The sequence below is a fragment of the Oncorhynchus mykiss genome, chromosome 29 (genome assembly GCF_057628025.1).
Source record: "Oncorhynchus mykiss isolate SJ-2025 chromosome 29, ASM5762802v1, whole genome shotgun sequence".
In the NCBI taxonomy this organism is placed as follows: Eukaryota; Metazoa; Chordata; class Actinopteri; order Salmoniformes; family Salmonidae; genus Oncorhynchus; species Oncorhynchus mykiss.
In genome coordinates, this window is record NC_143050.1 from 752,279 (window position 1) to 803,471 (window position 51,193).

At 42.8% G+C, this 51,193-nt stretch overlaps 2 protein-coding genes across 5 annotated transcripts; both read right to left on the bottom strand.

Annotated features, from left to right (window-relative positions):
- Positions 1 to 7,784: 7,784 nt before the first annotated feature.
- Positions 7,785 to 26,533, bottom strand: layna (layilin a). Its single transcript, XM_036968082.2, has 9 exons — positions 26,284 to 26,533; positions 21,387 to 21,407; positions 20,957 to 21,254; positions 20,331 to 20,488; positions 19,626 to 19,664; positions 17,060 to 17,128; positions 16,876 to 16,972; positions 16,282 to 16,439; positions 7,785 to 11,396 (listed from the first exon to the last, which is right to left on the bottom strand). Exons 1-9 carry the CDS (start codon positions 26,378 to 26,380, stop codon positions 10,825 to 10,827), a joined length of 1,509 nt encoding a protein of 502 aa, XP_036823977.1. The 5' UTR covers positions 26,381 to 26,533; the 3' UTR covers positions 7,785 to 10,824.
- Positions 26,534 to 34,639: 8,106 nt separating this feature from the next.
- On the bottom strand, positions 34,640 to 50,806 carry hoatz (HOATZ cilia and flagella associated protein). 4 transcript variants are annotated; one of them, XM_036968267.2, is made up of 6 exons: positions 50,059 to 50,806; positions 48,844 to 48,882; positions 45,404 to 45,513; positions 35,588 to 35,647; positions 34,933 to 34,985; positions 34,640 to 34,809 (listed from the first exon to the last, which is right to left on the bottom strand). In XM_036968267.2, exons 1-6 carry the CDS (start codon positions 50,309 to 50,311, stop codon positions 34,746 to 34,748), a joined length of 579 nt encoding a protein of 192 aa, XP_036824162.1. In that variant the 5' UTR covers positions 50,312 to 50,806; the 3' UTR covers positions 34,640 to 34,745. The 4 variants fall into 4 exon arrangements, with proteins under 4 accessions (XP_036824162.1, XP_036824161.1, XP_036824164.1 ...); XM_036968266.2 differs by having other exon boundaries at positions 50,054 to 50,806; XM_036968269.2 differs by lacking the exon at positions 34,933 to 34,985.
- Between the last annotated feature and the right edge of the window lie 387 nt (positions 50,807 to 51,193).

Sequence of the window (51,193 nt, forward strand, 5' to 3'; positions counted from 1 at the left end):
CTGCATCTCAACGCTAGAGGGCTCCCTAGTGGTGCAGCGGTCTCAGGGACTGCATCTCAACGCTAGAGGGCTCCCTAGTGGTGCAGCGGTCTCAGGGACTGCATCTCAACGCTAGTGGTGCAGCGGTCTCAGGGACTGCATCTCAACTCTAGAGGGCTCCCTAGTGGTGCAGCGGTCTCAGGGACTGCATCTGAACGCTAGAGGGCTCCCTAGTGGTGCAGCGTTCTCAGGAACTGCATCTCAACGCTAGAGGGCTCTCTAGTGGTGCAGCGGTCTCAGGGACTGCATCTCAACGCTAGAGTGCTCCCTAGTGGTGCAGCGGTCTCAGGGACTGCATCTCAACGCTAGAGGGCTCCCTAGTGGTGCAGCGGTCTCAGGGACTGCATCTGAACGCTAGAGGGCTCCCTAGTGGTGCAGCGGTCTCAGGGACTGCATCTCAACGCTAGAGGGCTCCCTAGTGGTGCAGCGGTCTCAGGAACTACATCTCAACGCTAGAGGGCTCTCTAGTGGTGCAGCGGTCTCAGGAACTGCATCTCAACGCTAGAGGGCTCCCTAGTGATGCAGCGGTCTCAGGGACTGCATCTCAACGCTAGAGGGCTCCCTAGTAGTGCAGCGGTCTCAGGGACTGCATCTCAACGCTAGAGGGCTCCCTAATGGTGCAGCGGTCTCAGGGACTGCATCTCAACTCTAGAGGGCTCCCTAGTGGTGCAGCGGTCTCAGGGACTGCATCTCAACGCTAGTGATGCAGCGGTCTCAGGGACTGCATCTCAACTCTAGAGGGCTCCCTAGTGGTGCAGCGGTCTCAGGGACTGCATCTCAACGCTAGTGATGCAGCGGTCTCAGGGACTGCATCTTAACGCTAGAGGGCTCCCTAGTGGTGCAGCGGTCTCAGGGACTGCATCTCAACGCTAGAGGGCTCCCTAGTGATGCAGCGGTCTCAGGGACTGCATCTCAACGCTAGAGGGCTCCCTAGTGGTGCAGCGGTCTCAGGGACTGCATCTCAACGCTAGAGGGCTCCCTAGTGGTGCAGCAGTCTCAGGGACTGCATCTCAACGCTAGAGGGCTCCCTAGTGATGCAGCGGTCTCAGGGACTGCATCTCAACGCTAGTGGTGCAGCGGTCTCAGGGACTGCATCTCAACGCTAGAGGGCTCCCTAGTGGTGCAGCGGTCTCAGGGACTGCATCTCAATGCTAGAGGGCTCCCTAGTGGTGCAGCGGTCTCAGGGACTGCATCTCAACCCTAGAGGTGTCACTACAGTCCCTGGTTTCAATCTAGGCTGTATTACATCCGACCGTGATAGGGAATCCCATAGGAATGGGTGGCCAATAATAAACTGGTCCTGAACATCTCTACATTTTAGAGCGTTGTATTTGGTGCTAGCCATTCTCTAAGCCTTAGACCACAATTGAATTTGGTGATGAATAGTGTGGCTGTTGAGCAAGTTGAAGCAGAGTAAATGCTGGGTTTATCTTAGATTGTAAACTGTCATGTTCAAAACATGTACAAGCATTTACTTTGACATTCTCTACATTTTGTTACATTACAGCCTTTTTCGAAAATGTATTAAATAGTTTTCCCCCCCTCATCAATCTACATACATAATACAATACCCCATAACGACAAATATATTTTTTTAAAACAGGTTTTTAGAAATTTTGCACATATAAAATATCACATTTACATAAGTATTCAGACCCTTTACTCAGTACTTTGTTGAAGCACCTTTGGCAGTGATTACAACCGTGAGTATTATTGGGTATAACTCTACAAGCTCGGCACAATTTGGGGAGTTTCTCCCATTCTTCTCTGCAGATCCTCTCAAGCTCTGTCAGGTTGGAAGGGGAGTGTTGCTGCACAGCTATTTTCAGGTCTCTCCATGTTTCGATTGGGATCAAGTCAGGACTCTGGCTGGGCCACTCAAGGACATTCAGAGACTTGTCCCGAAGCCACTCCTGCGTTGTCTTGTCTGTGTGCTTAGGGTCATTGGCAGCTGAACCTTTGCCCAAGTCGGAAGGCCCTGAGCGCTCTGGAGCAGGTTTTCATCAAGGATCTCTGTACTTTGATGCTGCCACCACCATGCTTCACCGTATGAATGGTGCCAGGTTTCCTCCAGACGTGACGCTTGTCATTCAGGCCAAAGAGTTCGATCTTGGTTTCATCAGACCAGAGAATCTTGTTTCTCATGGTCTGAGAGTCTTTAGGTGCCTTTTGGCGAACTCCAAGCGGGCGGTCATGTATGTTTTACTGTAGAGTGGCTTCCGTCTGGCCAGTCTACCATAAAGGCCTGATTGGTGGAGTGCTGCTGAGATGGTTGTCTTTCTGGAAGGTTCTCCCATCTCCACAGAGAAACTCTGGAGCTCTGTCAGAGTGACCATCAGGTTCTTGGCAGTGGTGTAAAGTACTTAAGTAGTACTTAAAAGTATTTTTACTTAAAACCGGATCAGTGGGACGCTAGCCAACATCCAGTGAAATTGCTGAGAGCGAAATTCAAAATCCAAAATTAGTAATATTAAACATTCATGAAAATACAAGTGTTACACATCAGTTAAAAGATTAACTTCTTGTTAATCCATCCGATGTGTCAGATTTCAAAAAGGCTTTATGGCGAAAGCATACCATCTGAGGACAGCGCCCAGCATACAAAAGCATTAAAAACATGTTCCAACCAAGCAGAGGCGTCACGAAAGTCAGAAATGGCGATAAAATAAATCACTTACCTTTGAAGATCTTCCTTTGTTTGCAATACAAAGGGTCCCAGCGACTTCACAAATGGTTGTTTTGTTCGATAAAGTCCTTCTTTATATCCCAAAACGGTCAGTTTAGTTGGCGCGCTTCATTCAGTAATCCACCGGTTTCCCTCGTTCAAAATGCATACAAAATGAATCCCAAACGTTACCAATAAACTTATACAATTTAAGACGGAGAATAGTATGTTCATTACCGGAGATAAATAACGAAGTGCTCGCCCTCACCGGAGAAATATAAAAAATTATGTCTGGTTTCCTTAATATAAGACATTTTAAAGTATTTATACTTTTTAAACCAAACACTTTTAGACTTTTACTCAAGTAGTATTTTGGGTGACTTTTACTTTTACTTGAGTAATTTTCTAATAATAAGGTACATTTACTCAAGTATGAAATTTGGGTACTTTTCCCAGCTCTAGGAAGAGTCTTGGTGGTTCCAAACTTCTTCCATTTTAGAATGATGGAGGCCACTGTGTTCTTGGGGACCTTCAATGCTGTCGAAATGTTTTGGTACCCTTCTCCAGATCTGTGCCTCGACTCAATCCTGTCTCTGAGCTCTACGGACAATTCCTTCGACCTCATGGCTTGGTTTTTGCTCTGACATGCAGTGTAAACTGTGGGACAGGTGTGTGCCTTTCCAAATCATGTCCATTCAATAGAATCTACCACAGGGGTCTGAATACTTTCGCGAAGGCACTGTAGATTCAATGGTTGTAAAGATGGAGAATGGTCTGTCTGTAATAAAGAGATGCTCTGCTTTTTTGACACCACACCAAAAAGCAAGTCCTGATCCGTGGTTGATGATGTGGTAGGCACAGCTTGTCCCATTAATAAATTGAGGAGTAGCTGATAACTGCGAAAAAACAAACATTCTGGAATATATAGAGAACCTTGAACTATTTATTGATCAGTATTTTGATATGCACAAAAATAATCAGATACATCGAAGCGAACAAGAGACGACCTCTCCTCGAGCTCTGAGGGAAGCAGTCGTCTAAAATTAAAAATGTAATAGGAGGGGGTCTGCTATAGTCAGTCATTAGAGGGGGTCTGCTATAGCCAGTCATTAGAGGGGGTCTGCTATAGCCGGTCATTGAAGGGGGTCTGCTATAGCCGGTCATTGAAGGGGGTCTGCTATAGCCTGTCATTAGAGGGGATCTGCTATAGTCAGTCATTAGAGGGGGTCTGCTATACCAGTCATTGAAGGGGGTCTGCTATAGCCAGTCATTAGAGGGGGTCTGCTATAGCCAGTCATTAGAGGGGGTCTGCTATAGCCAGTCATTAGAGGGGGTCTGCTATAGCCGGTCATTGAAGGGGGTCTGCTATAGCCGGTCATTGAAGGGGGTCTGCTATAGCCTGTCATTAGAGGGGATCTGCTATAGTCAGTCATTAGAGGGGGTCTGCTATACCAGTCATTGAAGGGGGTCTGCTATAGCCAGTCATTAGAGGGGGTCTGCTATAGCCAGTCATTAGAGGGGGTCTGCTATAGCCAGTCATTAGAGGGGGTCTGCTATAGCCAGTCATTAGAGGGGATCTGCTATAGCCAGTCATTAGAGGGGGTCTGCTATAGCCAGTCATTAGAGGGGGTCTGCTATAGCCTGTCATTGAAGGGGGTCTGCTATAGTCAGTCATTGAAGGGGGTCTGCTATAGTCAGTCATTAGAGGGGGTCTGCTATAGCCTGTCATTAGAGGGGATCTGCTATAGTCAGTCATTAGAGGGGGTCTGCTATAGCCTGTCATTAGAGGGGATCTGCTATAGTCAGTCATTAGAGGGGGTCTGCTATACCAGTCATTGAAGGGGGTCTGCTATAGCCTGTCATTAGAGGGGGTCTGCTATAGCCAGTCATTAGAGGGGGTCTGCTATAGCCAGTCATAGGAGGGGGTCCCTGTCATTGAAGGGGTCTGCTATAGTCAGTCAATAGAGGGGTCTGCTGTACCCTGTCATTGATGGGGGTCTGCTATAGTCAGTCATTAGAGGGGGTCTGCTATAGCCAGTCATTAGAGGGGGTCTACTATAGTCAGTCATTAGAGGGGGTCTGCTATAGTCAGTCATTAGAGGGGGTCTACTATAGTCAGTCATTAGAGGAGGTCTGCTATAGACAGTCATTGGAGGGGGTCTGCTATAGTCAGTCATTAGAGGGGGTCTGCTATAGACAGTCATTAGAGGAGGTCTGCTATAGACAGGAGGTATCCTATAGCCAGTCATTGGAGGGGGTCTGCTATAGACAGTCATTGGAGGGGGTCTGCTTAGACAGTAATTAGAGGAGGTATCCTATAGACAGTCATTAGAGGAGGTCTGCTATAGACAGTCATTAGAGGAGGTCTACTATAGACAGTCATTGGAGGGGGTCTGCTATAGCCAGTCATTAGAGGGGGTCTGCTATAGCCAGTCATAGGAGGGGGTCCCTGTCATTGAAGGGGTCTGCTATAGTCAGTCAATAGAGGGGTCTGCAGTACCCTGTCATTGATGGGGGTCTGCTATAGTCAGTCATTAGAGGGGGTCTGCTATAGCCAGTCATTAGAGGGGGTCTACTATAGTCAGTCATTAGAGGGGGTCTGCTATAGTCAGTCATTAGAGGGGGTCTACTATAGTCAGTCATTAGAGGAGGTCTGCTATAGACAGTCATTGGAGGGGGTCTGCTATAGTGCTATAGTCAGTCATTAGAGGGGGTCTGCTATAGACAGTCATTAGAGGAGGTCTGCTATAGACAGGAGGTATCCTATAGCCAGTCATTGGAGGGGGTCTGCTATAGACAGTCATTGGAGGGGGTCTGCTTAGACAGTAATTAGAGGAGGTATCCTATAGACAGTCATTAGAGGAGGTCTGCTATAGACAGTCATTAGAGGAGGTCTACTATAGACAGTCATTGGAGGGGGTCTGCTATAGCCAGTCATTAGAGGGGGTCTGCTATAGACAGTCATTAGAGGAGGTCTGCTATAGACAGTCATTGGAGGGGGTCTGCTATAGACAGTCATTGGAGGGGGTCTGCTTAGACAGTAATTAGAGGAGGTATCCTATAGACAGTCATTAGAGGAGGTCTGCTATAGACAGTCATTAGAGGAGGTCTACTATAGACAGTCATTGGAGGGGGTCTGCTATAGCCAGTCATTAGAGGGGGTCTGCTATAGACAGTCATTAGAGGAGGTCTACTATAGACAGTCATTGGAGGGGGTCTGCTATAGCCAGTCATTAGAGGGGGTCTGCTATAGACAGTCATTAGAGGAGGTCTGCTATAGACAGTCATTGGAGGGGGTCTGCTATAGACAGTCATAGGAGGGGGTCTGCTATAGACAGTCATTAGAGAAGGTATCCTATAGACAGTCATTAGAGGGGGTCTGCTATAGACAGTCATTGGGTAATGTCTGTAATTAATTTTTCATTGTGTCGTACCCCAGTAAGACTACCTGTCGCCACTGGGGCCGTAGCCCTGTCTACCACAGGTATATAACACTCCCCTGTCTACCACAGGTATATAACACTGCCCTACCACAGGTATATAACGCTCCCCTGTCTACCACAGGTATATAACACTGCCCTACCACAGGTATATAACACTGCCCTGTCTACCACAGGTATATAACGCTGCTCTACCACAGGTATATAACACTGCCCTACCACAGGTATATAACGCTGCCCTGTCTACCACAGGTATATAACACTGCCCTGTCTACCACAGGTATATAACACTGCCCTGTCTACCACAGGTATATAACACTGCCCTGTCTACCACAGGTATATAACGCTCCCCTGTCTACCACAGGTATATAACACTGCCCTACCACAGGTATATAACACTGCCCTACCACAGGTATATAACACTGCCCTGTCTACCACAGGTATATAACGCGCTGCCCTACCACAGGTATATAACACTGCCCTCTCTACCACAGGTATGTAACGCTGCCCTACCACAGGTATATTACGCTGCCCTACCACAGGTATATAACACTGCCCTGTCTACCACAGGTATATAACACTGCCCTACCACATGTATATAACGCTGCCCTGTCTACCACAGGTATATAACACTGCCCTGTCTACCACAGGTATATAACACTGCCCTGTCTACCACAGGTATATAAGACTTCCCTACCACAGGTATGTAACGCTGCCCTACCACAGGTATATAACACTGCCCTGTCTACCACAGGTATATAACACTGCCCTGTCTACCACAGGTATATAACACTGCCCTGTCTACCACAGGTATATAACGCTCCCCTGTCTACCACAGGTATATAACACTGCCCTACCACAGGTATATAACACTGCCCTGTCTACCACAGGTATATAACACTGCCCTGTCTACCACAGGTATATAACACTGCCCTGTCTACCACAGGTATATAAGACTTCCCTACCACAGGTATGTAACGCTGCCCTACCACAGGTATATAACACTGCCCTACCACAGGTATATAACACTCCCCTGTCTACCACAGGTATATAACACTGCTCTACCACAGGTATATAACACTGCCCTCTCTACCACAGGTATATAATGCTGCCCTACCACAGGTATATAACACTGCCCTGTCTACCACAGGTATATAACACTGCCCTACCACAGGTATATAACACTGCCCTACCACAGGTATATAACACTGCCCTACCACAGGTATATAACGCTGCTCTACCACAGGTATATAACACTGCCCTGTCTACCACAGGTATATAACACTGCCCTCTCTACCACAGGTATATAACACTGCCCTGTCTACCACAGGTATATAAGACTTCCCTACCACAGGTATGTAACGCTGCCCTACCACAGGTATATAACACTGCCCTACCACAGGTATATAACACTGCCCTACCACAGGTATATAACGCTGCCCTACCACAGGTATATAACACTGCCCTACCACAGGTATATAACACTGCCCTGTCTACCACATACCACATCATCACCATAGAGACAGGGCCAGGTCAGAGGTTAACTGGTCATTACACTCTACATTAAACTGATATCATCCTCATCACCGTAGAGACAGGGCCAGGTCAGAGGTTAATAAAAACCTTCTGAAGAAAGACACTGAGTGCAGATGCTTTTATTTAGGGCGTACACACACACTTTAAACACACTGTAACATGTTTGCATTGTCATTTCAGAAAATGTCCATAATATACAGGTATCTGCAGTAATAGTGGAATGACAGTGTATCACCATTTTTTATATTTTTTTTAAATGCAGACTTTGTATTTGACAATAAAAGACTGGCTTCTGTCAAGATGGGAAAACTGCACCTTCCCTCTCCTCCATCGACATCACTGAGAGGTGTGGTCATCTCGCCCTCGACACAACGAGCAGTGACAGACTGGGTGAAAGTGGCCAATGTAGAAATCACTTCCTGGTTGCTATAATTCCAGTCTAATCTCAATTAAATTGTATGTGACCTTCCAATATTTTATGGATTCAACAATTGAATCTTTAAAAATGTTATTATAGGCAAGTCAGTTAAGAACAAATTCTTATTTTCAATGACGGGGGAACAGTGGGTTAACTGGTCTAGGAACAGTGGGTTAACTGCCTTGTTCAGGGGAACAGTGGGTTAACTGGCCTAGGAACAGTGGGTTAACTGGTCTAGGAACAGTGGGTTAACTGCCTGTTCAGGGGAACAGTGGGTTAACTGGTCTAGGAACAGTGGGTTAACTGGCCTAGGAACAGTGGGTTAACTGCCTGTTCAGGGGAACAGTGGGTTAACTGCCTTGTTCAGGGGCAGAATGACAGATGTTTTACCTTGTCAGCTCAGGGATTAGATTCATCAACCTTTCGGTTACTAGTCCAACACTCTAACCACTAGGCTACTCCTATGGCAACTTTCACGATAAAATCAAACCATTGCATTTTTTATTCACATATATTTCGTGCATAAAGGCTCTCCAACGCTGTTAATATATTTATTATTATATAAAAACTTTCCTATCTCTAAATAATAAACAAGATCAGAGTATATTTTTTATCTACCAATTGTTGCTGAAAAGTAGATGAATATGCATGTATTTCAGTGATCCCTAATATTCTGAACCGTTCTCTCCATGTATTAGAGTCTGTAGAGAATTAAAAGGTACACCAAATTTAAAGGGATGGCTTTAGATAAAAGTACTGAAAACCCTATTTAATGAAATGACTCCACACGTAAATGAATGACTCCACAAGTAAATCTGTTGGCCAGCAAGTGGGAGGGATTTCAGCAGTTGTATTAAATGTATTCAGCGTGCGAAAGGGAGCCATGCGTGCAAAGCTCATTATGCACCTGCACAAGGTTAGTCTGTATACCAACTACAGAGAAGTGCGAATTCAAGGGGCGTGTTCTGAATCGGGCCTATCACGCCTAAATTATTGTTGTCATGTCATGGTCAGGCAGCAAGGGAAGAATGGGACAAGATCTGAACAGGAGGAGGACGAGACAGGAGGAGGACAGGACCAGGCTTTGGTGTCTCAGGCACAGCTGGGGTCAAGGTTCATGACCTGACAGTGACCCCTCAGGGGAGGGCAGCATAACAGGGCCATGCACACACACAGACTGTCAGTAGCTGTCAATAGCTGTCACTGTCAGTAGCTGTCACAGTAGCTATCACTCTCAGTAGCTGTCAGTAACTGTCACAGTAGCTATCACTCTCAGTAGCTGTCAGTAACTGTCACAGTAGCTATCACTCTCAGTAGCTGTCAGTAGCTGTCACTGTCAGTAGCTGTCAATAGCTGTCAGTAGCTGTCAGTGTCAGTAGCTGTCAGTAGCTGTCAATAGCTGTCACAGTAGCTATCACTCTCAGTAGCTGTCAGTAGCTGTCAGTGTCAGTAGGTTTCACTGTCAGTAGCTGTCAGTAGCTGTCACTGTCAGTAGCTGTCACTGTCAGTAGCTGTCAGTAGCTGTCAGTAGCTGTCACTGTCAGTAGCTGTCACAGTAGCTATCACTCTCAGTAGCTGTCAGTGTCAGTAGGTTTCACTGTCAGTAGCTGTCAATAGCTGTCACTCTCAGTAGCTGTCAGTGTCTGTAGCTGTCACAGTAGCTATCACTCTCAGTAGCTGTCAGTAGCTGTCAGTAACTGTCACAGTAGCTATCACACTCAGTAGCTGTCAGTAACTGTCACAGTAGCTATCACTCTCAGTAGCTGTCAGTAGCTGTCACTGTCAGTAGCTGTCAGTAGCTGTCAGTAGATATAACTGCCAGTAGTTGTCACTGTCAGTAGCTGTCAGTAGATATAACTGTCAGTAGTTGTCACTGTCAGTAGCTGTCCGTAGCTGTCAGTAGTTGTCACAGTAGCTGTCACTGTCAGTAGCTGTCACTGTCAGTAGCTGTCAGTAGTTGTCACTGTCAGTATATGTCAGTAGCTGTCACTGTCAGTAGCTGTCAATAGCTGTCACTGTCAGTAGCTGTCACAGTAGCTATCACTCTCAGTAGCTGTCAGTAACTGTCACAGTAGCTATCACTCTCAGTAGCTGTCAGTAGCTGTCACTGTCAGTAGCTGTCAATAGCTGTCAGTAGCTGTCAGTGTCAGTAGCTGTCAGTAGCTGTCAGTAGCTGTCAATAGCTGTCACAGTAGCTATCACTCTCAGTAGCTGTCAGTAGCTGTCAGTGTCAGTAGGTTTCACTGTCAGTAGCTGTCAGTAGCTGTCACTGTCAGTAGCTGTCAGTAGTTGTCACTGTCAGTATATGTCAGTAGCGGTCACTGTCAGTAGCTGTCAGTTGCTGTCACTGTCAGTAGCTGTCAGTAGATATAACTGTCAGTAGCTGTCAGTAGCTGTCCGTAGCTGTCAGTAGCTGTCACAGTAGCTGTCACTGTCAGTAGCTGTCACTGTCAGTAGCTGTCAGTAGATGTAACTGTCAGTAGCTGTCAGTATATGTCAGTAGTTGTCACTGTCAGTATATGTCAGTAGCTGTCACTGTCAGTAGCTGTCACTGTCAGTAACTGTCAGTAGCTGTAACTGTCAGTAGTTGGCACTGTCAGTAGCTGTCAGTAGCTGTCACTGTCAGTAGCTGTCAGTTGCTGTCACTGTCAGTAACTGTCAGTAGCTGTAACTGTCAGTAGTTGGCACTGTCAGTAGCTGTCAGTAGCTGTAACTGTCAGTAGTTGTTAGTTGCTGTCACTGTCCAACCACTCTTTGTAGCACTTCCCACCCAGACTGCCCTCGTTGCCATAGTAACCCACAGTGGCCTCCTTCCCATAGCAATCTACACTGGCATCGTTCCCATGACGTCCCAGGCTTCTCTCGTGCTGTTCAGGGTTACCATAGCGGTCCAGGCTGGTTTGGTAAAGACTGTCTCTATAGTGACTAGTGTTGTACAGCTCACTGCTCTTCACCACACGGCCATGAAGACCCAGTCTGTTGTTGTACGTTCCTCCGTTGCCGTGACAACCCAGACTGTTATCGTGTGTCTCTCCGTTGCCATGACGATCCAGACTGTTGTTATAAACCTCTCGGTTACCATGCCGACCCAGACTGTTGTTATAAACCTCTCTGTTGCGACCCAGACTGTTGTGGTAAATGTCTGAGTCGTCTTTGCGTCGCCCCAGACTAAGGTCGTAGAGTTCAGAGGTCAACTGGAAGTTGCTCTCTGTGCTGGCCAGCGTGACGAAACCACTCTCCGTGTCTCGCAGACCCCCCAGGTTGTCATAGTCACCAGGGGACATGTCGGGGGAGGAGCCTAGGAGAAAGAACACAGGCCGTTACTATGGAGAAACAACAGGATCAGTGTTTCCCTTCCCCTTTGAATGAGTCATGGGTAACTGCATACAAAGAGTTTGTCTGAAAGTGGGAGGAGCAACACCAGTGGGTGTGTCGAAAGCTAGTCTCACGAAGCCATGTTGTTGTCACGCCTCCCTTTGAGGTCTGGGGAATTTTGTTTTAGCAAAACTGGTGTGAATGGACCGCTGGCTACATGTTGATTGGATGTTACATTTCAAGACCCCTCCCCTATATGCCTGTTGTTGCTATGTGTTTTGTTATCGTCACTGTTTTCAGATGAGGTAGGACACATTTTACAGAGTTGTTCTGTTTGCTAGTTTGCAAAATAATAACAATTTATTACATTTCAAAAGCGCTTTTCATTATACAATAATTATCTCAAAGTGCATCGAATTAAATAGAAAAATAGTTTAACAATTGAAACAAATATATGTAACCATGTCATGAGAGCAACAATCAAAGTTTAGGAGGAAGGTTAGGCCATCCGGTAATTTATAAAAAAATTAACAAAATATCACATTTACAAACACTACCGTTCGAAAGTTTGTAGTCACTTAGAAATGTCCTTGGTTTTGAAAGAAAATAAATGTTTTGGTCCATTAAAATAACATCAAATTGATCAGAAATAGAGTGTAGACATTGGTCATGTTGTAAATGACTATTGTAACTGGAAATGGCCAATATATTTACCCGCAAAACACCAGTCTCAACGTCAACAGTTAAGAGGCGACTCCGGGATGCTGGCCTTCTAGGCAGAGTTGCAAAGAAAAAGCCATATCTCAGACTGGCCAATAAAAAGAAAAGATTAAGATGGGCAAAAGAACACAGACACTGGACAGAGGAACTCCCGGAGTCGCCTCTTCACTGTTGACGTTGAGACTGGTGTTTTGCGGTTCCTATTTAATTCAGCTGCCAGTTGAGGACTTGTGAGGTGTCTGTTTCTCAAACTAGACACTCTAATGTACTTGTCCTCTTGCTCAGTTGTGCACCGGGGCTTCCCAATCCTCTTTGTATTCTGGTTAGGGACAGTTTACACTCTTCTGTGAAGGGAGTAGTACACAGCGTAGTACGAGATCTTCAGTTTCTTGGCAATTTCTCGCTTGGAATAGCCTTCATGTCTCAGAACAAGAATAGAAGAAAGGTCTTTGTTTCTGGACATTTTGAGCCTGTAATCGAACCCACAAACGCTGATGCTCCAGATTTGTTTTTATTTGTTTTATTTATTTAACTAGGTCAGTTAAGAACAAATTCTTATTTTCAATGAAGGCCTAGGATCAGTGGGTTAAATGTTTACCTTGTCAGCTCGTTGATTCAATCTTACAACCTTTCGTTTACTAGTCCAACGCTCTAACCACTAGGCTACCTGCCGCCCCAGATACTAGTCTAAAGAAGGCCAGGTTTATTGCTTCTTTAATCAGGACAACAGTTTCCAGCTGTGCTAACATAATTGCAAAATGGTTTTCTAATGATTAATTAGCCTTTTAAAGTGATAAACTTTATATATTAGATAACACAACGTTCCATTGGAACACAGGAGTGATGGTTGCTGATAATGGGCCTGTGTACGCCTATGTAGATATTCCATTAAAAAAAAACTACAGTTTCCAGCTACAATAGTAATTTACAACATTAAAAATGTCTACACTGTATTTCTTATCAATTTAATGTTATTTTAATGGACAGAAAATGTGCTTTTCTTTCAGAAACAAGGATATTTCTAAGTGACCCCAAACTTAGAAGTTTACATGTGACTGAATTCAAACCAATTGCCTCCATCAGGTAAAACAGTGCATGTTTCTTACCTCATGTTATTGGACACACACACAACGTAAAGAAAAGTATGAATGTTGCTGCAGAACCTAACAACAGGTGAAAAGGTAGTTTCTGCCAGCCTTTCCAGACAGACATTTTAACTACCAGGGGCACAAGCAGTTCTTAAGGGGCCAGTGCACCATTTGGCCTCTGCTGAGGTTACTCTGCCGAGGTTACTCTGCCGAGGTTACTCTGCCGAGGTGTTACTCTGCCGAGGTTACTCTGCCGAGGTTACTCTGCCGATGTTACTCTGCTGAGTCTTTAGTACAAGGATGATCCACAGTGTACATTAGAAATAGTCTCTCGTTACCATCCTGCAGTACTGCAGAAGTCTACAGTCAGGAAGACGTACTGCAGCAGTCTACAGTCAGGAAGACATACTGCAGCAGTCTACAGTCAGGAAGACATACTGCAGCAGTCTACAGTCAGGAAGACATACTGCAGCAGTCTACAGTCAGGAAGACATACTGCAGCAGTCTACAGTCAGGAAGACATACTGCAGCAGTCTACAGTCAGGAAGACGTACTGCAGCAGTCTACAGTCAGGAAGACATACTGCAGCAGTCTACAGTCAGGAAGACGTACTGCAGCAGTCTACAGTCAGGAAGACGTACTGCAGCAGTCTACAGTCAGGAAGACGTACTGCAGCAGTCTACAGTCAGGAAGACATACTGCAGCAGTCTACAGTCAGGAAGACGTACTGCAGCAGTCTACAGTCAGGAAGACGTACTGCAGAAGTCTACAGTCAGGAAGACATACTGCAGCAGTCTACAGTCAGGAAGACGTACTGCAGCAGTCTACAGTCAGGAAGACATACTGCAGCAGTCTACAGTCAGGAAGACGTATTGACTGTCATTAGTATATTCTACAATGTTTTATCATTCATTATTATAAAATCCCATTTTGGAGAATGGGTTAAAGTTATGTATAGTAACACCAGGCGTAAAATGTTCAATATAGGCTACTTCTCAGAAAGAATTAAACTGTCAAGAGGAGTAAAACAAGGTTGTCCACTATTTATTTCTGGTCATCGAAATGTTAGCTATTATTATTTTTTATTTAACCTGCATTTAACTAGGCAAGTCAGTTAAGAAGAAATTATTATTTACAATGACAGCCTACCCCGGCCAAACCCTAACCCAGATGATGCTGGGCCAATTGTGTGCCGCCCTATAGGACCCCCAATCACTGCCGGTTGGTTTGGAATCAAACCAGGGTCTGTAGTGATGCCTCTAGCACTGAGATGCAGTGCCTTAGACCGCTGCGCCACTCGGGAGCCCAAATCAGATCCAACAATAATATCAAGGGCCTAGAATTCCAGTGCTTAAAAACAAAGGTGTCATTGTACGCTGATGATTCATGTTTTCTCTTAACTCTACATGTGAATCCCTCCACAGCCTCATAGAGGATCTAGTTAGCAAGATCTTATCCATTTTTGCTACCATGGAAAGGAAAGGTACCTGTCTATCTGTGGAAAAATCACTCTTTAGTCATATCCCAGTTTACCCTGATTAACTCTTTAGTCATATCCTAGTTTACCTATTTGCTTATGGGCTTGCCTACACCTAGCGACTTGTTTTTAAAATTAGATGATCAAAAAAGATTCCATTTTATTTGGAACGGCAAGCCAGACAAAATTAAACGGGTCTATCTATCTATAGATAGATAGATATCATCCTAACCAACTTGCCCTCCAAATACACCTCTGCTGTTTTCAACCAAGATCTCAGCGATCACTGCCTCATTGCCTGCATCCGTAATGGGTCTGCGGTCAAACAACCACCCCTCATCACTGTCAAACGCTCCCTAAAACACTTCAGCGAGCAGGTCTTTCTAATCGACCTGGCCGGGGTATCCTGGAAGGAAATTGACCTCATCTCGTCAGTAGAGGATGCTTGGTTATTCTTTAAAAGTGCTTTCCTCACAATCTTAAATAAGCATAATTTGCAAATAAATAAATTAAAAATCCTACAATGTGATTTTCTGGATTTCTTTTCTAATTTTGTCTGTCATAGTTGAAGGGTACCTATGATTAAAATTACAGGCCTCTCTCATCTTTTTAAGTGGGAGAACTTGCACAATTGGTGGCTGACTAAATACTTTTTGCCCCACTGTATTTATGGGGGATTAAACCATCCCAACTCCCCAGATTTTGCTGCAAAGAGACAGAATCATTAGATCATATGTTTTGGTACTGTTGCGACGACCCTCCTACTCTGTCTGCCGAATTCTTTCTCTCTGCTCTTGTTTTCCTTAATAGGATGTCGATGGGCGGTTTTTGGTATTGCATTTTGGGGCTTCTTTGTGTTCATTTGTTATGATTTGTTTTGGCACATCTCAACACCCCTCATTAATCACCATCTATACATGCGTCCACTCATTTACACTACTGACTACTGACTACACACACCATTGTTACTTGGATATAGGTTACTTTGTTTAATAAATATATTTTTGTTATTTCTTTATCTCTGCATTGTCTCCCTCTTTGTTATGGGCTACGAGCCAGTTCGCAACACTGTCCATATGTACCTTTCTTTTGGTAAAAGGTTCAGGAATGGCTGACTCTGCAAATAGCACTGCAAGGTGATAAAAAAAATCATAGTCAATCAATAATATAATAAAACTCTTAGCAAAAATGATTATCTTAAATTTACAATCTGTAGAAACAGAATAGAAATGCACAGTTGGACTATACAGTGCATTTGTAAAGTATTCAGACCCCTTGATTTTTTCCACATTTTGTTGAGTTACAGCCTTATTTTAAAATAGATTAAATTGTTTTTTTCCCCCTGATCAATCTACACACAATACCTCATAATGACAAAACAAAAACAGATTTTGGAAAATGTATTGTCGAATCAGAAACCGTTTCCAATAATAATAAAACATCTGTCTGTGGCCTTGAGTAAGGCACTTAACCCCTTCATTTTCTCCAGTACATCTACGGTTGACCCTGTACAACACCACATTACACTGACCCTGGACAACACCACATTACACTGCACCAGTGACAATAAAACATATGTTTACCTAAGAAGGAAGTGTTCTTGGTGTGGGGGCGTGTTCCAGCCAGGTCGGCCTCCTGCTGGGAGCGAATCACGTTGTAGACGTCAGGCGGCTGGGCGGGGTTTGGACAGGACCCTGGGTCGCTAGGACACACCTCTGTCTGCTGCTCACGCCGCTTCCTCCTACACACAGAGACAGTGAGCTTCCTCCTACACACAGAGACAATGAGCTTCCTCCTACACACAGAGACAGTGAGCTTCCTCCTACACACAGAGACAGTGAGCTTCCTCCTACACACAGAGACAATGAGCTTCCTCCTACACACAGAGACAGTGAGCTTCCGCCTACACACAGAGACAATGAGCTTCCTCCTACACACAGAGACAATGAGCTTCCTCCTACACACAGAGACAATGAGCTTCCTCCTACACACAGAGACAGTGAACTTCCTCCTACACACAGAGACAGTGAGCTTCCTTCTACACACAGAGACAGTGAGCTTCTGGAATAGATATATTGACAGTCACTAAATCAGTCAATGCATTATTCTCAATCTGATAGTATGAATGCTATCCATACTACCAGTCTATCTCATGCTAGTTAGTACTTGCTCCTCACCGTCGAGCCAGCAGCGTGAAGCAGAAGACCGCAGTTGCTATTAGTAACACCATCAACAACGGGATGATGGGCAGGACTATGTAAACAATGTTCAGAGCTGAAACAGACACACACAGTTCAGAGACATGCACAAAAAACACACACACGGTAAGAGGTCAGGGTAATAGGTTAGAGGTCAGGGTACCTGGGGTCTGTCTCTTCTCTTCAGTGTCAAAGGTCGTGGTCAGGGGTGACAGAGACAAGGGAGGAACCTCTGTAGACAGGAACATTAATGTTCATTCATTTAGTTATATCTATCGATTCTCATCTATACATAGTCATTTAGTTATATCTATCTATACTCATAGTAATTTAGTTATATCTATCTATACTCATAGTCATTTAGTTATATCTATCTATACTCATAGTCATTTAGTTATATCTATCTATACTCATAGTCATTTAGTTATATCTGTCACGCGGGACTAGGTGGGTGAGGAAGGAATCAGGCGCAGAGAGTTCCACTGGGAAAAAGTGCTCTTTTAATATGGCACAAAAAATGACAAGCCCAACAACACAGGGCGCGGACAGTAAATGACAAGCCCAACAACACAGGGTGCGGACAGTAAATGACAAGCCCAACAACACAGGGCGCGGACAGTAAATGACAAGCCCAACAACACAGGGCGGGGACAGTAAAAGACAAGCCCAACAACACAGGGCGCGGACAGTAAATGACAAGCCCAACAACACAGGGCGCGGACAGTAAATGACAAGCCCAACAACACAGGGCGCGGACAGTAAATGACAAGCCCAACAACACAGGGCGCGGACAGTAAATGACAAGCCCAACAACACAGGGCGCGGACAGTAAATGACAAGCCCAACAACACAGGGCGCGGACAGTAAATGACAAGCCCGACAGGGCGCGGACAGTAAAAGACAAGCCCAACAACACAGGGCGGGGACAGTAAATGACAAGCCCAACAACACAGGGCGCGGACAGTAAAAGTGACTACCCAAAACACAGGGTGCCAAGTTTCAAGAAAGTGAAATATAGTAGAGAGAATTATTTATTTCAGCTTTTATTTCTTTCATCACATTCCCAGTGGGTCAGAAGTTTACATACACTTAATTAGTATTTGGTAACATTGCCTTTAAATTGTTTAACTTGGGTCAAGTTTTTCTGGTAGCCTTCCACAAGCTTCCCACAATAATTTGGGTGAATTTTGGCCCATTCCTCCTGACAGAGCTGGTATAGGTCAGGGCTTTGTGACGGCCTCTCCAAAACCTTGACTTTGTTGTCCTTAAGCCATTTTGCGACAACTTTGGAAGAATTCTTGGGGTCATTGTCCATTTGGAAGACCCATTAGTGACCAAGCTTTAACTTCCTGACTGACGTCTTGAGATTTTCCTAACTCACAATGCCATCTATTTTGTGAAGTGCACCAGTCCCTCCTGCAGCAAAGCACCCCCACAACATGATGCTGCCACCCCCGTGCTTCACAGTTGGGATGGTGTTCTTCGGCTTGCAAGCCTCACCCTTTTTCCTCCAAACATAACGATGGTCATTATGACCAAACAGTTGCATTTTTGTTTCATCAGACCAGAGGACATTTGCACTTTTCACATCAAAGTACGTTCATCTCTACAAGACAGAACGCATCTCCTTCCTGAGTGGTATGACGGCTGCATGATCCCATGACATTTATACGTGCATACTATTGTTTGTACAGATGAACTTGGTATCTTCAGGCGTTTGGAAATTGCTCCCAAGGATGAACCAGACTTGTGGAGGTCTTAAAAAAAAATCTGAGGTCTTGGCTGAATTCTTTTGATTTTCCCATGATGTCAAGCAAAGAGACACTGAGTTTTAAGATAGGCCTTGAAATACATCCACAGGTAAACCTCCAAACAGGTACACACCTAATTTACTCAAATGATGGCAAGTAGCCTATCAGAAGCTTCTAAAGCCATGACATCATTTTCTGGAATTTTCCAAGCTGTTTAAAGGCACAGTCAACTTAGTTTATGTAAACTTGTAAACTTCTGACCATTGTGATACAGTGAATTATAAGGGAAATAATCTGTCTGTAAACAATTGCTGGAAAAATTACTTGTGTCATGCACAAAGTAGATGTCCTAACCAACTTGCCAAAACTATAGTTTGTTAACATGAAATTTGTGGAGTGATTGAAAAAATGAGTTATGACTCTAACCTAAGTGTATGTAAAGTTTCCGACTTCAACAATACATAGTAATTTAGTTAAATCTATCTATACATCTAGTGGAAAGCCTTCCCAGAAAAGTGGAGGCTGTTATAGCAGCAATGTTCCAACATCTAATGGAAAGCCTTCCCAGAAGAGTGGAGGCTGTTATAGCAGCAATGTTCCTACATCTAGTGGAAAGCCTTCCCTGAAGAGTGGAGGCTGTTATAGCAGCAATGTTCCAGCATCTAGTGAAAAACCTTCCCTGAAGAGTGGAGGCTGTTATAGCAGCAAAGGGGGACCAACTCCATATTAATGACTTCCCAGAAGAGTGGAGGTTGTTACAGCAGCAAAGGGGGACCAACTCCATATTAATGACTTCCCAGAAGAGTGGAGGCTGTTATAGCAGTAAAGGGGGGACCAACTCCATATTAATGCCCATGATGTTGGAATGAGATGTTCAACGAGAAGATGTCCACATACTTTTGGTCATGTAGTGTACCTATTAATATTCAGACCTCATTAATACCATGAATATTCAGACACTTTAAGTAGCGTTGTTACCTGGGTGTGCAGTGTTGGGGGAGGGTTCAGGAGCCTTCTCTGGAACACAACACAATCAATCAGTTATAAAACCCTTTTAACATGAGCAGATGTAACAAAGATGTCACAACAACCCAACCTAAAACTCCAAACAGCAATCAGTGCAGATGTAGAAGCACTGTGGCTAGGAAAAACTCCCTAGAAAGGAAGGAACCTAGGAAGCAACCAAGAGAGGACTGAGGCTCTGAGGGGTGGCCAGTCATCTACTGGCTGTACTGGGTAGACCAGAGGAACCAGGCTCTGAGGGGTGACCAGTCCTCTACTGACTGTACTGGGTAGACCAGAGGAACCAGGCTCTGAGGGGTGACCAGTCCTCTACTGACTGTACTGGGTAGACCAGAGGAACCAGGCTCTGAGGGGTGGCCAGTCCTCTACTGGTTGTACTGGGTAGAGCGGAACCAGGCTCTGAGGGGTGACCAGTCCTCTACTGGCTGTACTGGGTAGAGAGGAACCAGGCTCTGAGGGGTGACCAGTCCTCCACTGGCTGTACTGGGTAGACCAGAGGAACCAGGCTCTGAGGGGTATCTGCTGTGTACTATCATCTGTGTGTGTGTGTGTGTGTGTGTGTGTCTGTGTGTGTGTGTGTGTGTGTGTGTGTGTGTGTGTGTGTGTGTGTGTGTGTGTGTGTGTATGTGTGTGTGTGTGTGTGTGTTTGTGTGTGTGTACCTGCAGTGTACTTGCAGATGAAATTGTTCTTGGTGTCACAGTTGTCATCGTTCCAATGGAACATGTAGAGTCCTCCGAGGCCGGGCGGGGCGGACGGTTGGTGGTACATCACCACACACACCTCGTAACCACAGGACGGCTCGTCCCAGTGCCAGTTCCTAACACACACGCATGCAGGAACAAACACACACAGCAACACACATATGTAAAGTTACACACCGCTGTCTATTATTATATGAACTATTCCATGTAAGCAGAAGGAGGCGTGGCTTAAAGCAGACCCAGCCAATGAAGGTGTGGCTTAAAGCAGACCTAGCTGAAGGAGGCGGGGCTTAGAGCAGACCCAACTGAAGGAGGCGTGGCTTAACGCAAACCCATTTGAAGGAGGCTGGGCTTAAAGTAGACCAACCTGAAGGAGGTGTGGCTTAGAGCAGACCCACCTGGTGGAGGCGTGGCTTAAAGCAGACCCACCTGAAGGAGGCGTGGCTTAAAGCAAACCCTACTGAAGGAGGCTGGGCTTAAAGTAGACCCACCTGAAGGAGGTGTGGCTTAGAGCAGACCCACCTGATGGAGGCGGGGCTTAGAACAGACCCACCTGATGGAGGCGGGGCTTAGAGCAGACCCACCTGAAGGAGGCGAGGCTCCCGTCGGTCCAGTAGTACTGTGAGGGACAGTCGTCAACGTTTTCCGTGTCACCATGGTTACGACGTAGGCCAATCCAGAAGTCTCCGTCGGAGGGACGGAGCTCAGTGACAAGCTGCTCTATGATTCGCTGCTCGGCCGGTGACTCAACGCTCAGCAGCTCCCCTCCGTCACGGCGACACGCTAGCTTTGCCTCCAGGAAGCTGAGCCGCCGTCCAGGGTCAGAAAAATATGCCAGTTTATAGCAGGGCCGGCCCCGATCCACCCTACACACACGCTGGCCTACACACGCACAGACACACACGGTTACTATTGCTACGTACATCGATGGGGAAATTTACACTAATAATAACTAGCTAAATTGGGACAGACATTTTTTATTCATACTGGTTAATAAACAACCCTGCACCTCACCTCTGACTTCAAACAACTCCGCTATGGAGGGACAGACAGACAGACAGACAGACAGACAGACAGACAGACAGACAGACAGACAGACAGACAGACAGAGAGAGAGAGAGAGGGGCCAGTTAATGTCATGTTATTGTATGTTATATTTCTGTGTTAAATGAAACCCCCTCTACAGTGACATCACTTACACAGCCTTCCAATATAATAACATCAACAACATTCTGATGTAGATGAGAGAGATTAGGCTAGGGCGGTATCCAGATTGTCATACCTTCATACCGACTTTGTGCCATACCGGGATATTCAGTACTACCGGCACTGAACACAAGGGGCGCTGTTTTCAACCCCATTGATAATCTGTAATCCAAAAGGTTTAGCAATGCTAACAAGTACATGTACAATCCCATAGAGAATGTATTTTATAGTGTCTGACCTAAACTATACAAGTATACAATTAACTCAAAAATGCTACTCACATTTTGCGGCACACACATAACTAATTTTAGCCATCAAGGCTCTTGACCCAGGGGATTCTCTGCTGTTACCAAGCGAATGCTTGATTTTGGAAGACGCTAACCACTTAGCTAGATAGCTAAATAGTTACGACACTGTAAAATAGCAAACCAAATCCACAACTGCAGAACATTTAGCACATTTTAGACAGTTATCTTAATAGCTGCAAGATATCTAGCTGGCAAACATTTAATTACGAATTCCATACTGTAATTAGATCACCTAGCGCATGCTGCCCAACACTTAAAAAGTAGCAACAAATATTCTAATTGTTTTCTAAATAGATTTTTCCAAATACCCCGGTATGTATGGTATACCTCCCAAGCCTAAGAGAGAACTAACCATTGTCTGTATCTGAAGAACAGAGATAATAGAGAACCAAACACAGTCTGTATCTGAGGATAGAGAACCAACCACTGTCTGTATCTGATGATAGAGAACCAACCACTGTCTGTATCTGAGGAACAGAGATAATAGAGAACCAAACACAGTCTGTATCTGAGGAACAGAGATGATAGAGAACCAACCACTGTCTGTATTTGAGGAACAGAGATGATAGAGAACCAACCACTGTCTGTATCTGATGATAGAGAACCAACCACTGTCTATATCTGAGGATAGAGAACCAACCACTGTCTGTATCTGAGGATAGAGAACCAACCACTGTCTATATCTGATGATAGAGAACCAACCACTGTTTATATCTGATGACAGAGAACCAACCACTGTCTGTATCTGATGACAGAGAACCAAACACTGTAACTCCACATTGATCTGGTACTGGTATTCCCTGTATATAGCTCCACATTTATCTGGTACTGATACTCCCTGTATATAGCTCCACATTAATCTGGTATGTGTAATCCCTGAACACAGTGCAACACTGATCTGGAACCTCCTGTATATAGCTCCACATTGATCTGGTACTCCCTGTAAACAGCTCCACATTGATCTGGTACTGGTACTCCCTGTATACAGCCCCACATTGATCTTGTACTCCCTGTATATAGCTCTACATTGATCTGGTACTCCCTGTATATAGCTCCACATTGATCTGGTACTCCCAGTATATAGCTCCACATTGATCTGGTACTTCCTGTATATAGCTCCACATTGATCTGGTTCTCCCTGGATATAGCTCTGCATTTATCTGGTATTCCCTGTATATAGCTCCACATTGATCTGGTTCTCCCTGGATATAGCTCTGCATTTATCTGGTATTCCCTGTATATAGCTCCACATTGATCTGGTACTGGTACTTCCTGTATATAGCTCCACATTGATCTGGTACTGATACTCCCTGTAAATAGCTCCACATTGATCTGCTACCTCCTGTATATAGCTCCACATTGATCCGGTACTCCCTGTATATAGCTCCACATTGATCTGGTACCTCCTGTATATAGCTCCACATTGATCTGGTACTCCCTGTAAACAGCTCCACATTGATCTGGTACTGCTACTCCCTGTATATAGCTCCACATTGATCTGGTACTCCCTGTATATAACTCCACATTGATCTGGACCTGGTACTCCCTGTATACAGCCCCACATTGATCTTGTACTCCCTGTATATAGTTCCACATTGATCTGGTACTGCTACTCCCTGTATATAACTCCACATTGATCTGGACCTGGTACTCCCTGTATATAGCTCCACATTGATCTGGTACTGCTACTCCCTGTATATAGCTCCACATTGATCTGGTACTTCCTGTATACAGCTCCACATTGATCTGGTACTGGTACTCCCTGTATACAGCTCCACATTGATCTGGTACTTCCTGTATATAGCTCCACATTGATCTGGTTCTCCCTGGATATAGCTCTGCATTTATATGGTATTCCCTGTATATAGCTCCACATTGATCTGGTACCTCCTGTATATAGCTCCACATTGATCTGGTACCTCCTGTATATAGCTCCACATTGATCTGGTACTCCCTGTAAACAGCTCCACATTGATCTGGTACTGCTACTCCCTGTATATAGCTCCACATTGATCTGGTACTCCCTGTATATAACTCCACATTGATCTGGACCTGGTACTCCCTGTATACAGCCCCACATTGATCTTGTACTCCCTGTATATAGTTCCACATTGATCTGGTACTGCTACTCCCTGTATATAACTCCACATTGATCTGGACCTGGTACTCCCTGTATATAGCTCCACATTGATCTGGTACTGCTACTCCCTGTATATAGCTCCACATTGATCTGGTACTTCCTGTATACAGCTCCACATTGATCTGGTACTGGTACTCCCTGTATACAGCTCCACATTGATCTGGTACTTCCTGTATATAGCTCCACATTGATCTGGTTCTCCCTGGATATAGCTCTGCATTTATATGGTATTCCCTGTATATAGCTCCACATTGATCTGGTACTGCTACTCCCTGTATATAGCTCCACATTGATCTGGTACAGGTACTTACTGTATATAGCTCCACATTGATCTGGTACTGATACTCCCTGTAAATAGCTCCAAATTGATCTGGTACTCCCTGTATATAGCTCCACATTGATCTGGTACTCCCTGTATATAGCTCCACATTGATCTGGTACTCCCTGTATATAGCTCCACATTGATCTGGTACTTCCTGTATATATCTCCACATTGATCTGGTACTTCCTGTATATATCTCCACATTGATCTGGTACTGGTACTCCCTGTATATAGCTCCACATTGATCTGGTACTCCCTGTATATAGCTCCACATTGATCTGGTACTGGTACTCCCTGTATAGAGCTCCACATTGATCTGGTACTTCCTGTATATAGCTCCACAATGATCTGGTACTGCTACTCTCTGTATATAGCTCCACATTGATCTGGTACTCCCTGTATATAACTCCACATTGATCTGGACCTGGTACTCCCTGTATATAGCTCCACATTGATCTGGTACTCCCTGTATATAGCTCCAAATTGATCTGGTACTCCCTGTATATAGCTCCACATTGATCTGGTACTCCCTGTATATAGCTCCACATTGATCTGGTACTTCCTGTATATAGCTCCACATTGATCTGGTACTCCCTATATATAGCTCCACATTGATCTGGTACTCCCTGTATATAGCTCCACATTGATTTGGTACTTGTACTCCCTGTACATAGCTCCACATTGATCTGGTACTTCCTGTATATAGCTCAACATTGATCTGGTACTCCCTGTATATAGCTCCACATTGATCTGGTACTGGTACTCTCTGTATATAGCTCCACATTGATCTGGTACTGCTACTCCCTGTATATAACTCCACATTGATCTGATACTGGTACTCCCTGTATATAGCTCCACATTGTTCTGGTACTGGTACTCCCTGTATATAGCTCCACATTGATCTGGTACGTTCTCTATATAACTCCACATTGATCTGGTACTCCCAATATATAGCTCCACATTGATCTGGTACTCCCTGTATATAGCTCCACGTTGATCTGGTATTGGTACTCCCTCTATATAGCTCCACATTGTTCTGGTACTGGTACTTCCTGTATATAACTCCACATTGATCTGGTACTTCCTCTATATAGCTTCACATTGATCTGGTACTTCCTGTATATATCTCCACATTGATCTGGTACTGGTACTCCCTGTATATAGCTCCACATTGATCTGGTACTCCCTGGATATAGCTCCACATTGATCTGGTACTGGTACTCCCTGGATATAGCTCCACATTGATCTGGTATTCCCTGTATATAGCTCCACATTGATCTGGTACTCCCTGTATATAGCTCCACATTGATCTGGTACTCCCAGTATATAGCTCCACATTGATCTGGTACTTCCTGTATATAGCTCCACATTGATCTGGTACTGGTACTTCCTGTATATAGCTCCACATTGATCTGGTACTGGTACTTCCTGTATATAGCTCCACATTGATCTGGTACTGGTAGTCCCTGTATATAGCTCCACATTGTTCTGGCACTGGTACTCCCTGTATATAGCTCCACATTGATCTGGTACTGGTACTTCCTGTATATAGCTCCACATTGATCTGGTACTGGTACTTCCTGTATATAGCTCCACATTGATCTGGTACTGGTACTTCCTGTATATAGCTCCACATTGATCTGGTACTGGTACTCCCTGTATATAACTCCTCATTGATCTGGTACTCCCTGTATGTAGCTCCACATTGATCAGGTACTGGTACTCCCTGTATGTAGCTCCACATTGATCTGATACTTCCTGTATTTAAATCCAATCTTTTATTTTATTCCTCCTGTTACTATTTAATTTAAAAAAAAAATGTTATTTTTAAACTCTGCATCGCGTCAGCAAGCATTTCACGATAAAGTCTATACTAGTTGTGTACAGCACATGTGACAAATACAATTTAATTTGGTGTGTGTGTGTGTCACTCACCGGTGATAAGGCTGGCCGCAGCAGACTGGAGCAAAGACACAACAATCAGATTCACCATCTGGTCCTTCCTCCTTCTCTTCTTCACCTCTCCTTCCATCAGAGAACTGACCAACTGAAGCCCCGAAGTCAGATATACAGGCTTTAACAACGCACTACAGTACAGGCTACTATCTACTCAAGATAATAGAGACCAGGCTTACTACAGAGAGACTCTCCCTACACACACTGAACCACTAGTAGAGAGAGAGAGTGTATGTGGATGTAATCTTTTAAGAGCAGTTTTAATGATGATGATGAGGAGGAGGAGGAGAAGGAGGACGTTAGTTATTGATCTTGAACGTCGGGGGAGGAGAAGAAGGAGTGATCTAATCAGCAGAGTGCTGTTGGTTCTAAACGCTGACTAGACTACAGGCACACTACAGACAGACACTACTGACAGACTACAGACAGTAGCGTAACTGGTATCGTCTGTCAGCAGACTGGGATGACTCGACAACTAACGAGGAGGAGATTTTTTTGTCACCGATCATTTGGACCAAACGAGCATCTGATGTAATATGCTGGTAAAGTTATGACATTATTAGCACTGAACATGTAAACAATTAAGCTATTGGTGACAAACATTCAGTTGGAACGTTAATGATACTTATGTGATAATACCCGAGAAGCCGGTGTTTGGAGGATATGTTGAAACGCCACCCAGTAGTTCGTTCTAAATGTTCTATTGCCATACTGGCTGGCAACATTCTTATCCCTTGCTTGCTAGCTAGCCAACTACGGCTAACTCACAGTCAGGTCAAACAGACAGAATAACAACAGCAGCTGCATTTGTTTAAGCTGTTTTCTAGTGACATTTATTTGGATACATCCATAGCAATGAGCTAATGATGCACGATTTCGTCCGGCGTAGAAAATGTTCTCTCTCATCAGGACACTGTTGTTCAGAGGAGCTAGCCAACAACACAGCTAACACGATCACTTCAAACTGAAGCTGGAAAGACAGCAAACTAGCTGCACTTCTTTTCGTTTGACCTTTTCTCAATGTACATTTCTTTGTCTATATCCATAAACATGATGCCAGCTAATTAATGATTTCAACTGGCTGAGATAGGCTGCCTGCCTCTCTCTCGTGTCCCGACTCTCGACACGTTCATTACTATGGGACAGGTGAAGATTGAATTTCAATACTGAAACAATGTCAGAGGGACAGACAATAAGGTTTATACAAATCTCCGCTGTTGAAAACTAAATGTTAGTCAAAAAGACATTTGAGATATTGTCTAGATGCTTTATATAGTGAAGATCAAGTTTATACATTACCTGGCTGGGCTGATGAGACAGTGGATTGCACAGTCAGATGGAACAGAAATAAATAGGCATTTTAACGTCATAGATTTAGCCGGTGGTAACTTGGGGATTAGACACAGGCTGGAATGAACTTTTAACCAATCAGCATTAGACCCACTCATTGTATAAATAGAAATAAACTTTAACCAATATCTTCGTGTTAGAGACCTCAGAAAGCTCAGACTTAAACTCACATTCACCAGCTCTACAAGCGCTACAGTGTCAAAATACGTTAGTTGATCACCAAATATCGAGTTTTGCTGAGCAACTATTTACTTTAACTTACGGTCAAAAAATCTAAATGTACAAGCAACTGGAAAAAAATCCTATTTGGCAAATCAATCATTAATCAAATCAGCCACGCGCAGGAAGTACACAACAGCTCAATACGCTGGGAGGTGCCACGCACAGGAAGTCCACAACAGCTCAATACTGCCAAGCACAGGAAGTCCACAACAGCTCAATACGCTGGGAGGTGCCACGCACAGGAAGTCCACAACAGCTCAATACGCTGGGAGGTGCCACGCACAGGAAGTCCACAACAGCTCAATACTGCCAAGCACAGGAAGTCCACAACAGCTCAATACGCTGGGAGGTGCCACGCACAGGAAGTCCACAACAGCTCAATACGCTGGGAGGTGCCACGCACAGGAAGTCCACAACAGCTCAATACGCTGGGAGGTGCCACGCACAGGAAGTCCACAACAGCTCAATACGCTGGGAGGTGCCACGCACAGGAAGTCCACAACAGCTCAATACTGCCAAGCACAGGAAGTCTACAACAGCTCAATACGCTGGGAGGTGCCACGCACAGGAAGTCCACAACAGCTCAATACGCTGGGAGGTGCCACGCACAGGAAGTCCACAACAGCTCAATACGCTGGGAGGTGCCACGCACAGGAAGTCCACAACAGCTCAATACGCTGGGAGGTGCCACAGGTTGGAAGTCTACAAAAGCTCCAACCTAAGTGTATGTAAACTTTCAACATCAACAACTAAGTGTTATAGCAGCAAAGGGTTGATCAATTCCATATCAATTCCATATTAATGTCCATGATTGTGGAATGAGATGATCGATGAACAGGTGTCCACATACGTTTGTTGACCTCGGTCCTCCTTCTCAAACTGAACAGAACATAAGCTAGTTCGCGCGCAAGATAGTACATTTTATGCCTAATAAAACATTACAAAATTGGAAGAAACCTTTGACTCTCCTCCTGAACAGCCACTGTAGGCTTTGACAGCACAGCATTGGTTAAGCAGCACAATTGTATTTTTTGATGAGCAAGAGCAGAGCAGGTTGGGGCTCGGGGTTGGAATATCCATTGCAGAGTGTAATGCAGCCTACTTGTATTTACACTGGGATGCCAGCAGCTATCTTAGAGATATAACTTTTCTCTGTGCTTCCCCCAGCATGCAGGTGCAGGTGCAGTTGATATTGAGTGCTCAGAGGAGAATCTGAGAGGAGGGGTGGCATCGGGCACACATCGATATATTGTCTAATAAGAAACTAATTATAAAACACTGAAAAATATATAATGTTATGAATGACCTATTACAAGACCCTTCCCTGGGCTAGATTTATAAAAAATACTATACCCCCCCCTTCAATGAAATGTAAAAAGTCGGACACTCCCCCATTTTCCTCCAAGTAAACGTTCTGTAAATGTTGTTCCGTCCCTTACCTTGGGAGAGCAATAACTCACAAAAGCAAATCAAGTGGAAATGTTTGTAAGCGTTAGCTAGTAACAGTGGCGATGTTAGCATGCCAATCTTAGGGCAAAAAAAACGTTTTCTGGTTTGATGCATGCCAGCAACTCTAAACAATACATTAAATGCAGTTAATGCACTATAACTGTGACAAACGGTGCCCACAAACGTTTAGGGTCTACATAAAGCTGTCCCGAGAGAGGAGCTTATGGCCGACTTGATTAAATAAATATGGCTTCTAATGACTCCTTGTTGATTTGTGTAACTGGATAAGAAGCGCATTCTCCTTCAATAAAAATGAACGTCGACATGAGTTTAGACTTTTGAACCATACACAAACATTATTACATTTGATGTTCAGTAAATTCACAAGGTTTGTTCTTATACCATTAACACTTAGCTCTAAGTATAAGCAAGTGCATGAAAAATTAGCTGCGACGAGGTCGGCTTATTGCTCCAGTAATATCTAAATGGACTGCGACACAAATTCAGCTAGGTGTTAGATGAGATACATTCAGCTAGGTGTTAGATCAGATACATTCAGCTAGGTGTTAGATCAGATACATTCAGCTAGGTGTTAGATCAGATACATTCAGCTAGGTGTTAGATGAGATACATTCAGCTAGGTGTTAGATCAGATACATTCAGCTAGGTGTTAGATCAGATACATTCAGCTAGGTGTTAGATCAGATACATTCAGCTAGGTGTTAGATCAGATACATTCAGCTAGGTGTTAGATCACATACATTCAGCTAGGTGTTAGATGAGATACATTCAGCTAGGTGTTAGATCAGATACATTCAGCTAGGTGTTAGATCACATACATTCAGCTAGGTGTTAGATCACATACATTCAGATAGGTGTTAGATCAGATATATTCAGCTAGGTGTTAGATCAGATACATTCAGCTAGGTGTTAGAGCAGATACATGCAGATAGGTGTTAGAACAGATACATTCAGCTAGGTGTTGAGGCCTTAACTAGACTCTTATTTAAGACACCACAAAGAGGTCTACCTTCAAACTCAGTGCCTCTTTGCTTGACATCATGGGAAAATCCAAAGAAATCAGCCAAGACCTCAGAAACAAAATTGTTGGCCCCCACAAGTTTGGTTCATCCTTGGGAGCAATTTCCAAATGCCTGAAGGTACCACGTTCATCTGTACAAACAATAGTACGCAAGTATAAACGCCATGGGACTACGCAGACATCATACCGCTCAGGAAGGAGATGCGCTCTGTCTTCTAGAGATGAAAGTACTTTGGTGCGAAAAGTACAAATCAATCCCAGAACAACAGCAAAGGACCTTGTGAAGATGTTTGAGGAAACAGGTACAAAAGTATCTATATCCACAGTAAAACGAGTCCTATATCGACATAACCTGAAAGGCCACTCAGCAAGGAAGAAGCCACTGCTCCAAAACCGCCATAAAAAAAGCTAGACTATGGTTTGCAACTGCACATGGGGACAAAGATCATAATTTTTGGAGAAATGTCCTCTAGTCTGATGAAACAAAAGTAGAACTGTTTGGTCATAATGACCATTGTTATGTTTGGAGGAAAAAGGGGGAGGCTTCCAAGCAAATGAACCATCTCAACTACGAAGCACGGGGGTGGCAGCATCATGTTGTGGGGATGCTTTGCTGCAGAAGGGACTGGTGCACTTCACAAAATAGATGGCTTCATGAGGGAGCAAAATTACGTGGATATATTGAAGCAACATCTCAAAACATCAGTCAGGAAGTTAAAGCTTGGTCGCAAATGGGTCTTCCAAATGGACAATGACCCCAAGCATACTTCCAAAGTTGTGGCAAAATGGCTTAAGGACAACAAAGTCAAGGTATTGGAGTGGCCATCACAAAGCCCCGACCTCAATCCTATAGAACATTTGTGGGCAGAACTGAAAAAGCTTGTGCGAGCAAGGAGGCCTACAAACCTGACTCAGTTACACCAGCTCTGTCAGGAGGAATGGGACAAAATTCACCCAACTTATTGTGGGAAGCTTGTGGAAGGCTTCCCGAAACATTTGACCCAAGTTAAACAATTTAAAGGCAATGTTACCAAATATTAATTGAGTGTATGTAAACTTCTGACCCACTGGGAATGTTATGAACGAAATAAAAACTGAAATAAATCCCTCTCTCAACTATTATTCTTAAAATAAAGTGGTGATCCTAACTGACCAAAGACAGGGAATTTTTACTCTGATTAAATGTCAGGAATTGTGAAAAACTGAGTTGAAATGTATTTGGCTACTGTGTATGTAAACTTACGACTTCAACTGTACATGTGATACGTGGTTGCAAAGGGCATCAGTGTCTTAACAGCGTGATTTACCAAGGCAGGATACTCTGAGCGCAGCCCAATCCAGAAATCTGGCAGTGGCTTCTGATTAAATAAAATTTTCACAGAACCGTTTGTTGCAATTTCGATGAGTTTCTCTTGTTCGGATATCGGTAAGTGGGCTGGAGGCAGGGCATGAAAGGGATAACGAATCCAGTTGTTTGTGTCGTCCGTTTCAGGAAAGTACCTGCGTAATTGCGCACCCAGCTCACTCATGTGCTTCGCTATATCACATTTGACATTGTCCGTAAGCTTGAGTTCATTAGCACACCAAAAAATCATACAATGGTGGAAAGACCTGTGTGTTTTCCTTGTTAATGTAGACAGAGAAGAGCTCCAACTTCTTAATCATAGCCTCAATTTTGTCCCGTACATTGTCCCGTACATTGAATATAGTTGCAGAGAGTCCCTGTAATCCTAAATTCAGAACATTCAGGTGAGAAAAAACATCACCCAGATAAGTCAGTCGTGTGAGAAACTCGTCATCATGCAAGCGATCAGACAAGTCAAAATGATGATCAGTTAAGAACTTTAAGCTCGTCTCTCAATAAAAAAAAGGTGTCAATACTTTGCCCCTTGATAACCAGCGCACTTCGGCATGTTGTAAAAGCTTTACATGGTCGCTGTCCATATCATTGCATAATGCAGAAAATACACGAGAGTTCAGGGGCCTTGCTTTAACAAAGTTAAACATTTTCACTGAACTGTCCAAAACGTCTTTCAAGCTTGGCAGCAAGAGCCTCTCAGTGGATGCTGCAGTGTACCCAAGAGCCTCTCAGTGGATGCTGCAGTGTACCCAAGAGCCTCTCGGTGGATGCTGCAGTGTACCCAAGTGGCGTCGGGAGCAACTGCTTGCACGTCACCACTCCACTATGTCTCACTGTCATGGCTTTTGCGCCATCAGTACAGATACCAACACATCTTGACCACCATTGGATGTCACAAAGCTGTCCAGTACTTAAAAAAATATCCTCTCCTGTTGTCCTGGTTTCCAGTGGTTTGCAGAAGAGGATGTATTCCTTAATTGACCCCCCATAAACGTAATGGACATATACCAGGAGCTGTGCCAGGCCCGCCACGCCTGTTGACTCATCCAGCTGTAACACATAGATTTCACTGGCTTGCATGTGAAGCAGTAATTGTTTCAAAACAGCTCCTGCCATGTCACTGATAGGTCGTGAAACAGTGTTGTTTGATGAAGACATTGTATAGTTTTTTGGACATTTTCCCCCAGCATTGTCCCAGCCATATCCACGGCAGCAGGAAGAATTCACTCCTCCACAATAGTATGGGGCTTGTCTGTCCCAGCCACTCCTCCACAATAGTATGGGCTTGCCTGTCCTAGCCACTCCTCCACAATAGTATGGGGCTTGCCTGTCCTAGCCACGTCCTCCACAATAGTATGGGGCTTGCCTGTCCTAGCCACTCCTCCACAATAGTATGGGGCTTGCCTGTCCTAGCCACGTCCTCCACAATAGTATGGGGCTTTCCTGTCCTAGCCACTCCTCCACAATAGTATGGGGCTTGCCTGTCCTAGCCACTCCTCCACAATAGTATGGGACTTGCCTGTCCTAGCCACTCCTCCACAATAGTATGGGGCTTGCCTGTCCTAGCCACTCCTCCACAATATTTTGGGGCTTGCCTGTCCTAGCCACTCCTCCACAATAGTATGGGGCTTGCCTGTCCTAGCCACTCCTCCACAATAGTATGGGGCTTGCCTGTCCTAGCCACTCCTCCACAATAGTATGGGGCTTGCATGTCCTAGCCACTCCTCCACAATAGTATGGGGCTTGCCTGTCCTAGCAACTCCTCCACAAAAGTATGGGGCTTGCCTGTCCTAGCCACTCCTCCACAATAGTATGGGGCTTGCCTGTCCTAGCCACTCCTCCACAATAGTATGGGGCTTGCCTGTCCTAGCCACTCGGTAGCTCACCATATAAGATGCTTCTAGCCCCTATTTATTTAATGCTTTGGTAACAGTGGCAACCGCCCATTCATGCCATGTTTTGAATTGCCAGACGGACAGACAGAGAAACAGAGAACGACAGACAAAGAGACTGAGACGTTTTTGTCGGTTTAAGCGAGAGATGTGTTTTTTTCATGGGCTGCATCTCAATCCACCACATCCGTCTACGTTGGACATCTGCAGTGAAAGGTGACAGAGTTAGAGGGGTGGTTGTCAGACCATGAGACATCTGCAGTGAAAGGTGGTTGTCAGACCATGAGACATCTGCAGTGAAAGGTGACAGAGTTAGAGGGGTGGTTGTCAGACCATGAGACATCTGCAGTGAAAGGTGACAGAGCTAGAAGGGTGGTTGTCAGACCATGAGACATCTGCAGTGAAAGGTGACAGAGCTAGAGGGGTGGTTGTCAGACCATGAGACATCTGCAGTGAAAGGTGACAGAGTTAGAGGGGTGGTTGTCAGACCATGAGACATCTGCAGTGAAAGGTGACAGAGTTAGAGGGGTGGTTGTCAGACCATGAGACATCTGCAGTGAAAGGTGACAGAGCTAGAGGGTTAGAAAGCTAGAATAACGGACATCCCTCTCTTTAAAACAACGGACATCCCTCTCTTTAAAACAACGGACATCCATCTCTTTAAAACAACGGACATCCCTCTCTTTTAAACAACGGACATCCCTCTCTTTTAAACAACGGACATCCCTCTCTTTTAAACAACGGACATCCCTCTCTTTAAAACAACGGACATCCCTCTCTTTAAAACAACGGACATCCCTCTCTTTAAAACAACGGACATCCCTCTCTTTAAAACAACGGGCATCCCTCTCTTTAAAACAACGGACATCCCTCTCTTTTAAACAACGGACATCCCTCTCTTTTAAACAACGGACATCCATCTCTTTTAAACAACGGACATCCCTCTCTTTTAAACAACGGACATCCCTCTCTTTTAAAGATAACATCCTTCATACAAAAAAGGACAATATTTCCACCCAGTTAATCAAAGACAGACTTTATAAAAACAGGTAGTCATTGTAACTAAAACATCAACTCCTGCAGACATGGATCCGCCTGGTTCTGTTCTGACGCCGAGGTCTGTGTGTTACTGAAGCCTTCGGACCTCCTCCACGTCTGTGTCCAGGTGCCCTGGGGGGTTAAGAGCCAGCCTGTCACACACACACACACACACACACACACACACACACACACACACACACACACACACACACACACTGATTTACTCTGCAGCTTCAGCAGAACACAGACACCACACACACAGTGTCACGTACCTCTCACTCCTGTCCCTCTGCCTAGGCTTGTAGAGGAGCGAGACTGTTTCCCTCTGTCACATACACACACACACATACATACAGAGACATATACGTGCACGCACAGACACACACAAAGACAAATACACAGAGGTTTATGTTATTCTGTCTGGAGCCCTAAAGCCTTGCATAAGCTTTGCACCCAGCAGGCAAACAGGGTCATGTGACCTGAACATTCAGTGATTACATGTGCTGTACATTGTGGTAGTGTGTTCGAGTGTGTGTGTGTGTGTGTGTGTGTGTGTGTGTGTGTGGACCAAAAGTCCTCACAAGAATAGTAAACCAAGAAAAAATATATATATTTTAGGTTTAGGGAGTTAGGGTTAGAATTAGGGTTAGGTTTAAGGTTAGGTTTAGGGGGTTAGGGTTAGAATTAGGGTTAGGTTTAAGGTTAGGTTTAGGGGGTTAGGGTTAGAATTAGGGTTAGGTTTAGGGGGTTAGGGTTAGAATTAGGGTTAGGTTTAAGGTTAGGTTTAGGGGGTTAGGGTTAGAATTAGGGTTAGGTTTAAGGGGTTAGGGTTAGAATTAGGGTTAGGTTTAAGGTTAGGTTTAGGGAATCAAATGATGGTCCCCAAAAAGTCCTCACAAGTATAGTAACACTGTGTGTGTGTTTCACCTGGATCCTCTTCTGTCTCTGTTGATGTAGCATGTTGATGATGTCCTCTCTCCGTCTGGCCTAGAACACACACACCTCAGGGGTAAAAAGGTTGATGTAGCATGTTGATGATGTCCTCTCTCTGTCTGTATAATACCACCACTACAATACAACATGTATAATACCACCACCACTACAATACAACATGTATAATACCACCACTACAATACAACATGTATAATACCACCACTACAATACAACATGGATAATACCACCACTACAATACAACATGTATAATACCACCACTACAATACAACATGTATAATACCACCACCACTACAATACAACATGTATAATACCACCACCACTACAATACAACATGTATAATACCACCACCACTACAATACAACATGTATAATACCACCACTACAATACAACATGTATAATACCACTACTACAATACAACATGTATAATACCACCACCACAATACAACATGTATAATACCACCACCACTACAATACAACATGTATAATACCACCACCACTACAATACAACATGTATAATACCACCACCACTACAATACAACATGTATAATACCACCACTACAATACAACATGTATAATACCACCACCACTACAATACAACATGTATAATACCACCACCACTACAATACAACATGTATAATACCACCACTACAATACAACATGTATAATACCACCACTACAATACAACATGTATAATACCACCACCACTACAATACAACATGTATAATACCACCACCACTACAATACAACATGTATAATACCACCACCACTACAATACAACATGTATAATACCACCACTACAATACAACATGTATAATACCACCACTACAATACAACATGTATAATACCACCACCACTACAATACAACATGTATAATACCACCACTACAATACAACATGTATAATACCACCACCACTACAATACAACATGTATAATACCACCACTACAATACAACATGTATAATACCACCACCACTACAATACAACATGTATAATACCACCACTACAATACAACATGTATAATACCACCACTACAATACAACATGTATAATACCACCACTACAATACAACATGTATAATACCACCACCACTACAATACAACATGTATAATACCACCACCACTACAATACAACATGTATAATACCACCACTACAATACAACATGTATAATACCACAGCTACAATACAACATGTATAATACCACCACCACTACAATACAACATGTATAATACCACCACCACTACAATACAACATGTATAATACCACCACTACAATACAACATGTATAATACCACCACTACAATACAACATGTATAATACCACCACTACAATACAACATGTATAATACCACCACTACAATACAACATGTATAATACCACAGCTACAATACAACATGTATAATAGCACCACCACTACAATACAACATGTATAATACCACCACTACAATACAACATGTATAATACCACCACTATATATCTACAATACAACATGTATAATACCACCACTATATATCTACAATACAACATGTATAATACCACCACTATATATCTACAATACAACATGTATAATACCACCACCACTACAATACAACATGTATAATACCACCACTACAATACAACATGTATAATACCACCACTACAATACAACATGTATAATACCACCACTACAATACAACATGTATAATACCACCACTACAATACAACATGTATAATACCACCACCACTACAATACAACATGTATAATACCACCACTACAATACAACATGTATAATACCACCACCACTACAATACAACATGTATAATACCACCACCACTACAATACAACATGTATAATACCACCACCACTACAATACAACATGTATAATACCACCACTACAATACAACATGTATAATACCACCACCACTACAATACAACATGTATAATACCACCACTACAATACAACATGTATAATACCACCACTACAATACAACATGTATAATACCACCACCACTACAATACAACATGTATAATACCACCACCACTACAATACAACATGTATAATACCACTACTACAATACAACATGTATAATACCACAGCTACAATACAACATGTATAATACCACCACCACTACAATACAACATGTATAATACCACCACCACTACAATACAACATGTATAATACCACCACTACAATACAACATGTATAATACCACCACTACAATACAACATGTATAATACCACCACTACAATACAACATGTATAATACCACCACTACAATACAACATGTATAATACCACAGCTACAATACAACATGTATAATACCACCACCACTACAATACAACATGTATAATACCACCACCACTACAATACAACATGTATAATACCACCACTACAATACAACATGTATAATACCACCACTACAATACAACATGTATAATACCACCACCACTACAATACAACATGTATAATACCACCACTACAATACAACATGTATAATACCACCACCACTACAATACAACATGTATAATACCACCACCACTACAATACAACATGTATAATACCACCACTACAATACAACATGTATAATACCACCACTACAATACAACATGTATAATACCACCACTACAATACAACATGTATAATACCACCACTACAATACAACATGTATAATACCACCACTACAATACAACATGTATAATACCACCACCAATACAATACAACATGTATAATACCACCACCACTACAATACAACATGTATAATACCACCACTACAATACAACATGTATAATACCACTACTACAATACAACATGTATAATACCACCACCACTACAATACAACATGTATAATACCACCACTACAATACAACATGTATAATACCACCACTACAATACAACATGTATAATACCACCACTACAATACAACATGTATAATACCACCACTACAATACAACATGTATAATACCACCACTACAATACAACATGTATAATACCACCACTACTACAATACAACATGTATAATACCACCACCACTACAATACAACATGTATAATACCACCACTACAATACAACATGTATAATACCACCACCACTACAATACAACATGTATAATACCACCACCACTACAATACAACATGTATAATACCACCACTACAATACAACATGTATAATACCACCACCACTACAATACAACATGTATAATACCACCACTATATATCTACAATACAACATGTATAATACCACCACCACTACAATACAACATGTATAATACCACCACTACAATACAACATGTATAATACCACCACTACAATACAACATGTATAATACCACCACTATATATCTACAATACAACATGTATAATACCACCACCACTACAATACAACATGTATAATACCACCACTATATATCTACAATACAACATGTATAATACCACCACCACTACAATACAACATGTATAATACCACCACTACAATACAACATGTATAATACCACCACTATATATCTACAATACAACATGTATAATACCACCACCACTACAATACAACATGTATAATACCACCACTACAATACAACATGTATAATACCACCACTACAATACAACATGTATAATACCACCACTACAATACAACATGTATAATACCACCACTACAATACAACATGTATAATACCACCACCACTACAATACAACATGTATAATACCACCACTACAATACAACATGTATAATACCACCACTACAATACAACATGTATAATACCACCACTACACATCTACAATACAACATGTATAATACCACCACTACAATACAACATGTATAATACCACCACTACAATACAACATGTATAATACCACCACCACTACAATACAACATGTATAATACCACCACTACAATACAACATGTATAATACCACCACTACAATACAACATGTATAATACCACCACTACAATACAACATGTATAATACCACCACTACAATACAACATGTATAATACCACCACTACAATACAACATGTATAATACCACCACCACTACAATACAACATGTATAATACCACCACCACTACAATACAACATGTATAATACCACCACTACAATACAACATGTATAATACCACCACCACAATACAACATGTATAATACCACCACTACAATACAACATGTATAATATCACCACTACATATCTACAATACAACATGTATAATACCACCACTACAATACAACATGTATAATACCACCACTACAATACAACATGGATAATACCACCACCACTACAATACAACATGTATAATACCACCACTACAATACAACATGTATAATACCACCACTACAATACAACATGTATAATACCACCACTACAATACAACATGTATAATACCACCACTACAATACAACATGTATAATACCACCACCACTACAATACAACATGTATAATACCACCACCACTACAATACAACATGTATAATACCACCACTACAATACAACATGTATAATACCACCACCACTACAATACAACATGTATAATACCACCACTACAATACAACATGTATAATACCACCACCACTACAATACAACATGTATAATACCACCACCACTACAATACAACATGTATAATACCACCACTACAATACAACATGTATAATACCACCACCACTACAATACAACATGTATAATACCACCACCACTACAATACAACATGTATAATACCACCACTACAATACAACATGTATAATACCACCACCACTACAATACAACATGTATAATACCACCACTACTACAATACAACATGTATAATACCACCACTACAATACAACATGTATAATACCACCACCACTACAATACAACATGTATAATACCACCACTACAATACAACATGTATAATACCACCACCACTACAATACAACATGTATAATACCACCACTACTACAATACAACATGTATAATACCACCACTACAATACAACATGGATAATACCACCACCACTACAATACAACATGTATAATACCACCACCACTACAATACAACATGTATAATACCACCACTACAATACAACATGTATAATACCACCACTACAATACAACATGTATAATACCAACACTACAATACAACATGTATAATACCACCACTACAATACAACATGTATAATACCACCACTACAATACAACATGTATAATACCACCACCACTACAATACAACATGTATAATACCACCACCACTACAATACAACATGTATAATACCACCACCACTACAATACAACATGTATAATACCACCACCACTACAATACAACATGTATAATACCACCACTACAATACAACATGTATAATACCACCACCACTACAATACAACATGTATAATACCACCACCACTACAATACAACATGTATAATACCACCACTACAATACAACATGTATAATACCACCACCACTACAATACAACATGTATAATACCACCACCACTACAATACAACATGTATAATACCACCACTACAATACAACATGTATAATACCACCACCACTACAATACAACATGTATAATACCACCACTACTACAATACAACATGTATAATACCACCACCACTACAATACAACATGTATAATACCACCACCACTACAATACAACATGTATAATACCACCACTACAATACAACATGTATAATACCACCACTACAATACAACATGTATAATACCACCACTACAATACAACATGTATAATACCACCACCACTACAATACAACATGTATAATACCACCACTACAATACAACATGTATAATACCACCACTACAATACAACATGTATAATATCACCACTACAATACAACATGTATAATACCACCACTACAATACAACATGTATAATACCACCACTACAATACAACATGTATAATACCACCACCACTACAATACAACATGTATAATACCACCACCACTACAATACAACATGTATAATACCACCACTACAATACAACATGTATAATACCACCACCACTACAATACAACATGTATAATACCACCACCACTACAATACAACATGTATAATACCACCACTACAATACAACATGTATAATATCACCACTACAATACAACATGTATAATACCACCACTACAATACAACATGTATAATACCACCACTACAATACAACATGTATAATACCATCACTACAATACAACATGTATAATATCACCACTACAATACAACATGTATAATACCATCACTACAATACAACATGTATAATACCACCACCACTACAATACAACATGTATAATACCACCACTACAATACAACATGTATAATACCACCACCACTACAATACAACATGTATAATACCATCACTACAATACAACATGTATAATACCACCACTACAATACAACATGTATAATACCACCACCACTACAATACAACATGTATAATACCACCACTACAATACAACATGTATAATACCACCACTACAATACAACATGTATAATACCACCACTACAATACAACATGTATAATACCACCACTACAATACAACATGTATAATACCACCACTACAATACAACATGTATAATACCACCACCACTACAATACAACATGTATAATACCACCACCACTACAATACAACATGTATAATACCACCACTACAATACAACATGTATAATACCACCACTACAATACAACATGTATAATACCACCACTACAATACAACATGTATAATACCACCACCACTACAATACAACATGTATAATACCACCACCACTACAATACAACATGTATAATACCACCACCACTACAATACAACATGTATAATACCACCACCACTACAATACAACATGTATAATACCACCACCACTACAATACAACATGTATAATACCACCACCACTACAATACAACATGTATAATACCACCACTACAATACAACATGTATAATACCACCACTACAATACATCATGTATAATACCACCACTACAATACAACATGTATAATACCACCACCACTACAATACAACATGTATAATACCACCACTACAATACAACATGTATAATACCACCACCACTACAATACAACATGTATAATACCACCACTACAACGGTCCCTGCTGTTCCAAAAGGTGTATTTTAGTGTTTTTAAAATCTGATTCTCCTGCTCCATCAGTTACCTGATGTGGAATAGAGTTCCGTGTAGTCATGGCTCTATGTAGTACTGTGCACCTCCCATAGTCTGTTCTGGACTTGGGGACTGTGAAGAGACCTCTGGTGGCATGTCTTGTGGGGTATGTATGGGTGTCTGAGCTGTGTGCCAGTAGTTTAAACAGACCTCTGGTGGCATGTCTTGTGGGGTATGTATGGGTGTCTGAGCTGTGTGTTAGTAGTTTAAACATACCTATGGTGACATGTCTTGTCGGGTATGGATGGGTGTCTGAGCTGTGTGCTAGTAGTTTAAACAGACCTCTGGTGGCATGTCTTGTGGGGTATGAATGGGTGTCTGAGCTGTGTGTTAGTAGTTTAAACAGACCTCTGGTGGCATGTCTTGTGGGGTATGGATGGGTGTCTGAGCTGTGTGCTAGTAGTTTGAACATGCAGCTCAGTGCATTCAGCTTGTCAACACTTCTTACAAAAACAAGTAGTGATGAAGTCAATCTCTCTTCCACTATGAGCCATGAGAGATTGACATGCATGTCATTAATGTTAGCTTTCTGTGTACATCCAAAGGCCAGCCATGTTGCCCTGTTCTGAGACAACTGCAATTTTACCAAGTCCCTCTTTGTGGCACATGACCACACGACTGAACAGTAGTCCAGGTGTGACAAAACTAGAGCCTGTAGGACCTGCCTTGTTGATAGTGCTGTTAAGAAGGCAGAAACTAGGGCCTGTAGGACCTGCCTTGTTGATAGTGCTGTTAAGAAGGTAGAAACTAGGGCCTGTAGGACCTGCCTTGTTGATAATGTTGTTAAGAAGGTAGAAACTAGGGCCTGTACGACCTGCCTTGTTGATAGTGTTGTTAAGAAGGTAGAAACTAGGGCCTGTAGGACCTGCCTTGTTGATAGTGCTGTTAAGAAGGTAGAAACTAGGGCCTGTAGGACCTGCCTTGTTGATAGTGTTGTTAAGAAGGTAGAAACTAGGGCCTGTAGGGACCTGCCTTGTTGATAGTGTTGTTAAGAAGGCAGAGTAGCGCTTTATTATGGACAGACTCCTCCCCATCTTAGCTACTGTTGTAATGTTTTGACCATGACAGTTTCCAATCCAGTGTTACTCCAAGCACTTTAGTCACCTCAATTTGCTCAATTTCCACATTATTCATTATGAGATGTAGTTGAAGTTTAGTGAATGATTTGTCCCAAATACAATGCTTTTAGTTTTAGAAATATTTAGGACTAACTTATTCCTTGCCACCAGTTCTGAAACTAACTGCAGCTCTTTGTTAAGTGTTGCAGTCATTTCAGTCGCTGCAGTAGCTGACGTGTATAGTGTTGAACCATTTGCATACATAGACCCTCTGGCTTTACTCAAAGCCAGTGGCATGTCATTAGTAAAGATTGAAAAAAGTAAGGGGCCTAGACAGCTACCCTGGGGAATTCCTGATTCTACCTGGATTATGTTGGGGAGGCTCCCATTAAATAACAGGGGCTACAGTAGAGGGGCTACAGTAGACTATGCTACGGAGGGGGGAGGGGCTACAGTAGACTATGCAACGGAGGGGGGAGGGGCTACAGTAGACTATGCTACGGAGGGGGGAGGGGCTACAGTAGACAATGCAACGGAGGGGGGAGGGGCTACAGTAGACTATGCAACGGAGGGAGGAGGGGCAGATAGCCGACAATGAAAAAGATGTTCAGCTGGCTGGCAGACAGACAGACACTGGAAAAGATGTTCAACTGGCAGGCAGACAGACACTGGAAAAGATGTTCAACTGGCAGACAGACAGACACTGGAAAAGATGTTCAACTGGCAGACAGACAGACACTGGAAAAGATGTTCAACTGGCAGGCAGACAGACACTGGAAAAGATGTTCAACTGGCAGACAGACAGACACTGGAATACGTTTCTGAGTGACAGTAAGAGCTTTGCATAGACGCTTTGTTGAGTTTCTTGTGGGACTGGGAAAAACTGCCTGGAACGTAAAATAATGTTATTAACCGGTTCCCAGCCCTGCCCCTCATACACACACACACACACTCACTCACTCACTCACCTCACTCACACACACACACACACACACACACACTTAGTCACTCACACACCCTCACACACTCTCTCACTCTCACTCTCACTCTCACTCTCACTCTGTCTCACTCACTCACTCACACTCACTCACTCACTCACTCACACTCACTCACACTCACTCACTCACACTCACTCACACTCACACACACTCACACACACTCACGCACACACACGCACACACACGCACACACACACACACACGCACAGTCAGTAATGTTGAAGCCCAGTGTGTGCAGCAGTAGCAGTAATTAGTAAACAGGCTATAAGGTTGATTTACAGGAGGGAGACAGAGAGAGAGACAGTCTTTCACTGGCTGATAGACCATTAGGAATATGCTGTGTGGGCACGTGTGGGCACGTGTGTGTGTGTGTGTGTGTGTGTGTGTGTGTGTGTGTGTGTGTGTGTGTGTGTGTGTGTGTGTGTTTGTGTGTCTTGAGACAGTATGAGATATCCGAGTCAAGCTTTCAGTCAATTAATTCACCATCCCCCCTATAGCCCCTCTCTCTCTCTGTAATCAGTTAAAGGTCTACACATCAGATGGATGGACCATCAGGACACCACTATATCACTGGTCACTACCACCTCGCCTCTAACACACACACCCCGGGTCGTTTCCTCTCACCATGTCCATGTATCTCTGTCTCTCTTCCTGTCTCTGCTTCTGATGGCGAACCTCCTGCAGCCTGTCCTCCTGTCTCTGCTTCTGATGGCGAACCTCCTGCAGCCTCTCTCCTGTTTCACACACACACAGGGTTGGGGAGTAACGGATAACATGTAGGGGATGACAAAAACCCAGTAACTGTAATCCGTTACATTACCAGCAAATATATTATAATCAGATTACAGATGCTTTAGAAGAACTAGATGATTACTTGGAGGATAACGTTTAAATTGACACTACTCTGTTTTCTCAATGACATTCAAATCAGCATTGAAAAAAGTTGAAGTTTGTTCCACCTGAGTGAGTCTGACCACCAATCAGAGACCACTATGATGTCAGAGACCACTATGATGTCAGAGACCACTATGATGTCAGAGAATACTATGATGTCAGAGACCACTATGATGTCAGAGACCACTATGATGTCAGAGACCACTATGATGTCAGAGACCACTATGATGACACACCAAATGTGTTTGATGGATCGTGGGAAAAGAGCAGGAAAAGGCTTTTGTAGGTTACAGTCCAAGCTACTGTATTTCTTCCAATGAAGAGACTGCTGTCAGCATCCAAAGATGATCCAACTTGAATAAACAAAGGGCAGCAGGGTAGCCTAGTGATTAGAGCTTTGGACTAGAAACCGCAAGGTTGCAAGTTCAAATCCCTGAGCTGACAAGATACAAATCTGTCGTTCTGCCCCTGAACAGGTAGTTAACTCACGGTTCCTAGGCTGTCATTGAAAATAAGAATTTGTTCTTAACTGACTTGCCTAGTTAAATAAAGGTATAAAAAACAAAAATGCTTGGAGGTAATGATGACAGCAGTGGTGTAGTCTACGGTGATACAGATATCACTTATTATTGATATCTACATAGCACATTGATGTGAATCACACTGCTGCTCTCTCATTTAGCTATTTGTGCCTTACGGATTGTGGTTGAATTCAAGAGGTTTAAGCTGCCTATCAATCATTGTTTTTTAAACCAGTGGACAGCCAGTGAAAAATGTGCTCAACAGCTGCATAGTGTGGATCCCAGCCTATGGAATAACAGCTGCATAGTGTGGATCCCAGCCTATAGAATAACAGCTGCATAGTGTGGATCCCAGCCTATGGAATAACAGCTGTATAGTGTGGATCCCAGCCTATGGAATAACAGCTGCATAGTGTGGATCCCAGCCTATAGAATAACAGCTGTATAGTGTGGATCCCAGTTTATAGAATTACAGCTGCATAGTGAGGATCCCAGCCTATAGAATAACAGCTGCATAGTGTGGATCCCAGCTTATAGAATAACAGCTGCATAGTGTGGATCCCAGCCTATAGAATAACAGCTGTATAGTGTGGATCCCAGCCTATAGAATAACAGCTGCATAGTGAGGATCCCAGCCTATGGAATAACAGCTGCATAGTGCTGATCCCAGCCTATGGAATAACAGCTGCACAGTGTGGATCCCAGCTTATGGAATAACAGCTGCACAGTGTGGATCCCAGCCTATAGAATAACAGCTGCATAGTGTGGATCCCAGCCTATAGAATAACAGCTGTATAGTGTAGATCCCAGCCTATGGAATAACAGCTGCATAGTGTGGATCCCATCTTATGGAATACAAGTGGGGCTTTTATTGCTCAAACTAATTAATGCTGATAAAATAAATAAATCCATAGGCCTAAAGGACACAAGCTCAAACTCCCACACTTTAGATAGACTTAAAGGGACAACCTGTAGTTGCTACATTCATTTTTGGACTTATATATATATCATTTATATCTCCATTGATTCTTGAAGAATATAACTTATAAATGCCTCATGAGCTTAGTTCAACTGTCACAATTTGTGAAAAAACAAAATATAAGATTGTTTATATATAAATGTGTTTGTAAACATTGTAAATGTAAACTCATAACATGGCTAAAACAATCATTTTGTTATCATGGATGGTCAGTCCTTGCATCCACAGCTCTGTCTATTCATCTGAGAGTGGTTACATTTCTCCTGGCCTGTCCCTCAGCTTTTTACCAAAACAGAGGCGGGGCGACCATTTTGTTATTATTTAATCTGTGGACTTGCCCTTTAAACAGCTGCATATTATCAAGATATCAAAGTGTCACCAACAAAAAGGTAAACAAGAGGCCTATAGCAAATGCAGCATATGACATTCATGCTTCACATGTAAATAGCCCTTTTCAGTAGTGCTGAAAGCATGCCATTCCATCAGCATTCATTTTCAACTCGAATCAATGAGCCCAATCAGTCCTCCATGACAACACAATCATAAACAACAGAGTAGGACTGGCTAATAAGTCCTTAGTTTTGGCGTCATGCTCAGGTAAAACAATTTGGGGATCTATACTTTCATAGTCCTGTTCTTGACGATCAAAGGGTATAACATTTATTGGAATGACTGTAATTCTGATAGACTTTGGTTTTTAATGTAAACATATACTTGAATTGTATTATTATGATGTAGTAGAAAGCGATGTGTTAGAAGAAGCCGACATAACCAACCCATAATGTAACATGTCACATCCATATATGACCAACCATGTAAACCTTAACATTGATTTATCCTGCAATAGATGTTGTTCAATTGGTAACATACATGTCTTCTTCTAAAGCCTCTTAAGGGGAAAGTCATCTAAAAGTAACTGAATGTAATCAGATTACGTTACTGAGTTTGGGTAATCTAAAAATTACGTTACTGTCACGCCCTGACCGTAGATTGCTTTGTATGTTTCTATTTTTAGTTTTATCAGGGTGTGATGTGGGTGGGTATTCTATGTTGTAGGTCTAGGTTTTGTTCTTCTATGTGTCTGGCCTGGTATGGTTCTCAATCAGAGGCAGCTGTCTATCGTTGTCTCTGATTGAGAACCATCCTTAGGTAGTCTGTTTTCCCATTTTGAGTTGTGGGTGGTTATTTTCTGGTTCGTGTTTGTTGCACCTGTCAGAACGTCGTTTACCGTTTTGTTGTTTTTGTTCGTATTCATTCTGGATTAACATTGTTATGATACATACCACGCTGAACTTTGGTCCACCAACAAAAATCATTACAGTTACTGATTACAATTTTGGACAAATCAAAAATATTGGTCACATACACATGGTTAGCAGATGTTATTGCAAGTGTAACGAAATGCTTATGAAGAATAAATGCTGTGCTCATGGAATGGCATACTTTGAGCACTACTAAAAAGTGATATTCACATGTGAAAAATGAATGCCATATGCTGCATTAGCTATAGACCTATTGTTTACCTTTTTGTTGGTGACAAGTAACTAATAACTGCAAAGAAAATAACCTACCCTACACACACACACATACATATATATATATATATATATATATATATATATTTTGAGGTCTTTATGACTGTGATATCTAAGGAATGGCTGTATACTTACTATGGTCAGAAGAAGATGGTTTGAGAGCAGCATTGGTGTCTAAAAAGGAAAAATAAAAGGTTGTTTAATTGTTTTGGCACGTGACCTCAAATTGAGACTAGAAATGCAGGGGTATAAATGCAGGCACTGGTGTCTCAAAATGAAATCTCCACTCAATATTAGTTCACGCACTCCCAACACACAATAATGACATTAAAGTTCATAATCATGCAAAAGGTTCTTAGTTGACACTCAAATGTTTTATTCTATACCCATTTGAGGAAAGACATTTTCTTAATTTGATTGATGATAAGATTAAATATTTCCAGGGGACCTCATGGGGTCCCGACTCCATGTTTGGGAACCACTGATCTAGCCTATCCAGGAGGTAGAACACAGGAGGCTGCATATGTTACACAATACACAGTCCTGTACTAGTATAACTAAATATCTCATAGGGGAAAAAATATTGCATCAGAAATAAGAGTGTGACAGCAGGTGAACTGAGCAGTGTGCCTCGCATGGTTTGTCCGGGCTAACGTTACCTTACCATCTACCAGAAGAGTCTCATCATGGATTGGCCGGGCTAACTCTACCTTACCAACTACCAGAAGAGTCTCATCATGGATTGGCCGGGCTAACTTTACCTTACCAACTACCAGAAGAGTCTCATCATGGATTGGCCGGGCTAACTCTACCTTACCGACTACCAGAAGTGTCTCATCATGGTTTGTCCGGGCTAACTTTACCTTACCGACTCTTCATGGTTTGTCCGGGCTAACTCTACTTTACCGACTACCAGAAGAGTCTCATCATGGATTGGCCGGGCTAACTCTACCTTACCGACTACCAGAAGCGTCTCTTGGTTTGTCCGGGCTAACTTTACCTTACCGACTACCAGAAGTGTCTCATCATGGTTTGTCCGGGCTAACTTTACCTTACCGACTACCAGAAGTGTCTCATCATGGTTTGTCCGGGCTAACTTTACCTTACCGACTACCAGAAGTGTCTCATCATGGTTTGTCCGGGCTAACTTTACCTTACCGACTACCAGAAGTGTCTCGTGGTTTGTCTGGGCTAACGTTACCTTACCGACTACCAGAAGTGTCTCATGGTTTGTCCGGGCTAACTTTACCTTACCGACTACCAGAAGTGTCTCGTGGTTTGTCTGGGCTAACGTTACCTTACCGACTACCAGAAGTGTCTCATGGTTTGTCCGGGCTAACTTTACCTTACCGACTACCAGAAGTGTCTCGTGGTTTGTCCGGGCTATCGGCAGCCTCTGGCGGATGTCTGCGTTGACCAGGCGGGACTCTAGCGGAGGCAGCAGTGACAAAGAGGTCCACAGCTGCTTGGCGTGAGACACATCTTCAGGAGACGAGCCGTCAAACACCGTGAAGAAGTATTTATCCAACTCTGTCTCTAGCTGCTCTGCCTCTCTCCTCTCCTCCTCCTCCGTTAACCCAGCCCGCGGCTCTGACTCAAACATTACGATAGCCCGTGTGTTTTTTACCAACCAACAACAGAGCGGATATCACCGAATCATCAATATTATAAAGTAACCGAGCCACAGACGAACATTGATATTCCTACCTAGCTAAATGAGGAGATGATACACTGTAAGAAATGTTACGTTTTTGGAAACCCGGAAGTGCGGAGAGCGCGTCTGTTACCAAGGCGACAGGACGCTCCAGGATGACACCGGTTTTCTGCCAGGTGACTGTGTATACATGGGACACTATTATAGTGTGTGTTGCATAAGGAATGAGGGGGGGAATACATGGGACACTATTATAGTGTGTGTTGCATAAGGAATGAGGGGAGGGGGAGGGGGGGGGATACATGGGACACTATTATTGTGTGTGCGTGTGTCTGAAACAGAATTACATATTAGAACGTGGTATAAAATATGTTATGTTGGCAGTATGGTTCGTAATTGCAGTGTGTTTAGACAATCAGCTAACTACACTGCCTACACACAAGCCCCAACATGCGCCAGAGCAGAGGAGACTACTGAAGACAAGCCAGTGAGTTACTAGGAGCTGCATTTTTTGCCTATATTCTCAACAACAGTGACTAGGTGTGAAGTCTATATTCTCAACAACAGTAACTAGGTGTTAAGTCTATATTCTCAACAACAGTAATTAGAGTTAAGTCTATATTCTCAACAACATTAATTAGAGTTAAGTCTATATTCTCAACAACGGTAACTAGGTGTGAAGTCTATATTCTCAACAATGGTAACTAGGTGTTAAGTTTATATTCTCAACAACAGTAATTAGGCGTTATTATTTCTTGCCTATTATTCTCATAAACAGTTGCTATGTGTTAACTCTCACTAGCCTTTTGACTAAACTCAAGGCTGGCACCA

Coding starts and splice junctions, on each gene's coding strand:
- layna (XM_036968082.2), bottom strand. CDS start 26,380: ATGGAAGGAGAGGTGAAGAAGAGAAGGAGGAAGGACCAGATGGTGAAT. Junction 19,665..20,330: donor CATCTGCAAGTACACTGCAG/GTACACACACAC, acceptor GTTGTGTTCCAG/AGAAGGCTCCTGAACCCTCC. Junction 17,129..19,625: donor CCCCAACACTGCACACCCAG/GTAACAACGCTA, acceptor TCCTGTCTACAG/AGGTTCCTCCCTTGTCTCTG.
- hoatz (XM_036968266.2), bottom strand. CDS start 50,311: ATGTTTGAGTCAGAGCCGCGGGCTGGGTTAACGGAGGAGGAGGAGAGG. Junction 45,514..48,843: donor ACCATCTTCTTCTGACCATA/GTAAGTATACAG, acceptor TGTGTGAAACAG/GAGAGAGGCTGCAGGAGGTT. Junction 35,648..45,403: donor GACAGAGATACATGGACATG/GTGAGAGGAAAC, acceptor TGTGTGTTCTAG/GCCAGACGGAGAGAGGACAT.